The 62062-nt window shown below is 37.7% G+C and overlaps 5 protein-coding genes across 22 annotated transcripts; 3 read left to right on the top strand and 2 right to left on the bottom strand.

Annotated features, from left to right (window-relative positions):
* Positions 1 to 5286: 5286 nt before the first annotated feature.
* Positions 5287 to 10295, bottom strand: LOC112193779 (GTP-binding protein BRASSINAZOLE INSENSITIVE PALE GREEN 2, chloroplastic). The gene is made up of 4 exons (XM_024334007.2): positions 10135 to 10295; positions 8748 to 10051; positions 7901 to 8068; positions 5287 to 5962 (listed from the first exon to the last, which is right to left on the bottom strand). Exons 1-4 carry the CDS (start codon positions 10235 to 10237, stop codon positions 5612 to 5614), a joined length of 1926 nt encoding a protein of 641 aa, XP_024189775.1. The 5' UTR covers positions 10238 to 10295; the 3' UTR covers positions 5287 to 5611.
* Positions 10296 to 16615: 6320 nt separating this feature from the next.
* LOC112194429 (probable F-box protein At5g04010) lies at positions 16616 to 17409 on the top strand. Its single transcript, XM_024334669.2, has one exon. It carries the CDS (start codon positions 16616 to 16618, stop codon positions 17321 to 17323), a length of 708 nt encoding a protein of 235 aa, XP_024190437.1. The 3' UTR covers positions 17324 to 17409.
* A 108-nt stretch (positions 17410 to 17517) lies between these two features.
* On the bottom strand, positions 17518 to 23149 carry LOC112191356 (pentatricopeptide repeat-containing protein At5g41170, mitochondrial). 12 transcript variants are annotated; one of them, XM_040517231.1, is made up of 8 exons: positions 22916 to 23149; positions 20180 to 22338; positions 19074 to 19195; positions 18813 to 18967; positions 18403 to 18567; positions 18203 to 18304; positions 18024 to 18129; positions 17518 to 17907 (listed from the first exon to the last, which is right to left on the bottom strand). In XM_040517231.1, exon 2 carries the CDS (start codon positions 22237 to 22239, stop codon positions 20209 to 20211), a length of 2031 nt encoding a protein of 676 aa, XP_040373165.1. In that variant the 5' UTR covers positions 22240 to 22338; positions 22916 to 23149; the 3' UTR covers positions 17518 to 17907; positions 18024 to 18129; positions 18203 to 18304; positions 18403 to 18567; positions 18813 to 18967; positions 19074 to 19195; positions 20180 to 20208. The 12 variants fall into 12 exon arrangements, with proteins under 12 accessions (XP_040373165.1, XP_040373163.1, XP_040373169.1 ...); XM_040517229.1 differs by having other exon boundaries at positions 18403 to 18547; XM_040517235.1 differs by having other exon boundaries at positions 18024 to 18126; positions 18403 to 18547.
* Positions 23150 to 24939: 1790 nt separating this feature from the next.
* LOC112194743 lies at positions 24940 to 32278 on the top strand. 3 transcript variants are annotated; one of them, XM_024334965.2, is made up of 14 exons: positions 24940 to 25062; positions 25142 to 25243; positions 25335 to 25385; positions 25500 to 25567; positions 25674 to 25771; positions 25900 to 25951; positions 26099 to 26191; positions 26608 to 26718; positions 27075 to 27713; positions 28909 to 29018; positions 29143 to 29201; positions 30212 to 30399; positions 31387 to 31601; positions 32177 to 32278. In XM_024334965.2, the coding sequence occupies exons 1-13, from the start codon at positions 25020 to 25022 to the stop codon at positions 31573 to 31575; spliced, it is 1803 nt and encodes a 600-aa protein (XP_024190733.1). In that variant the 5' UTR covers positions 24940 to 25019; the 3' UTR covers positions 31576 to 31601; positions 32177 to 32278. The 3 variants fall into 3 exon arrangements, with proteins under 3 accessions (XP_024190733.1, XP_024190732.1, XP_024190734.1); XM_024334964.2 differs by lacking the exon at positions 32177 to 32278 and having other exon boundaries at positions 31387 to 31929; XM_024334966.2 differs by lacking the exons at positions 24940 to 25062; positions 25674 to 25771; positions 32177 to 32278 and having other exon boundaries at positions 25155 to 25243; positions 31387 to 31929.
* Positions 32279 to 39565: 7287 nt separating this feature from the next.
* LOC112194857 (folylpolyglutamate synthase) lies at positions 39566 to 49715 on the top strand. Of its 5 annotated transcripts, XM_040517156.1 has the most exons (17): positions 39662 to 39721; positions 39962 to 40046; positions 40164 to 40329; positions 40689 to 40900; positions 41003 to 41068; positions 41488 to 41597; positions 42091 to 42151; positions 43010 to 43093; positions 45323 to 45379; positions 45571 to 45631; positions 45847 to 45893; positions 46034 to 46111; positions 46732 to 47226; positions 47398 to 47476; positions 48143 to 48298; positions 48768 to 48964; positions 49407 to 49715. In XM_040517156.1, the coding sequence occupies exons 3-17, from the start codon at positions 40179 to 40181 to the stop codon at positions 49464 to 49466; spliced, it is 1914 nt and encodes a 637-aa protein (XP_040373090.1). In that variant the 5' UTR covers positions 39662 to 39721; positions 39962 to 40046; positions 40164 to 40178; the 3' UTR covers positions 49467 to 49715. The 5 variants fall into 5 exon arrangements, 4 of the variants coding, with proteins under 4 accessions (XP_024190868.1, XP_024190870.1, XP_024190871.1 ...); XR_002934169.2 differs by lacking the exon at positions 39962 to 40046 and having other exon boundaries at positions 39566 to 39721; positions 48748 to 48964; XM_024335100.2 differs by lacking the exon at positions 39962 to 40046 and having other exon boundaries at positions 39566 to 39721.
* The last annotated feature ends 12347 nt before the right edge of the window (positions 49716 to 62062 follow it).

Raw genomic sequence — 62062 nt, 5'->3', positions numbered from 1 at the left:
TCAACTCCAAGTTCAACACCGATCAGGTTAAGAAGCTTGAATGATGTGTATGAAAGCTGCAATGCATGCTTGTTCGAGCCTAAATTTTTTGAAGAAGCTGTGAAGGAAGATGAATGGAGAACTGCGATGAAAGAGGAGATCGATGTGATTGTGAAGAACAATATATGGGAGCTGGTTGATAAACCAAATAACAAAGATGTTATTGGTTTCAAGTGGATTTACAAAACCAAGCTAAATGCTGACGGTTCTATACAAAGAAACAAAGCAAGATTGGTGGCAAAAGGGTACTCGCAGATACCTGGAGTCGATTTCAATGAAACTTTTGCACCAATAGCAAGGCATGAGACCATAAGAGGTCTAATTTTCATTGCTGCACAAAAAGGTTGGTTTCTTCACCAACTAGACGTAAAGTCTACATTTCTAAATGGAGTGTTAAAAGAAGAAGTATTTGTGGAACAACCACAAGGTTTCATCATCAAGGTAAAGAGCAGAAGGTTTACAAACTGAAGAAGGCTCTTTATGGTTTGAAACAAGCCCCAAGAGCTTGGTACGGTGAGATCAATTCCTATTTCACAGGAAAGGGGTTTCAAAGGAGTGAAAATGAACCTGCCCTTTGCACCAAAACTAAAGGTAAATCAAGCATTCTTATTGTCTCCTTATATGTTGATGATTTGGTATTTACTGGAAGTTGTGAAAAAATGATTTCAAGTCTGATATGATGATGAAATATGAAATGAGTGATTTGGGAATCATGCATTATTTTCTGGGAATTGAAATAGTTCAATCAGTGGAGGGAATCTTCATTACACAAAAAAAATATGCAAAGACAATTCTAGAGAAGTTCAAAATGGTTGGTTGCAAATCTGTTGCAACACCTCTAGTTGTCAATGAAAAATTTCAAATAGAAGAGATGGAAGTGGTAGTGAAGATGACAGTATATACAGAAGTTTAGTGGGAAGTTTGCTTTACTTGACAGCAACAAGGCCAGATCTTATGTATGCTGCAAGTTTGTTATCTAGATTTATGCACAAGCCAACCAAAGTACACTATGGAGCTGCGAAGAGGATCCTAAGATACATTCAAGGTACAATTGACTTTGGAATCATGTATGAGAGGAATGTGGAACCAAAACTCTTTGGTTTATGTGATAGTGATTAGGGAGGCAGTGTAGATGATTTGAAAAGCACATCTGGGTATACTTTCACACTTGGAATTGGTGTATTCTCTTGGGCTTCAAAAAAGTAAAAATCAGTGGCCCTATCTACAGCTGAAGCTGAGTATGTGTTTGCATCTATAGCTACTTCGCAAGCAATTTGGCTCAGAAGAGTCATTGAAGATTTTGGTGAGAAACAAGAATCTGCAACAACCATTCTCTGCGACAACAAGTCTGCAATTGCCATGAGCGAGAATCTTGTGTACCACAGTAGGGCGAAACACATTGCCTTGAAGTTTCACTACATCAGGGATGCAGTTGAAGAGAATGAAGTGGATTTGGTCTACTGCAATACTAAAGACCAAGTTGCAGATATCTTCACCAAAGCTCTACCAAAAGAGAGGTTTGAATACCTCAGAGGCCTACTAGGAATGAAAAAGCAAAGCATTAAGAGGGAGTGATAGAATTAATGCTTTCCTGCTCCATCCGCTAATGTTCGCTAAAGTGCGTTTGCGAGATAAAGTCACCGCGGAGAAAAGTTCGCGAAGTGAGTTCACCGCGAAGGTTCGCTAAAGTGCATTCGCGAGATGACGTCATTATGGGAATAGTAAGAAGCCAGTTCGCTGAGAAGTAATGTTCATGAATAACAGTTCGCGGAATAACTAAGTTTGTTCGCTAAGGTTGAGTTTGTTTGCTGTCGCAAAACTTGCTGCGGTGAAAGATATTTTACAGCCACGCACTTGCATTACTGTTTGCTCCACTCAAACTTAAGCTAGATATTTTGTATCTAAAGTACTTTTAATCTAGTTTAATATGGTTTCATCTTAGATATTTTATAGGTTAATTTTGTACCCTATATAAGGGAAGTGTTGGTTGATTAAAAGGGTGAACAAGTTCAGAAACTCAAGTACACAAGTTTGTTGGGTTAAGTTGATCTGTTTATGCTTGATTTGCTACTGCAAATTAATCAAATCAACAAGTTGTGGTTTCGATTATATTTTGTTCAAATACAAAGTAGAAGGAATCAAAATTTTACAAATATATTTCAACAAGTGATTGGGAAGCTGCAACTGGATTCATCGCTTAAAATATGGAATTCAGGTACCATTACCACCGGTAGGATAACTCAATGCCTTTGTGGACTCCAAAGTCCAAACAAGTGTATCCATGTGAAATTACGCTTAAACTAATGCTCAAAATCTGATACTGAATGTCGGGTTCAAAAAGAGAAGCCTGCAACATTCCATTTGCTTGTAGGTCTAAGATGTTTACTAACCGATTATTTTGAGTCTAAAACTATAAAGTTGTTGTTTTTTTTTTTTTTTGAGAAAAAGAAAATTCCATTAATAACCCAACAGATTACATAACATTGGATCCATAGTTACGGGACCGTCAACATGAGTGACTTCCATGAGCCAAAACGGCCCAACCCCTAACCAAATGTTACGCTCATATCCTCGAGCTACACTGAGTAACAACCAAACCCGTAGCGATACAACCCAGCCACCAACCTTACGATGAACTGTTTTCATCCGTTCGGACACCGCGACCCAAAACCACCAAACCATGTGTAAGGGTGATTCACCATCATGTTGATAACCAAAAAGCACCGACCAAAGACCAGACCATGAAACAGCAGACCGACCATGACACCATAACAATGGCATCGACACGACACAGAAATACCCAAACCCTCGCTCACAAGAGGAGAGACTTATTTTCAATAGAACACCAACCGGACAGAAACCCCAAAACCTAACAAAACAAAAAACAAAACAAAACCAGTGAGGCCCAACAAAAAAAGCCCAGCCCAAACATCCCTTTCCCTAACAGAGAGAAAGCGCCCCAGACCGTCCTCCCCGCCACCGGCGAGCTCCGATGTCACCACTCCGCCGCCACGCATCACCATGCCACGCCCCCGCAACCCTACGCCACCGTGCCGCCTGACCACGCTGTAGACAGATCCGACAACCCACATACGACCGCAACCAGATCCAAAAACATGACCGATCCTGGCCTCGCTTCGATCTTGTCCGCTGCATCACAGATCGCCAGATTGGTAGCTTCAGATCCCACCACCGGAAAGGGCCATCGAGTCGCTGCTCCACACCCATCTTCGTCTCCGATCTGAGAGGGACAGAATAGGAACTGTCTGTCCAGCCCAAGGTCGAAGACCCAGCCTTCTTACCCAGACCGCGCTTCTTCCCAGACAACCCTCCACAACTCATCATCAGCATCCCCTCCCGGGCCGGAACGCGATGGCAGTGGCGCCGGCAGCGTTCGATTGGGAAAGAACAAGCCTTCGAGATTTTTTGCCTTTACTCCACGCGTGGGGCGCGTTCTCTAGGAGAGGGTTTGGTATTCAAGCGAGCAAAAAAAACTATAAAGTAGTTGTTTTAAAAATACCGTAGAGAAAAGGAATCGATTTACCTCTCCCTTGCCAGGTCATAATTAAAGTCCTTGTTTCATAAGGAGAACGCTGATCGTTTCTTGGATTTGCAACCAGGAAGCGGAAATAAAATTCCAATCCCAGCTAGGTATAACTTCCAGCTGGACAACAGCTAGCAGCTACACCACTCTAACGTACTTGTATAAAACACACTCCATCTTGTTTCTCAGACCCCTGAAAAATCGATATTGATATCAAATCTAATTTCCTTTATTGTTCTCCATCTTCTCTCCCAAACCCCGATCTGAATTCGGGTGTTTGCTGAGATTTGAGACTGTGGAGAGATACGCTGATGTGGGGGTGGGGGTGGGGTGGGGAAAAGCTTCAAGGTGCAAGAAACTACTCAAACAAGTCCGGTCCCAGCTTGAGTCCTTGAAAGAGGAAAGGTCTACTATTTCTACAGAGTTAGGGAAAGATGTTGAGGAGCTAGACTACAAGGCACTGAACCTCAGGGTTGAACAGGAACAGCATATCAGAGACGAATCTTCGGTGTACACTTTGCTCGACCATTTCTGCAAGCTCATCCTCATGCACTTCTTTTATATACGAACGCACAGGCAATGTCGTCAAAGAGACCTGGCTGTAGCAGTTTCAAGTCTTGTCTTTGCTTCTTCAAGCTTAGGACGTGGTGTGATTCCTGAGCTTGAGGAGATCAGGGACTTACTCGGAGAGCGTTACGGGGAGAGTTTTGTTGAAACTGCTGTGAAGTTGTTGCCTGGGAATCTTGTAAACCCTAACTTCCAGAAGAATATTCTCGCTCTCTCCCCAGAAACAGTGGTGCCTAATGATATAGTAAAACATGAACTGGTTAAACCCTCTTTTACTACTTCTTCTCCTGATGAGGCACCAGAAAGATCATCAGCAGAGAAAAAGGACGACGAGAATCGGAACAATGAATTACAACTTATCAGCTTACAATCTCCTATGCATGTCCACCCCAAATTGCCTGATTGGGATGATATATTTACTAAGTTCAGTGCTCTCAAGAAGCCTAAGTATTTGCACCCTAAGTTGCCGGAATATGATGATATTACAGCCAAGTTTAATGCTCTCAAGATCCCCATGAATGAGAACCCTCCTAATAACTACCAGTTGCAATTAGAGTACCATGACGATCCTGACAATATTGATGATAGAGCCATATTCGACTATTCCAGGCTCTCGATTGAGAGCAGCTGCAATTTGACAAGCCCGTCCCCAATGCTGTTATTAACGCAATCACCCCATATTGAATACCTAGCTTATTAGTTAGATTATTTTGTATATGTATCTTGCATGTGTTCAGATAATTATTCATTAAAATTTAAAAGTGGCTCAATATGTAGTTCCCGATTAGCTTCTCCTCCCAATCTTTGTTCTTCCACATATTGAACCAGCATCCTTACTTGGAGATAGTCCTCCTAAAGTTAAAATATAATTTTGAAACTAATTCGACACAAATTTGTCTAGAGAAACGCAGTAACATGCAAAAGTGATCTTTCACATTGCCGTTGCAATCAAATGGAAAACCCTACACATCTAGTTTGTTTAGAGAAGCCGTTCTTACAAGGCTCTAACAGGTCAGATCTTTTGGCTCACAAGACGACTTTAAGCCATCACATATATATGGTAGCCGCGATCACTTGCTATCTGAACTTCTTTAGGTAGATAGTAGCCACGATCATTTCAGATCTCAGCCTACGAATGAGTTCAATGTACGCATTGCATATATGTAATTCAATACAGAAGTGACTTCACATTATATCTAAGAGAAATACAACTACCCTGCACAACTTTGCACTACTTTCAATCGCCAATCATCTCGGAAGGAGCCGTCATCAAAATCCTCCTCTCAACAGGGAAAGCATTGTAATCATGACAGAAAGTAAACCCACCCACATCAAAATTCTGTATTTCTAACAAAGAAATCACATCCAATCCTTTTGCAACACAACAGCTGACTTCTCAGAACTACAAGATCTATCTTGTGCCAGTTAAAAAGAAGCAAATCAATTGTGTTCATCTTCTTTTCAATTAACTGCCTCAGAAAGGGAATCTGCATTTTCCATTTCTAGCTTTTTCCTTTGAGCTTCAAGTTTACTCTGAGCACCAAGGGCCTCAGATATTGCTTTTGGAAGCCAGAACCCAGGTCTCTCAAGCGATGGTGCCCTATCAAGAACCAACGGTTCTCTCAGAGTAATTTCAATACCATCATATGTCCATAATGCCAAAGTTGCTTCCCCTTTGAGACCTAAAGAAAACCAGCCTAAACCAGCTATAGCAATGTCGATGCTATTTACATCCCAACTGGCTCCAGACACTTTTACTTCCCTCTCTTCCCATTTGCCTATGTCAGCAGCGCAATCAATGCCAATAGGTGGCTGAAAAAGGCACAAGTACAGTACTTAAAGTTTGTAAAAGCATGAAAACAAAGGATTTCATCCTATTCCTTATATCATTCCAAGGGCAAAAGATTACAAATAATGTACATTTGAAGTAAAAAAGCATAGTAGTAAAACTGTACTTCAGTTAATAATCATCTGCCTAATGGGTGGGTTTCAAAAGATGCTACCTCAGTACCTCCCAATTGACATTCCCATGATACTAGAAAACTGAAAACTTTCTTTGCAGACATAAATCCTATAAAGCTAATCAGATATTACCAAAGCGTATTCGAGTGCAAAGCAAGTAGGTGTTAACACTCGTGCACTCACATAACCTTTGAAGATGCATTTGCCATGGTAGATCATAGAAACAAATACTATTTTCCAAGAAAATCCATTCCAATAAAAACTGACCCCAAAGACGCATCATATCCCTTCTCCAAATTATGCTGTGTTGTCAGTCAGACTGACAACTCAAACCATCCTTTCCGCATTATGTTCAATCATTAAGCACTACGCCAATACTTATAGTCCTGGACACAGTGCTCATGGCAGTGAACTCGGTATTGGCAGACACATCAACCCGTTTCTCCTATAATGTTGTTGAAATTATTGAAATGCATTTAATGATTGGAAGAGCTATTTTTCTTTTGTTTTTGGTCATATTTCCTTTTAAAAGTCTAAGAAAAATTATTACTAAATAAATAATTGGATTAAACGACGCCAAAAATAAAATAAAGAACACAACTCTAAAAGCAAAATGGATGCAACTGAACAACAGACATTTCTTTGGCATACATATATATAGATTGCATGCATATAACGGCATATACACTTTTCAACCTAAGTGTATTATGAGGAAAATATTTCACAGTCCCCACTCCCCAGAAAACAAAATGAATGGAACTAGCAACCCTAACATCCTAAATATATAGATACCAAACATAGAAACTAAAGAGCCAAATTCATTTATCAACTAAAGTGAAGAATTAAGAGGTCTTCTGCCTTGATGAGACAAGAAACCAATATTATAAGAACCACAGATACAGCCTAATTACCTGTTGGAACGGCGAGAAAACAACTAACACACTCATGGTCTAATGATTTCAACAGATAAGATGGCACTCCTCTAAAACTGTACAGTTGATAAAAAGCGAACATATAATGTGCATTTAGCTCAGTTTGGCACAACACAACCACCAAGCAACCTAATCTGGGATCACTTGCCAATTCCTCATGAAAGAATTTAGGTACAAAACTCCTAAAAACAGATAAAGAACTGTTTTTGTTGCTGAACAATAATCTACGTTTAGGAGATTAACATTCATCCATTTTCAGATTTAAGTTACTTATTGATTATCATTGTCTGACACTTTGACGTCTTTTCTGCTGCCGTTTATTTTTAGATTTAATTACAACTAATAATTGATTCTTGTGGCTTCTATAAATAGGGGTAACTACATGATGATTCAGTCAGACTGTAAGATTTAGTTTAATTCTCCTTTCGATTTATTTCTTCATATATTCTTCCTTTTCTGTATCACCCATATTGTATTCTCTTTGGTGTTAAATTCAGCATTTTGAGGAGACTGCTTCCTCTTAAATTGCAAAGACCAAGCAAAATTCTAACAGAACCAGATTACTTTTCACCAATACATACTAGGAAATAGAAGAGGTTTCTCCTTGATAATTCTACACCACTGCTTACCTAGTTTACTCGATGCATCCCACTCAATTTTGGTCAGACTTAAACATAAAATATGCAATATTAACAATTTTTCCTAGACAGAATTTCGCTTGGAGGTCATTTAATTTACCTCCAGGTGTCAGAGGATATCCTTATGTGTTTAAGATCCAAAGTTAAATTGCACTGAGTAGGTGTGCTATGAAAGAGTAAGATTGGTAACAATGCATTCAAACTGGATAGAGAAATACCTGCAACCTAACGCCAACATGTTTCCTCCAAGTCTCTTCAGCATTTTCTGTCTTCCCCATATGTAAAGAAATATTTGGTGAGGCCCATATTGTGAAATAAATTGTTTCAATAGAGGCTTGAATAAGGTCTACTCTCACTAAACCACCAATATGTATGGTCTGCCCTGCCTAAAGATATCAAACATATGAATTATTAGATCAAACAGAACTTGGGTTTAAACCTTCACCATCAGAATTTAAAAGTCAATGCTCCTGCATTAACATATTGCATATGCATGGAAAGACTATTGGGACTTGTTTTTTCCACTGCTTAAGAAGTTAAACTAGATACTGAAAGATTGATGAACAGATAACTTCGAGAAACAAATCATTTATTATATAACATCATGTTCTTCCCACATCAACTGGAATTAGAAGGCAGAATACTTTGCACAAGCAAACAACAGAAACCAACTTATCCAAAATTAAGAATAAAATAAAACATACACACACAGAGACAAACAAACAGATATTACATTTAAAGATAATAACAAGTCATTCCTAATCAGCAACTTTAAATACAAAAACCAGAAGAATGATGGTTATGAGTAAGAGTTCAAGCTCTTCAAATATTGCAGGAAAGTGGCGACCAGAACTCAATAGGTTGTTTAACATTCATATGCTAATGATAATTAGACTTTCAACAAGATGTGGCAATTCATTGTTAAGACTTATCGAGTCTTAACAATTACTCCTATACTAGCTTTGGTCAAGACATATGCATGACACAAATAAGCACACGATATGTACATACACTTTTACAGTAAAATTGGTCCAGAATTACGACAAAATGGTATAAATTACTTGCCTTTATCCTATAAGTCCGAGGGCGAAGCTCCTTCCGTATTTCAACCATTTTCTGTTCATCCCTATTCAATCTCATGGAGACCAAATATGGATGTAAAAGCCCTGGAGTGTCAAACAACTTTGCCTTGGCTGACAAAATCCCTCCAACTCTCAGGATCCCTAATGTTGTGCCAGGAACTGGAGCTTCAGTTAGCTTTGTAACCTTTGCCCCTTCTTTCTTTGCCAGCGCATTTATTAAAGTAGACTTGCCTGCATTTTGAGCTCCAACAACCCACACATTCCCTCGAGGACCTGCCAACTCTTTGAGAAAGGACAACAAATTTCTGACACCCACATCCTTATGAGCACTAACCAAATACACTCCACTCAGTTTAGGTCCCCCTCCAGCCTTAGCACGATGGCGTACCCATCTATCTAATCTAGAAGGTGAAACTTGTGATGGGAGGAGATCAACCTTTGTGGCCACAAGAACAAGCTTTGGCATTTTCTTCTGAAACTTGGGATCATTCTCGGTTCCTCTCAATGCCTGAAACAATGACTTTGCTGCCCGTTTGGGGAATGAGCCATCAAAATCAACACAATCAACAACCATAACCACAACAGGATTGGCATTCGTAGCAGGTTTAATCAACCGGGTTGCAATCAACCTATCGAAATCAAAATCGGGCATCAAGTTTTCGGCTGCTTGGTTTTTCACCTGCCCATAATTTCTCAATGAATGGCATCTGGCGCACACAGTAACCTCATCTTTCTCTTTCTGAGCCTCTCTAGCCATTCTCTTCTTTTCGGCTTTTGGAATCTTCTTCCTCTTCATTTTCTCTATGGTCTCCTCCTTAATGTTACCATACCCAACCCCTGCAGGGGCAAAACCATCCAAATCCAAATCATTCTCTTCTTCCTCCCCCAACAACTTAGATTCCAAGTCATCTGAATCCCAGTCAAACTCATCATCCCCCATTTCCAATTCACTTTCTTCCCCATCACTTTCCTCATAGCTACCCTCAATGTCCTCCTCTTCCTCATCAAACCCTTCAACATCTGGCAACTCTGATACAGTTAACTTCCTTTGCTTATAATACCCAGGAAGGTCTGGGTTGTTATCTTGCATAAAGATTCCACAGCCAGGGCAAACTGGACCATAGCTCTCATCCTCATCTCTTCCCTCACTCAAAAATGGGGTTCCACTTCCACCACCTTTTCTCCTCCTAGTGATCTTCCCATCAACTTTCTGGATTGTTTCAATGCTCTGTTGCTTCTTTACAGCAAGACTTACGAATGAAACCTTTTGGGTATGTTTGTACTTGTCTAAAACCCAAAACACAGGTGTTATTTTTAAGTTGTGGATTTCAGTTGAAACTGGAAAAGTGAAGAAAGTGGAGAGGGTTTACCTGTGGCGAGGTGGGATTTCGGAGCTGGGTTGTCATTGTTGACAAGCTTCAGGCTCAGCTTTGTTGTCGAAGAGAGAGTTGAAGTAGATAACAAAGTTGTCATTTTGTTCGCCCAACAAGACACAAGATCGACTTGTTCTTTACACACACTAGAGACTAGAGAGTGGGGCGGGCCATTTAAATAGGGTCCTTCTTCCTTTCGCAATTTTTTATGTTGCAGGCACTAATTTAGTAATTTCCCATTTCAATTTTAAAGTTTTTCTCAAAAAAAAAAAAATCAATTCTTTAAAATATCACACATGAGCACTCAATTATAACTCATTTGATACTTTGGTTACTCTACTATTACTCTATCAAACACTTTACTTACTTTGCCAAATCAGCAGTCAAAATCTCAATTAAATAAACAATATTTTTATATATATGCATTTTTTATAGGGTAATTTCGTCAAAATTTCGCTTTAGTCACTTCTCTCAATCAATTCAATTCAAAGTTAGTTTTTCAAGGTTGGTTGAACGAAAATATCTTTGATTCTTTTTAACGAAAAAATAATAAAGTGAATAAAGTGAATAACAAAATTAATAAAGTTAAATGACAAAGTGATATATGTAAAATGTGAGTGAACAAAGTGTGGAACATGTAAAAGTTGAGTGCTCATTTATGTTGCTCTCCCTTTAAAGTAATCAAAACATAAGTATTTGCTCAAAAATCTTCTCGGTCATTGTGTTACTGCGTCATTTTTGCTTCTACACGTGTTTCATTTTGGCTTTGAAGTGAGTAATAATGTACCAATTCATAGTCGGTACTCGGTAGGCCAAAAGGATGTTTTGTTTTTAGTTGGAGGTATGTCTATTATGTCATTCATATTATTCTGGATGATGATCAACTTATGAAGAATATTAACGGAACGCATGTTACACTTGCTCCTAAAGTTGCAAAATCTTAGGTTATGTTTGGTCTACGACCGATAAGCTTGGGCAATGTTCTATATAAGATTGGTGCGAAGGTTGTTGCAAACAGGTTGAGAAGTCACCTAGATATGCTAATCTCACTCTAATACCCCCCCAAAAATTCATTTTAGATTTTTGTTGATTTATTGAATTTATAGAGGTATCGGTTTATGCGTTTCCTCATGTTTGTACGTCTTTTCTTAATTCGTTGGTGAAGTTAAAGTATTTCGGACAATTATTTTCTCAAAAACGTTTTTTATTTCGAGGGAGGGCGGAGTTGACTTTTTATTAATTGATTTTCTCGGAAAACTTTATTCACGAACGTCATAGAGCACGCCAATACTAGTTCATAGACACACGACACACAATTTCCCGAGATGCTATGAAAAAGTTATGGTCAGGGGAAAATTTTCCTATAAATAGAAGAAATTCCATAATAATTTAGAAAATCTCGACTTTCCAAATCCCGAAAGTTTTGTCTTCTCTCGCTTTCTCCCGAAACTCTAACCTGACTCGCGAATCTGCCGACTGGACCCTCTTTTATCTTCTTCGTCCAGTAATGATAGGTTGCGCCACCGACCCAAATCGATTTACCACTGCCTCATCTCTCTTTTAGCCACTCACTTCCATCGATTGAAGGCTGGAAGTCACCGAGGAGCTGACCCGGTTCGATATCTATTTTCTGGCAACATCACAGCTTGAAATCGGTTAGGTTTTGAAGATCTTCGCTTCCTCTTTCGATCCATACAAGCCTTGAAAATCGATTTGAAGTGTGGAGCTTGGAATTTGGATTTGAAATTTCGATCACCTGAAACTTTCAAGGGCTACCTAGCTTGATTCGTGCCGAACTGGACTTAGTGTCAAGTATAAAATTTGCTTATCTTGATGTGATCTACAAGTTGAACGGTTCCTATCTTCATGATTGTGACTTTTACCGACAACGCACGGGGGTCATGCTCAGTCACTTGTGGCGGCGTATCTAGCCACCGTTGAAGCATCTGGTTGCATTATTAGCCTTCGTACGTCGATACGAACATGTAGGTGTGTTTAGTTTTGTCATTGCTCAATTTTATGGACGAGTTAGGTTAATTTCAGTTTCGGTTCATCGATTTTTGATTCGTGAGGATTCAACCGTTGGATCGTCCTTTCGTTTTGTCAATTTGTTTCTAAAAGTGTTTTGGAGACCTTAGGTTGTCTTAGATGAAGTTTTGTCTCGATTGATGAAATCTTCAGTTTTTAGTTCAAGTGTTATTTCGAACTTTAAACGCTTTTGTGTTTTTTTTGTATTAGTTGAGACCATATTGTTTAGTGTTAGCCAAATATTCACCCTCAAGTATAATGGGTACAAGTAATAGTATAGAGATTTAAGAAAGGTTGCATGTCGTACCCACGAAGATTGGATTCCTTTCACTAGCTAGGGTGTTCACCTAAGGAGAGCTAAAATATGCAAATTTACAATCACAAACCTAAAATTCACAAGGAAATCTAAGCTCATGGTGCGTATGTGCATTATGGTGGTAGTGAAATTGTTTGTTGGATAGAGTGGTGAACCAAATTAAAATAATTGCTCAAATGTAAACTAAACTACTCTAAACTAAAATAGTAATATAATGGATAAAGTTAGGGGTTTGATTGTATACCACTAACCTCCCTTGCAAGTCTTGAAATCAAATACAAGTGATGCTATTCTAATTTCCCAATTACCCTCTTTGCATCCGGATAAGACTACAAAGGCTTAAACTCCTTTATTGTTATCAATTCCAACCGGATAAGTCTAGAATTAACTACCTAAGAACAAATTCTGTTACTGGTTAAGGCTCAATTCATTGTTCCTAGATGCATAAAGCTTTGAGTTTAGATAATCATGCAAGCAAACTAATCCTAGATCTAGGTGATTTTAACTCACAACTTGCACATGCACATAGAGGATGCTATAATGCTATCAATGCTTAAGGTAAACTACTCCCTAAACATTTTTTCATGACATGACAAACACAACACATTCAAAGTAGTTAAGTTTGAATGAATGCATTCACTTCTTGAATGAATGGAGATAGGTATAGAGAATCTGTTGGAGTAAAAAAAAGATAATTCTTCTCTAAAATAGAGGTAAATTCAAATATAGAGAACCAGTTGAAGTTGCTCTAACATGTCTTAAAAAGTAAAAGTTTGTATTGGGATCTTACAATTAGCGACACATGTAGGCAAAGTGTGTCGACCCTACAGTCAAGTGACATGTGTCAGTAAACCTTACCAGACTTGCAGTCTAATTTCGATCAACCCCGTAGTGACACATCCCCATCGAGTTTTGGCATATTATCTTTCGTCCTTCAGATGATTCACCCATTATGGGGTTAGGGTTTCATTGTTAACAAATTAGTATGAGTAGAGTTAATTGTTAGACTATTAATTTTTTTGTCTTCTACAAATACATTTATCTTTCATTGCTTCTAAGGTGTGTTATACTTAGCGTAAGCTCTTGTTTTTTTTTTTTTTTTTTTTTCCACTTGTATATAGCTTTTTTTTTTTTTTAAGAAATGTAAATTAGATACGAATAACATAGGTCTAATCGAGATTTGATTTTTGGGCAAATTACTGGTCACACCCTCATCTTTTTGGGATTCGACAGTTCAGTCCCCCGTATCGTAATTTTAACAAGTAACTCTTCAGACATTCAAATTTCACACAATTTGGTCCAAAATAACCATTTTACCCCTCACTTCCTTTTTTTTTTAATTCTTCTCTCTCTCTCTCTGTTTTTTTTTTTTTTTTTTTTTCTGCTTCTCTCTCACTTTGTCTCTCCTCTCTCTCTCCGCAACTCGCCTGAGCCTCAGTTGTCGTCCCTCTCTCTTCTCCAATTCCACTTCGCCTCTCTCGCTCTCCCCCTCCAAAGTAGACCATGGATGAATGACCATGGAGGCGAGGATTTTGGGGCACATACCGACTAGGCGGAGGAACTCGGGGGTGGAGAAGCCCACTGAGGAAAGGAAATGGACGGTGGATTTGAGGTCGGGGAGGGAGGCGGAGACGGTTGGAGGGAGCTATGCATATGGGTGCCCAAATTAGATCTTGGCCTCGCCGACCTCTGACTCGTGGGCTACGGGGCACATACCGACTAAGCGGCGAAACTCGGTGGAGAAGCCCACTAAGGTGAGGAAATGGACGGTGGATTTGAGGTTAGGGAGGGAGGCGGAAACGGTGGGAGGGCGCTATGGCCTATGGGTGCCCAAATTAGATCTTGGCCTCGCCGGCCTCGACTCGTGGGTTGCTGCCGGATGTCATGGAGGCTGCGTTGAACTCGTTGAAGGTCGGTGAGGTGAGTCCGTGGTGGTGGAGATGAGTCACGGTGGTGACCGAAAGTGGGTGTCGGAGGAGAGAGAGAAACACATATCTAGTTTCTCTCTCCTCCTCTAGATTTCATGTCTCTCTTCTAGTCCGGGTTTCGGAATCGTCGGAATCATATGCGCGTACGACAACGAAGACGAGGAGGACGGCGAGGCCAAGGCCTTGTGGTAGAAATGAGAGTTGCTCCGGGCATTCGGAGAGGAGGATTCTCGTTCGGGGAGTGCAGCGAGGATTCTGAACCTTTCCGGCTGGGAGAAGCCCTTGTGGTGGCGGCGAGGGGTTGAGGATGCGGTGGAGTGGTTGTTGTTGTTGTGGTGGTGGTGAATGGATTCGGCGGTGATGTTAGAGAGAGATAGAGTGAGAGAGAGAAGCAGAAAAAATAACAAAAAAAAGAGAGAGAAGAATTATAAAAAAAAAAGGAAGTGAGGGGTAAAATGGTCATTTTGGACCAAATTGTGTGAAATTTGAATGTCTGATGAGTTACTTGTTAAAATTACGATACAAGGGACTGAACTGTCGAATCCCAAAAAGATGAGGGTGTGACCAGTAATTTGCCCTTGATTTTTTAAAGAACGTCGAATCAACAAAAAATTTTGCACAGGCTTTAGTTATTTTTTTTCTCTATTACCATTGGTAAACAACTAAGAAAGTCGAACTCATAACTTTTACTTATGAATAATAGACTTATGTCACTAGACAAAATTCGTCCATTTTACAAGTCTATTGGATCTAACCACCAAACCGTACCTGGGTTTTTCTCCTCTAGAGCTGACGGAGCCGTTCGAATTTGAGACCAAGAAGATGCGGAAGCTTCAGGAGCACCACAATCTGGAGGATCGAGATTGGTTGTTCGAGCTGATGAGGTAAAGCAATTTGTTTAATCCTAAAGAGGTCGGCGACCGAGTGTTGAAACGGCAAGCGATAGCCACGAAGTGAGTCAGGGCAACAGAGAGAGAGAGAGAGAGAGAGAGAGAGAGAGAGAGAGAGATCAAATGTAAATTTGATGAAGTTTGTTGAGAATATGACTATTTTATTCTATGTGACCTTATGAGGGAAAAACATATCTGGTGGCTTGTTGGGTAATGTAACATCAGTCCTATATTTAATTGGCCCTATGTAAATCTATACTTTTAATGCCGTAAGTAAGAATTTTTAAAAAGTGTCATTAACTTTCACATATGGATTGTAGACTAATTTTAGATAATTGAGATACTAAAATTCTAATATATGACAATTCTAATATATGTATTAGTAAAAATCCGCGTTATTACATGCATGTAAGTACTTAACATCTCTTGAATTTTACCAAGTCTAATAGAACATGAGAGAGTAATCCGAGGGTTAGTGGGTTGACCCTAAACTCATCCGCTTATTAATCCATAAATAATTTATATATAATCGTAAGAATTTATCCTGTCTTATCAGTATTAATTAAGCCAATAAGGCTTATGGTTAAATTTTCAAAAACTCACAAATTACCCTTATTTGATAATAGTTTAAAAATTTATAATTTAACACATGAAGGATAAAATAGTAAATATAATAGCAAATTGAATTGAAGAAATTACAAAAAAAAAGATCTTAGACATTTTGTTGTTTTGTTAACTGCAATAGCAGTTTTTTTTTTTTTTTTTGGAGTTGGCAGTTTAAGTAAAAAAATTACTAATTAAACAAAAAGTTAACTTTTTTTTTTTTTTGAAGAAAGAAAAAGTTATTCATAATTTCATAAGAAATAAATAATTTTTTAGAGAAATGACTAAAACGAACTCTTTTTGTATAAATAAAATATTATAGACACAAATAAAATATAAAAATAAAAATAAAAAATGTCAATTGACACGCGTGTGTTAAGAGGTTAGTTTGTTTTGTGCGGATTTTGATTTTGATCTGTGTCACCAGACAGCCTCAACACCTAGTGACATTACTTATGTTCGGGATCAGACTAAGGGGGGCACGTTCTGTTGGTTTTGATTGCTTTTCTTTGCCTTGGAGCGAGAGATTGCATTCAAAACCACAAGTGACACGTGTATTCCGCTCAGATCGTCACCCAGGCTTATGCATCTAACGTGGCAACTCATGCCCATGCATTACAAAACCTCCCTCCGCGTGTCCCCCCACAAAAGTAACCACCGCCCCTCATAAAAACCACCACCATTTCCATTTACGTCAACTCTGCAACTCGATCATGGCTTCATGGCAAGTCTTTGACCTTGTTTCTCACTATCTTGACCCCAAAACCCTAGCCATAGCCTGTTGCGTCTGCAAGTCCTGGTTCAGTTGCATTTCCTCCGACCACATTTGGAAGCCCATTTGCACCACCCATTACCCTTCTCTCTCTAATCTCAAGCTCACCATTCCCTACTATCGCCTCTACGCCATGGCCTCTGCCGCAGCCAAACGCCGCTTCCAGACCCCCTCCAAACCCTGCCTTGCCCTCGACAACCTCATCTTCACCGTCAACGTCTTCAACCACAAGAACGTTCTGTGTCTCGAAAAACCAGGGAACGAGCTAGTCATGGATTCCAATGGGGTGTTCAAGTTCGATATTGCCGTCGATAACTACGAGTTTGAAGCTGTGGCGTTGGAGTCGGTGAGAGTTACGTGGAATGTGGTGTTGAAAGGGTGGAAAGGGGTTTTTAATATGTTGGAATGTCAAGGGAACAAAGGGGTCGACTGGTGGTTCTGGGAGGAGCTGCCTTTGCCGGGGTGTTGCTCGGGCCTCGTCGATAGCGGTGTCGTGGCAGATTTGAGGTTGGAGTTTACTGATAGCAAAAACAGTGTTGATGTTGGGCGGATCAACAAAGTGAGCGTGGGGATGTTGAGTACAGTAAACTTGAGATATGTCAGTGTGGATGCTGCTCTAAGATACTTGCAACACTTTCTTGGATATTGAGACAACATGTGTCGATGTTCAAGGGTTTAGTTTGTCCAGTATTATGTATATTTGCATCACTATGTATTTGCCAGTCTTTTCATTTGTGCAAAATTAATTTGGTGTTCTATGATTGATTAACCAAAAGAAGCTGTTGCCAACTTGCAGGTGAGTTGTATCATATTGATTAGTTGATTATTTGAAAACCGATAATGTGGAGACCATATTGAGTCATATGTTCAAATGAGAAAAGGAAAATTTGTCGTTTTTACAAGAAAAGAACTTGCGTTACCCTGCAAACAATAATACCAAACTGCTAAGACGTGCATGTGGAAAGGTTTGGATCTCTGTACCAAGCAACGAAATGCAATGTGTAGTGTCTCATAAAGCTAATGATGTCTTGGAGTTGTGGGCACAAGCGACTCAATAGACTGCCTGGTTCTTGTTCTCTTGATGACTATTCTGATCTTCTTGCACCAACATAAGTCGACTTCCTGTCAAAATATTCAACTTCAAAGGAGCTCACATCCTGGACAGATTCCAGCTTGGAACTGATATAACTCATTTCTTGGAGCAGCGACCACAGCCCGGTTTTCAACACGAAACTGATGATAATGCATCCCATCAGCAAAAGTATTAGGCTTTACGCAATAAGTCTACGATTCTACTCCAACATTAGCTATTAAAGTATTTAGCATACCACATAAGTAATTTAAATTACCATCAATGCATGCCAGAGTGTTGGATGGTATAGCATCAAACTCTGCATCCATATGGGTAGTCACGCACAACAATTGCTGGCCCTGATAAAGCAAGAAATGGGACTTCTGATAAAAGCATAAAGGCAGAAATTAAGAACTGAAACTTTGATATGACAAGCCATTGAAACTCATGCCTTACCGAGATTACAAGGATTGATCTTTGGAACCCTGGGCCTTGACAAGATTACTTATGCATGACTGAGCATTCTCCGACCTGGTTTCTTAAAATTAAACCCTTGCACTGCATATACAATGATAACAAAAGGTTATGAAGTAATGTAATAGGGTACAATAGCCAGCAGCACAAGATATCTAACAGAACAAATATATAAGACTGACATTCATCTCCTCTGTATTCCTTCTCATATTTCCTGTAGCTTGGCACCTTTCTTTTCTTTTTTTTTTCTTTTTTTCTGTAGTCTTAATCACCCCATTACCGTGTATTCCATCAAAATATGGAGTTCACTCTGTTGCCAATCTCCACCTCAACAGTTTCAATTAAAGCTAAACAATTCAGTTCTTATTGGAAACGCAAATATTATATATATATATATATATATATATATTGCCCTAACAAATAAGAAAGTCTTCATGTTTACAAATTAGTAATTGAAATTATTCCCTACATTTCCTTGCATCATGCGTTCATCATATCAAGTGGAAAACAATAAAAGCTTGACCTAGTCATTTAAAACAGATACCACTAAGTGGGTTCTGTGAGTACTGTTGGAATCAAAGAAGACACTTACCAAGTCTGCAAACTGCACATGAAGCTAGTATTTTAGGAGTTACAGGGGTCAGCACCAAGTAAAACATGAAATAACTTCCACATCTTCCAAAATTCAATGTGCACCTCCTGTAGTTGCAATTTCATTGAAAATCCAATAATGAGAGGACATGAAATCTGTACAGACGAAGAGAAAACCCTATCACGTTGTAGAAAGGTAAATAAAACGAGTTGCCCATAAGTTACACCATTAAGTTATGAACATGCTTTAGATTTCACCAACCTTTCTCGTCGAGAACCTACCACCTGTCCATAGATCTCTGTAAGCGAATATTCACATGCCTCAGCAATAGCACTTTGATTTGTCTCAGTGATGATTTAAGAAGTCTGTGATTGGAAACACACCTGCAGGAGTACAAAGTCAAACACCACCCACCAATAGAAGTGTTCCCACTAAAAATTGGGGAAAAAAAAACAGAAAAACAAGAGGGGGAAGAGAGAGAGAGAGAGAGAGAGAGAGAGAGCTAAATTAATAGCAACAGGTTGACAACATCTTGATTTGAAATTACACTTACTCCTACTTTTAGAGATATTATTTACACCAGTAGTCAGATCACCCACCACTACTCAAAAAGAGTGAAAATATTCTTGACTTGCATAGACATTTGAAGCCATAATCTAATTTATATTGGACAACAGATCATTTGGAGCAACACTCATTTTTCATCCTCAAAAACCTACAAACCTCTATACTAAGTTTTGGGCTTTTCTGTGCTTGTATTGACAGACTACCAACTTGCATATTCTTGCAATTCCAATAAGGAAGAACATACTCCTCCACATCTAAACTACAACATCTGAAATATTTCAAAATACAGATGTCAATAAAACTAAAACTAAATGCTGTAGTAAGCCGAGAAATGGACTTCCTCAACCTCTTTATAGATATAGCAATATGCATTCCATCCAATGGAAGAGAGTTTATATATATATATATATATATATATATATATATATATATTTCCACCAATCAGTCATTTAATCAGAAGTGATTATGTACCGGCATGTTTACAATCAAAATAAGATGCATATATATATATATATATATATATATATTTCCACCAATCAGTCATTTAATCAGAAGTGATTATGTACCAGCATGTTTACAACCAAAATAGATGCGGCATAAGTCTCATAAATTTCAAAAAGAAAAAAGAAGATAAAACCCATATGTTTCCTATCCTTGGTTCATATAAAGCCATATTCATCTAAAAAATATTAGTTTCAGCCAAAAAGTATGTTCTACAGCTAAAACTTCAGTTGTACAAAGCTAGTAATACACCAAGGATATACAAAATTGTAAAGGGAAAAGAAATCCGAGTTATATACCATCTGGTCGTCATCGAAAGATCGTTTCCTCAGCTTTCTAATCTTTTGTAAACAAACCAGTCTTTGGTGTAAAGCCCCAAAGCTTCATTGGCAAAACCATCCCCTGAGATACCACTGTGCTTCATTTCATCAAATAACTGAATTGCTCTATCAATATTCCGGAGCCTACAGTACCCAATGATGAGAACAGTGTAAGTCACCAGATCAGGAGTAACATTTTTATTCTTCATTTCCTCAAACAAGAAACTGGCATAATCCATGCGAGAAGACTTGCAAAAACCATCTATTAAACACGTATACGTGATAGCATTGGGCAAATGGTTTTTGCTCAACATTTCTTTGAACAGTACCCAAGCCTTCTTCATGTCTCCCATCCTACAAAACCCAGCAATTAGAGATGTATAAGAAATCACATCTGCAGCCAAACCCCTTTCACTCATTTCCTTGAACATATTACAAGCTTCATATATTTTGCCTCTATGGGAGAGTATATTGATAAGGATTGTATATGTGACTGTATTAGGCATGACACCAGCTTTGAGCATTCCTCCATACACCATGCAGGCCTTCTTTGAATTCAACTGTTTTCCAAAGCCATTTATAAGAGTATTATAATTTGCAACTTCTGGGAGTATATTCCTTTTAAGCATTTGAGGGATTAGTTCCCATGCTTTTTCTGGCTTTCCTTGCTTGCACAGACTGTTGAGGACTGCATTATAAGTATACGAGTTAGGGCTTATGCCTTGATGATACAACTTGTAAATAAATCTCAAGGCTTCCTCCAAGCGCCCTTCCCTGCAAAACCCATCAACAATGAGAGTGCAAGTGATAGCATCAGGGCACACACCGGCAGACTCCAGATTACGATATATATCTAACATATGATCTATCAATCCAAGTTTGCAAAGACCATATATGAGTGAGCTATAGCTAACCAAAGAAGGTTTTATTTTACAAAGCTCCATTTCCTCAAACAAAGCAAGAGCTTTCTCTATATCCCCTTCCTTGCAAAATCCATCTATCAATATGGTGTAGCAATAAACATCTGGCACCATCCCGTAGCTTTTCATTTCCTCCAACAATTTTAGAGCTTCACAAGTTTCGCCTTTTTGGCAAAACCCACGAAGTATAGCATTATAACAATAACTATTGAGAGGTTGGTCTCTGTGTTGCATGTTTCGGATGAAGTCCAAAGCAAACTCAACATATCCAGCTTTACAAAGTCCATGAATATATTCAGCATATATCACTGCAGTTGGGTGTTTCCCACTTTTCTCCATTTCTTGAAGAATGTCAGTCGCTCGACTGATATCCACATCCTGCAGTGGATATCCTGTACAGAAAAAGCTCATCATAACTGTGTAAGTGTAAACATTAGGAGATGGCCCAGAGTTTTTCAAACATTCGAATAAGCTTCTAACACATTCCAGTTTGTTTGCTTCTGCCAAACACTTGAGCAAGATATTACAAGACCAAATGTGTGGCTCAAGACCCATTCTTTTAATCTTCAAAAACACATCCACAGCATTCTCAGGCATCGAGTTGTCAGCGAAAGCCGTTATTAGTGCATCAAATACAACAAGCGATCTCACCCCACTGTGAGGTGAATCCAATAAATATGGGAACAGCTCAAATGCATCATACTTAGCTTCTTGATAATAGAATACAACATCTCTAAGCAAAGCCTGCACTTCCATTTGCATTCCCACCAATGCAAATTCATGAACAATAATTCTAAAGGCATTTAAAGAATGAGAAAAGCCATGCTCTTTCACAGACTTAGAGAACCTTGCATCCCATGCGACCTCCCAATTCAAAGTTTTAAACAATCTGACAACAAAGGGATACAAATTTTTCTTTCTCTGAGTACAAAACCTTTTCCCCAGAGCTTTAATTTCCTGAACTGCAAAGGCCTCAAAGGGTAATGGAGCTTTCACAAACACATGATCCTCCAGCAACAATGCAGAAGCAGCGGCAGAATACACTCTAAAACTCACCCTATTGACAAAAAACACACAGTTTCGGAGAAAAGCCGAATCAACCAAACATGATTTGAACATGGGCAGCTACCCATTACTACCCAGTCAAAGTCCTTTCAAGCGCCTTATCCCCACTCTCTGGGTGTTGAAAGACATGGGTGTCTCTAGGATATAGAAAACCTGTGAGAAATTAAAAATGAGCCCGCGTTTAACATCTTTGAGAATGAAATAATAAACCACATGGCAAAAACAGTTGCAAAATCTAAAAGAAACCAGTCCCTAACAAAATTGTGTTATCTAAGCCATCTACAAAATAGGTTGTTGATTATATTCAGGGTTCCTACTTATCTACAAGAAGCCTAAAGGATAAACGAAATCTCTTGGAATGCTTATAGTAACTTATTTCGACTACCCGAGAACAGTTTTTTCTTTTTCTTTCTGAGAAGATAGTTTTCTCCGGTTTCTGGGGGAAGATAGTACTATGGTTACAGCACATGGCATGAAGATTCCCATATAAGAACATACAAACAAGACAAACATACTAGCAGAAATACATGTATAGATGTCTGGCGAGGCAAAACAAAGAAGCTAAAAGACCATTAGAGAACAATTGCAACAATAAGCTGGTGTGCAAACTACATTTTTCTCAAACTCATCAAACACCAACATATCTCACTCAAATTCAAGTACCCAAAACATCCAAAATATCGAATACCCGGCCAGAAATCATCAAACATGGACCCTCTTTCATAATTACCTGAAGAAGAAGAAGAAGAAGAGACAAGCGGGCTGTAGAGGATTGGGAAGCCTTCCTTTACCCTAAAGTAGGAGAGTCTTCAGGTCTCTGAAGTAGACCCAAGTAGCTTAGCCTTATAGTTATAAGCAGCTGTTGGGAGTTTGTCTGGGTTTTCAGGGGGTTTACAGAAGAGACGGAGGAACACGAGAGGTGGCTGCTCATTCCTACTGCAACTTCTTTCTTTCAACTTTTTGGTGGAAAATAAGGGCCCAACCGGCAAGGCCCAAACATAAAATCATAGTTAATATATTTTTTTATAAATAAATGATCATATTAATAATCAATTTTTATTCAGATATACTCAAGCTAAAATGGCACATTACATACGCTTCTACTGTTAGACCATAAGTAGAGCAGATATAACTCATATGTAGGATAGTACCTCTCATTCGAAATCAAATCCCATTTATTTAAATCAAGCCTACAAATTATGAAAAAACCACAGCAAGTGGACAAAGTTTAGAGAAAACAAAAACTTATTAAATTTTCTCCTTGCCCTTAGTGTTAGGACGAGGAGACTTAGCCAGATAGGTTATCCTCAAGGGAACATTCCATAGTTGCCATCTTGTTCTTGGGAGGGTTCTTGTTCTTTGCTTCCAAAGGCTTACTGCACTTCTGCTTTGTGTCCTTATTTAAAGGGGTTCAGCGTTATTTGGCACCATTATGCCTTCTAGCTCTCAACCAAGGAACTTTGCAGTGAATTTGGAGGTAAAGTACTATTGGACCTTTACCTTCCTGGGATGAAAAAACATACATCATGTCTCATCAAGCAGCTCCATCATTAGGGGTTTCAGTTTTTTTTTTGGGATGCATTTGGGGAAGACGCGCCTTACCCCTCCAGACTGCTGCTCCACAATTATTGCCAAAGCAAGAAAAAAATACAAATAGTACCTGAACTAAGACTCATTTTAAATTTTCATACACGACTTTTCAAAACTAGCACGTTGGTACTTAAGAGTTTCCAACCTAACACAACATCCATGCACGTCATTCAGCCGTGACAGCGTTAACTACCCAAACACCTGACATATTTTGAGGGGTAATTTCATCCCACTTCTATACCTCTTAACTTTCATTTCCCTTTCTCGTCTTTCTTGCTTTTCGTCCTAATGCAAAGCAATCTAGACGACTTTATCCATGGTTTGCCAGAAAACTAAAGCTCCCGCAGAGTCACAAAATGACACCCCAATCTTCCTTCAAATGAAAGCAATGTGATCGAAAGAGTGATTAAGGATAACTCAAGCTTTAAAGCAAGCGGCAAAAGCTTGAGTTATCCTTAATTGATCCAAATACCCATTCAAATTGGGTGCGTGGCATGATACTTAACTCCATCACGGATGACATGTATGAAAGTTAGGTCGGGCTCGATATCTTGGGTAAGAATGTGATAATTTTCATAACTTGATACAAAAAGTTAGAATGGGCGTTTGTTTGGATTATTATTATTTTTTTTTTAGAATTCCACAAATGATCACTCAACTATGACTCATTCGACATTTTAGTCACTCATCTTTTAAATATATCACTTTGGTCACTCAACTATTATTCTGTCAATCACTTCAGTTATCTAAAGGGCATTTTATCTCACTTTAATCACTTATTCCTATCATTCTAACACAGATTTCTCAATTTTTCACAATTGATTGAATGAAAATAACATTAATACTGTGAAAAATTTCAGTCACCCAAATGACATTTTATCTCACTTTAATCACTTATTTAAATCTTTGTAACACAGATTTCTCAATTTTTCACAATTGATTGGATGAAAATATCATTAATATTGTGAAAAATAATTGTGTTTCAATGAAAAAAATTAATTAAGTGACTAAAATGAATAACAGGGTAATAATTAAGTAACCAAAGTGATATATTTAAAAGATGAGTAACCAAAGTGTCAAATAGATAAAAGTTGAGTCACGATTTGTGATTTTTTTTTTCTTTTTTCCCGAAAACCAAAGTTTTCAAAAGCACAAGGCGGGCGCGGGGGAACAAAAAAGCGGGAAATAAATTCCTGCTCTGCTTCCGCTTATTTTAGCAGTGCTTCCAGAGCCTCTTGTTTGCTATGGCGCCAAGGAAGACCGCATCCTCCTCTCCGATCCCAATCGGTAAATTTCTTCACACCCACACCCAGGCTTTGGGATTGAAATTAAAAACCCTAATCGTAATCGTGTTTGTAATTCACAGGCAATTGCGAGGTGACAGTGGAAGCTACCGACTTCAGTTGCCGATCAGAGCCGGACTCCCTCCAAATCTCCCTCTCCAAAACCTCCAAAATCACTATCTCATGTACCAACCTTTCCCACATTTCACAACTCTTTCATTTCCATATTTGAATTCCAATCTAACTTTTCATGCTCTGCTTTTGTTGTTATGGCAGTGAGAAAACAAGCCGAAACAAATAGCATTTCTGGGCATTTCAAATCTCAAGGTAGATGTGAATTACACTAACGTGTTTTGCATTGAAAAATTTGATATTTAATCTCTACACTAACGTGTTTTGCATTGAAAAATTTGATATTTAATCTCTGCCCAATGTGTTTAGGAGGTGATCTTTCGTTCGTGCTTGTTAATCCTAAAGATGCCAGTATCTGTAGCAAATCCTATCTCCAGGTAATTCTCTCCGATTCTTCGTCTGCGCGCTTGTTATAGTTGCCCACTTGCCCCAACAATTCTATATTTCTGCCAAGGAATAACTTGAGTGGATTTGTTCGTGTAGGAAGTACTAAAGATGTACATTAGGGAACTTCCTGCAATGAATTTCGCTGCCAATACTGGAAAACAATCAATGTTCCTTGAAAGATGCGTTACAAATGGGTATAGAATGATAGCTTGTGATCCTTTCCTTAGCGTGACTTTATTGTTTACATGTTTCATCTCCACATCCCAAGACATGAACTGCACTGATGCTTTGTATACATGTAGTAATCCGGTTGCTTTTGCAGGAAATATTGCACTTTGCTTTTGCAGTCTCATTCTTTGCGTCATTCCCAAGAGGTACGGTTTCTGTGATCCTTTTTTTTCTTTCTGGTATTTACTTTATATCGCCACACAATTATGTGCAACTTGAACTCTGGTTATATATTAGATTTATCTTGTGGTTTTAATACAATTAACGTATGGTTATGCTTTTCTCTTTTGCAGGTTATAGCTGCTATCACTTACCAAATAGTTCCCACTGACACACAGTACGCTGAGATACCTATTGCTGCTGTCAGTTCAATGTACCAACACAAGGTCTTTCCTCTATGCGTTTGTCATCTCTTATTTGGTTGCTTGTGATTATAGTCTTGTTTCATGTAGGGCTGTTGTATCTCTGACAATGTGCTTGCATTTGTAAAAAATGGCAACACAGTTACACCCAATGACCACTTCTAGCTTTGAATACCACCACTTAATGAAAATTTTGCTTAACAGTTCATGCAATCTGAGATCAACTTCGAAATCGGCAAGAAATTTCCTTCTCCATTTTAATTGCACTATGCTGAACTTTTTGAGTTCGGTGTTATAAGTTTTGCGTATTACCTTTAGGACTTGTGTTCTCCCCAGGCCCCTATTGTTTTAATTACTCTTCCTTGGAATGCTATGAATTCTTATTTAGAAATCTCATTTAGTTTTTTTACTGGTTAACTCATGTACAGCAGTAATTTCAGGGATTTGGTAGCTCCTTGTTCCTGGAATTGAAAAAGAGACTTCAAAGTGTTGGCATATGCACAATGTTCTGTTGGGGAGACAAGGAATCTGAAGGGTTTTGGCTCAAACAGGTAATTCACGTTTATTGTTCTCAGGATCAGAGTCGGATGTTGTAGTTGTATTTTCTTGTTGATTTTGTCGAGTGTTATTTGGTATATCTTCTCTCCAACGATTTGGACATTGATTTTACTTTTTTGCTCTTTTAGATGAAGATGCAAAGTAACTGTTTCTCTCCCACACAGACAAACACACACACACACAAAATTGTAGAAAGAAGGAAACTTCCTAACCTGAAACATCTGACAGTTGGAGGGTTCACACATTTTTGGGGCAATTTAATACCCTATTGTTCTTCTTTTCTTTTTGTTTACTCTTACATGATTGTTAAAATGTCTTGTTCATTTGTGGAAATTGATTTCAAATGTAGGGTTTTGTATCAATAGCAGAGGTAGATACTAAGGGTAGACGCTGCAGGCCACCTCTGAAAGCTGATATTCGTAGAGCATTATGCTTTCCAGGTGGTTCAACCCTCATGGTTTTACATCTTAAGCAGCAGGCTTCAGCAAATACTCTAGACTCTTTGGAGTTGGGCGCTTCTTTTAAGCCTACAGGGAATTCGTCATCTGATGCTCTCACCAGAGAGGACTCCAGCAAGTTGGTCAGTGGTGCAAAATTATCCAATATTGAAGACAATGGTGATATAAACCACTGTTCTTCCAAACAAGGCAAAGTTGCAAAGAGAAAGGTCTGGAAATCTTCAATATCATCACTGAAGTCAAAAAAAGTAAAAGGAAGTCATTGCTGTCAGTTTGAGTCTAACTCCACTGATGGAAGTGAGTTTTGTTTACAAGGATGCTCCTTCGTTTCTTCCAAAGATAAATCTTTACTGGCAGATCCCCCTAGAGAGTGCGCTATTAGTTGCAAGGAAAAGGTTGCTGAAGAATGTGGACCAGTTAATATAACACTAAAAACTTCAGTCCAGAAGGAGTTTCAGTCACAGAGAGAATCCTTCAAAATCATGTTGATGAATATTGCAGATGATGCAAAGAAAGCAAATCTAACAAAGGTATACAACAATTTATTATTTATATTTGTCAGAGATCACAGGTTGATATCAATTGTCATTATTCCTTATTTTAGCAGTTTCCATTGCTAGATTAAAGATCACAATTTCTAAAGATATTATGCTGTTTGGTATCACCGCAACATGATCCTTATCATATGTGTGTTCGTGTTTGTTCATTCGTGCTTGTCTCCTTAAACACAACCTACCGGAAGCTTGGTGTGACTAATCTGACTATCTGAGGCTTTTGAATGGAGACGTTTTCTTTATTTTGACATTGGGGCATTTAATAGATGATAAAGTAATGTTTTCTTCCTTAGTCAGTGGTTCCTGTTGAATTTAGAAAAGAATAGGATCGTCATCATATGGCATTACAAATGAATAGAGTACATAGGTGCGGGTATGGAATACTCATGCATCCACTTTCCTGGTATTATATTCTAGAAAATAGCACTAAATCATGTCAACAGAAAAAACTTAAGCTAACAAAATTAGCCTTGAATTGTGCATGACCTGATCACGGGCTGAGCTTGAACGTAGTGGTGTTACAATTTTGAATGAACCCTGATAAAAGCCTGATGAAAAATGAAGTAGCTCAAATCCTGGAACACGAGCAAGTTAGCAAGTGCAGTTAATTTGGAGTTACAAAATTGCAAAAGAAAAATAGTGCGATTTGTTGTGCATGCTTATACATGTGTCTGTTTGTGTGCTTTCACGACTCATCTGAGCATGTATGTTTCTTTCAAAACTGAATTGTAGTGTTCTGCTTGTTTCTCATGATAACATTCATGGGTCAGATGACAAAAATGCGTATGACAGTTTTGTCTATAATACTATATCAGTTTAAACATTTATATACAGCGTTCTTTTAATATGATCTATACCAATAACTTGAATTCATCTTGCTTAGGTTATAGACAGACACTGATTGTTATAGACAGATCCAGATGGCTCTAATTCAATGTAGTTCAGTTCGAAATTCTTTTAGGGTCTCCTATCATCCAAATTAATATCAGGAAAGAGGAGTTTTATGGTCATTTCCAAAGGAGGCTGTACTATTACTTTTTCTTTTTCTTTTATTTTTGATAAGGTCTTCATGGGTTCAGGTCCAATAGTTAGGGACTATATATGGTTATTTTCTGCTCAACAACATTTAATTATATGATTTTGTTTATTTTTATACTTGGTGAGTGTGTAGGTAATCGAGGACCTTGGTGGGGCTATTACGTGTAATGGGAGTACAAGTACACATGTAGTTACCGGGAAAGTGAGAACAACTCTGAATTTCTGTACTGCTCTTTGTTCAGGGTCAGTAGTCAAATTCAGTTGTGCTGTTTAAATGTGTTTTTTTCTCCCTGTCATTGCTAGTGCAACATGATGGTCAGTTTCTTTGCCATTTAAATGTGATTTCCTTATTTTTTTTGCTGTTCAGAGCTTGGATCGTTTCTCCCTTTTGGTTGAAAGAAAGCTTTCGTCAAGGAACATACGTTGGTGAGTCTAATTTCTTTATTTGGGAACTCATAAACAAAACGTATTGAACATTCTTTGGTATCTGAAATTCATTAAAAAGGAATGAAGAGCAGCAGTGGACAAGAAATCCACTGAGATATAAAATGCACCTAAAAAACAAAGCTAACAAAACTAACATAACAGCACCTGCAACAAAACCAAACCCTATGAAACTGAACTACAGCTTAAGTTCTGAAATAACTGAAGCCCACAATCAGACCCCATCCATGCAAGAAGTCCGGCTTCTCTCCTTTCTTTAAAACTTCTTTTGTTCCTCTCCATCCAAATGACCCAGAAGACAGCCGTCGCAGCACATATTTCAACACTATAAAGCTACAGTATCAGAAGAGGAGTCAGTGGTCAAGTTAGACTCCCTAACCTTCTTTAAAGATATAAGCAACCAGGCAAAGTCCTTAGAACAGATAATAAAACCCAAGTTTGCATATTAGACACCATTGACCAGGAGAGTGGAGAGACTAACTATAGGTTTTTCCATATTACATAAAAGGAGTGAAGTGAGGAAGAGAAGGAGTTCTCCATCAACAGCCTTGAAAAAGATGCAAGAAAATTTCCCCGATTCCTCCATCCACCTTCTCTTGTCTGGTCTAGATGAGACCAGTACAATCTCCTCTAACTGAGACTTAGGGCATAAAATTTCCAACTTCCAGGTCTCACAGATTCCTCTTATACTCGAATTTCTACTCATTACTTAGTCCATCCTAGCAGGGGAGAAGATTCATATTGTTATAATATATGTAAATACTTGTTTCCCCAGTCCACCACCTCTCTTCCAAATAACTCTTGCCTTCCCCATTTCCCACCACAAATTGTCAGAGACAGAACAAATTATGCTGTTTAATAGCTCTTTCCATGGACTTCAGCTTCAATCATGAATCACAGTACTGGAATTCCGGTCTGTTTACTTGTGTTGATTGCATACCATGAAATGAAATGTGCTTACATATATTTTTATTCAATGTTCTCATTTGCAGACGAATCATCTTACATATTACATGATGAAGAATATGTTCTTAAATATGGAGCTGAGCTGAGAGCTGCAGTTCTCAGAGCAAAAGCAATTCCTCAAGGCTTGCTTAAAGGCTATAATGTATACATAGCAGCTCATGTTCAACCCCCTGCAAAGATGTTATCTACCATTGTCAGGTCTGCTGGTGGAAATGTAAGTTCCTTGCTGAATCTGAATGTTGGCTAAGCATGCCTTGGTTGCAGTGTGAAGATTAATGGCCTGGTGTAATCACTCTGTATTTTGTATGTTATCCCTATAAAATGATTTTTCAGAAAATGAAATCTACTCAAACTGAAAAATCAAATCTACTCAAACCAAAATAAAAAATAAAACAAGAGAATGAAATCTACCAAATTGAATGGACTTGTTTCAGAAACTTTACTAAATTCCAATCATAAAATGACTCTTTCATGGAATTTCTGCCAACTACTTCCTGTCCTGTGGTTCAATTTTGATCTCTACCTTGTTCAATTTCTAGAAATAGTAAGCAACAAAATTATGAAAATCCAAGTTATACAGTATGTCAAGATGCAATATAATCTCCCAGGTATGTAGGTGCACTAACTTGACCATGATGTAATATTGTAACTCTACGGGTTGCATATTTTTGCATCTCCATTGTACTTAGGCTCACTGTGCTTGAACCTTACTGGTTATCATGTTTGTGGATTCCGGAGATTATAACATCTGGTATTGCTCTTCTTTGTCCTTTCTCTTTTTATCTGTAATGGGCATACAGATCAGAAACAGGGGAGAATCAATATTTGAATGTCTGTTTGCCCCATTTTGGGAGAGACAAATTTTTACTACATACTTCACTTGGTACGATCATGGTTCTCCCATGTATCAGGATTTAGTTTCTGTTGAATGAAATGGGACCTCAATGGTAATGATTTTAATCAGGAATATTTTGTTAATCTCAAACTTCCTTTAACTTTTTCGTGAGGAATATATTACCTTTGGGATGTTACTGCCTCTTTACAATATTCTCTCTCTCAATTGTGATGAAGCACTTTATATAGCCATTTCTTGCATAATTCCATGCTCAAGTGTTGTTGTGTCAATGTCTTATTTCTGATTGATGTCTTTACTTTATTTATTTATTTATTTTGTTTCAAAGTTTGGTTGGATCAATCGCAGATAATTGGTGGACTGGAGAAAGTAAATGAAGCTTCAAGAACAATATTTGTGGCATGCGAAGAAGACATGGAAGAAGTAGTGTTGGCTGTAAAGAAGGGGATAGGCACTTTTAGCGGTGATTGGCTTATGAACTGTGTCATGAGACAGGAGCTAGACTTAGAGGCCCCCCAGTTTGTAGAGTCCCTTTGAACGGAATTGATAGCTCGGTGCAGATGGTAAATGGTGAATTATATAATTGTGAAGCCCCTTGGAAGTCTTCTGCTGTTTTAGTTCTTTTACATAGAGGTCTTATTTTTGGAAAAAATCACAGAAGAGGGGACGATGTGCCAAAACCCCCGGGTACCATCCGTTACACATAAATCATCTCGAAAATATTATAGCCGAGGCCGTTTTTCTAATCAAATAAATAAGCCATGAAAGCTAAAACAAGCAATCTTATGAGTAACAATATTATACTCGCATGATCAGATAATCTGTAAACAATTTTGTGCTAAATTTTATGATGAAGTCAAAAGATGAATTTATTGTAAGAAATTACATATGGACATGTCATGATTTAAGTTAATATGCAACAACTTAGCTTTGCTACTAGCAGAATAAGTAATTGACAAGTGAATGATGTCTCTAATCCTTATTACCTCTAACAATATGAATCAATATTGTATAAGGTTATGGAGATCTATCTTTAGATTAAATCCATATTGTACATGACTTAAGTTTACTTTTGGTATATGGTTTAGGACTTGGTATCCTTTATGGGAGGAGCTAAGTTTGATTCCTATATATACAGACATAGGGTCCCTGCTCTATCAATCACAAGCTATTAATCAACTCAGCCCCATCAGTGAGTTTAGTATCAAGGATTGATCAGAGGAGAAGATTCACAATGTCACATCAAGGTTAGATCACTTGTCTTATAGATATATTTTCATCAAAGCATGCTTAAGTATTGTTTAGACTGAGAATGTATTCTTATATTTGATCACAACTAAATTTACACTTACATTTATATATTTGTAGGATAGGGACAAAATGGATTGTGCAGTATATATAGAATTTCTTGTCCATTATTTTTTTTTTTTGGTGAATTCTTTTTATGGTACTTGGACAATAAGGGGACAATTTGATACATGAACTTAGACTCCATTTAACATTTTGGTACTTTCTATTAATTTTTCTGTAAATGTAAGAGTAAAATTGACATTTATGATCTATTTATAAAAGGGTTTTTGTCAATTTACCCCATTTTTAGGGATTTTTTTCCCACTAACCCTATTAAGTTTTTTTAATTCCCTCTTACCCAATACACTCTAAAGGAGTCTTCCCTAATATCCCATTAAGATTTTTTTTGTTTTTAATACCATTTTACCCCTCACCCCTTTGTTACTTAGAGAGAGAGAGAGAAGATGGAAGAGAGAGAGACTATAAGAGACATCGTCGGAGCCCGTCAGCGGTAGCCAGAATCCGGTCACCGGTCGCCGGATTCCAGCCATCGGTCGCCGGATTCCAGCCATCGGTCACCGGATTCAGGCCAACTTTCGCCGGATTCCGGTCACCGGCTGCCGCCCACCGGACTTTTTAGAAAACCTCACCGGAAAGGTTTATTGCTCCAATAGAGGGGCAATAGACCTCTATTGCCTCCCAATAGACGAATATTGCCCCAATAGTCTATTGCCCCCAATAGACGTTTCGATTACCTAAATGGGAACTAATCTTATTAAAATTACACAAATAAAACTTTGATTAAAGAAAAAAAACGAGGTGATTACATCAATTCAAAACGTCTATTGCCCCCCAATAGACCTTTATTACTTTCTAATCTTTTCTACATAATATTATTGGTCAACAATAATGTTGAATGAATACTATATTAGCTAAAACTATATTTGAACAGATGCAATTCCTTGCCAAAAAACCCAAAACAAAAATACCTTTCAAGAAAAAAAAAAAAAAAAAACAAAAATAGAACAACAAATTCGGCTCTAGCAAAGCCGAAGTTCATAGGGGACTTTCGTCGAATATATGGTGGGCAGACTTGAAAGCCGCATTGTGGCAAAAACCAAATATTCAGCGTCCCTATATCAATCCATGTATAATGCAACCTAACAATTCACACACAAATTCCATTATCAAACAACCTCGATTTCAAAGAAGGAATAAGCAAAATGAGCAGAGAGAGACGGACCAGCCGAAGTCATTGCCAAACGATGCCGTGTTGCTACCTTCAGAGGGGAAAAGGAACTGGAACTGATGATGACGAAAAGAGGCGATGGCGGCGAGCTTCATCTTCTGGCGGTAGAAGTCAGTGTTGACGGGGAGGTGGTAGTAGTCCATGGAGTTTCTTCGCGGCCACCGACCGAGCCATTTGGCGTCGCCGGTGCTGCGGGAGGCCTTAAGAGCCTTGGCTTCGTCTGAGAAGCGGTGTATCAGGTGCAACAAGAGAATGTTCGCCGCCGCATTACGGAGGAGGAGGGAGGCGAGTAAGGGAAGGAGAAGGAGGAGAGATCGGCGAGCCGTCATGGCGACTCGGAGTGAGAGAGCTCAGAGCATGTAAGATCTAGAGAGAGAAAGTAGAGAGAGAGAGAGAAAGGTAAACTTGGAGGGGAAGAAGACGGGAATTGAAGAAGCCAGAGAGAGAGAATCGGTGTCCGCAGAGAGAGAAGATAGAGTGGCAGGGTTGTAAATCTTTAATTGGATTGAGGGTAAAATGGTCATTTTCTGTTAAATTGTGTATGTGGGAACAAAAATTTGTTGCTGGGGTAAGTGAGACAATTTTTGTTCATTTTGGTGCTTTGGGTCAAAGACCCTTTATAAAAATAATATAAAAAAACATGAGTTTTGTCGGTTGATGGCCATCAGCCCTGGATCTTCATAATTTTCAAGGTCATTTGGGAGCAAATTAACATGAATTAGTGCTTTTGGTTTATGTTTCGGATGACATGATTGAATTTTATGTTTTAAAAATTAAGTCGTTCTAATTTGAACATTCATGAGACTACTTCAAGTGGATTAGACATAGCTTGATAGAGTAGTCTCATGGGTGTCCAAATCGCGATGAGTAGATTTCTTAAACATAAAATTTGATTATATCATCTTCAACATAACCCAAAAGATTAATTCATACCATACTGTGTAACAACTAACAAGTTTCATTTATAGTAATAAACCAAACCCTAAGCGCCGCCTAGTTTCCTTGTGCGATGCCGCTAAGCCTCCATGCACAACACCAATCCCCACTGTCATGTGGCAGGGAAACGTCCTCGTATGGAATTGCAAAGGAATTACAAACCAAGAAACGTAGCGTGCTGTCGTTGATATGGTCCAATTGAAGCGCCCTCAGTTAATCTTCCTTGCCGAAACCCCCTAGCTTCACCAAAACTAATTAATTCCCTCACTAATCGTTTAGGTTTTGCTGACAATATTTGTTTCCCTCACGAGAAGGAATCCCAGGGCATTGCACTGTTATGGAGTGCTGAGTTACAGGTTAATATCCGTACCTCCTATCCACATCATATTGACGCTGAGGTGGGTGAACACGGTGCCCATGATTCTTGGCGTTTCACCAGGATTTATGGTGTAGCTTCCAGAGCTTATCGCAATAGAACTCGGAACTTGATAGAAACCCTAGCAAATAAAGTTTGCTCTCTACCTTGGCTTATGGCAGGAGATTTCAATGAGTTGATGTGGCAATCTGATAAATTAGGCGGCCCGCCTCGAGCTGCTCCTCCAATGGCTCGTTTTAGACGCACAATGGTCCCTGCAGGCTTGACAAATATGTGTTATGTGGGCTGCAAGTATACATGGTCTAACAAATTCACAAAGGAAAGGTTAGATCGTGGATTTCAGTCTGTACCATGGAGAGATCTATACCCTTATAGCAGAGCAGTAACATTACCTCCTTCTGATTCTGACCGTCTTCCCTTACTTGTGGAAGTAAGGGCAGAAAGCAATCAACCTAATAGAGCGGGGAGGCGCTTCCGTTTTGAGGAAAGTTGGCATGGTAATGAAATGTGCATGGAGATCATCCAACGCAACTGGGCAGCACCTTTAACGGGTAATGTGTTGCAGCAGCTAGACACTAAAATCGGTGCTGCAGGTAAGCAACTAATGCAGTGACATTGTGTGGAGTTTCAGAAACAGAAAAGTGAACTCTGTGAACTACAGGGTAAACTATATGATATCATGAAGCAGCCTTTTTCACCTTGGCAGTATGAGGAGCAAAGATCCCTTCATGTTCAGCAAAGCCATTTACTTTCACTCCAAGAAAAATACTGGAGACAAAGGTCGAGGGCAATTTGGATAAAAGAGGGTGACCGTAATTCTGCATATTTTCATAGGAAAGCATCAAACAGGAAGAGTCGCAACTCCATAAAGGGCCTCAATAATGAGGCAAGGGAATGGCAGAAAGATCCAGCTGAAATTAAAAGGATGCTCTTGAATTACTATAACAACATTTTTACCACAGAAGGAGTTGATGACGAGCCTATTTCAGAAATATTCAGAGCCACTCCAATGAAGGTTACTGCCCTTATGAATGAGGACTTAAACATGTCGTACTTTGATGAAGAAATTAAAGATGCTTTATTTCAAATGCATCCATCCAAAAGCCCCGCCCCCGATGGTATGTCTCCATTCTTTTTTCAGAAATATTGGCACGTTGTGGGTCTTGATGTATGTATTGCTATCCGTAACTTCTTAGAGAAAGGTGATATCTGGGAAGAGTCGAACTTTACACACTTATGTCTCATTTCGAAAATAAAAAATCCTACTGATGCATCTCATTTTAGACCTATAGCTCTTTGCAATGTCATTTACAGAACCAGTTCCAAAGTCATTGCCAATAGATTGAAGCAATGGTTGCCTGACATTATATCTCCGCTTCAAAGTGCTTATGTACTTGGAAGATTGATTTCAGACAATACTCTTGTTGCCACTGAGGTGGCACATTTTATGTACAAGCTGAGAACTCAAGAAGAAGGCTTTTTCTCCCTTAAGCTAGATATAAGCAAGGCTTATGATCGCCTTGAATGGCCCTTTCTACAAGCCATGTTAACAAAACTAGGGTTTGCATCGAAATGGATCCATATGGTGATGAGCTGTGTAAAGTCTGTTAGCTATTCCATTCTAGTTTATGGAGAGTCCACTACGAAAGTGAAGCCAACAAGAGGTATTAGACAAGGTGATCCACTCTCACCCTACCTCTTTATTCTGTGTACTGAAGGGTTGATTGCGTTAATAACCCAAGCTGTTGACTCGGGAGCTCTCAAAGGTTTGAAGATGTGCCGCAAGCTCCCATCTGCATCACCTATTTTTTGCAGATGATAGTTTTCTCTTTGGTGTAGCCACCTTGAATGAATGTCTTACAATTAAAGAAATTTTGAATACCTATGCAAGAGCTTCTGGCCAGAAAATTAATTTTCAGAAAAGCAGTGTGGTTTTCAGCAGAAACGTGCCGAATAGCCTCCAAGCAGAATTAGCTTAGATTTTAGAAGTGAAGTTTGTAGATGAGCATGACCGTTATTTAGGTCTCTCTCTGAGAGTTGGAAAATCTAAAACTCAGATTTTTCAATACATCAAAGAAAAATTAGAGAAGAAGTTGGTGAATTGGAAGGCCAAGATTCTCAGTTGTGCAGGTAAAGAGATTTTGATTAAAGCAGTAGCTCAAACCATGCCTTTGTATGCTATGAACTGCTATCTTTTGCCTAAAGGTTTATGTGATGACATACATCAGCTTTGTGAGTCTTTCTTTTGGGGAGACACTGATGAGAAAAAAAGAATCCATTGGAGGAGTTGGGAAAAACTTTGTCTTACTAAGCAGGAAGGTGGAATGGGGTTTAAGAACATCTACGCTTATAACTTGGCTATGTTAGCAAAACAGGGATGGAGGCTTGTTACCAATCCTCACTCCCTCATTGCTAAGTTGTACAAAGCTAGATACTTCCCACATGATTCCTTTTGGGAAGCAGAGTTAGGGGATGCACCGTCATTTTCATCGAGAAGTATCCTTGGAGGCAGGCCGGTTTTGAAAGCAGGTATCCGATGGAGAATTAGGGATGGTTCTGAGGTACATATATGGAATGATAATTGGGTGCCAAACTATCCATAATACATGATTCAGAGGCCTGAAAATACAACTCTAGATAGGGTTGCATACTTAATAAATTCTTATGATCGTTCCTGGAATTATGGGGCAGTGTATACCTATTTTCATCCTCAGGTTGCTGCACAGATTCTAAAGATCCCTCTTAGCAGAGGTGCGATGCAAGATAAACTTTTGTGGAGCATGGAGAAGAGGGGTTTCTTTATGGTTAAAAGTGCTTATTGGGTGGCTAGGGAGCAAGTACTTGGTAATGTCTTAACTACAACTTCGAATGGTGATCCATTTAGAGACTTATGGAGGAGACTGTGGAAAGCAAATGTCCCTAGCAAAGTTCACATCTGTGTTTGGCGTGCATGTAGCAATCTGCTGCCCACAAGAGACCGCCTGCTTACTAAAGGATACATGGGAGAAGTCAACTGCATGCTATGCACTCATAGACTTGAAGACACAGCCCACATTTTTTCTTTGAGTCTTAAGGCTGAGACCTTCGAGAAACTCATGATGATCATATGGGCGCTGTGGAAGAATAGAAATCTAAAATTATGGGAAAATAGGTCACAAACTGCAACTGATATGCTCTTTCTTTGTTTAACCTGGCTTGAAGAGTTTCAAAAGACCAGAAAGCCTACTGTCTTGCCGGTTAAACAGATACGACAGAAGTGGAAGCATGCTGCTGCCAATAGAGTAAAAATCAATGTTGACGGTGCTTTTTTAGAGCAGATACCACATGGAGGAATTGGGGGAATAATGCGGGACTCAAACAGCCAGTTCATTGCTGCTTTTACTCAACCGATGCAACATGTTACTTCTGTAGAGCATGTGGAACTATTAGCCATTAGGGCTGGTATTGACCTAGCCAAACAGCTGCAACTACACCAAGCAACCATTGAATCTGATTGCCTGCAAGCAGTTCAAGAGATTGCATATGTAGATTATCAGTCCTTGGACTTTGGAAGTGTCATTGACGACATTCGAGTTGGGATGATGGACATTCAGGGGTACAAATCTGTTTTGCGCCTAGAACGAGCAACAAAGTTGCTCACAGACTAGCCAATATGGCTTTTGATTCAGGTCAACATGAAACTTGGTTTGGTTCTATTCGAAATTGTAATCTGGACATTGTACAACAGGAGACTCATCCTCCTATTTGATCTTTGAATAAAATCTCGTTTTCCTAAAAAAAAAAAAAAGATTAATTCATACCTATAAAATGATGAAGAGTGGTGATGAACCAACAAAACTCATGTTTTTTTGTCTGTTTTTATACATATATTCTAAATATTAATTTTATTCTTACATTTAACTGAAAAATTAATAAAAGTACCAAAAAGTCAAATGAAACCTAAGTTCATGTATCACATTGTCCTCTTTTGAACATCATGTACTAAAGTGTTCAATTGACCATACCTCAAATACCATACAAGGAATTTACCTTTTTTTATTTATTTTATCAACTGAATAAACTTAGTTAATAAAGCTTAATCAATTATAATGATAGATGTTAATGTGGCCTCGTTAAAAACTATACTTAATCAAAGCAGTTAAAAAAGTGTATCACTCCTCCGACATCAAGTCCGACTATCAACAACTAAAATGTCTTGTCTGATATGTTTGTGTATTATTATAATTGGTGAACTTTTGGAGCTTCAATTTTAGTTTAGCATACTATATGCTTTTATTTTATTTTCTTCAAAAGGACCTAGTTTACTGTTTACCCAATAACCATTTCCTTATTTGAAAATCATTGAATGCAAATTAAATTTACTGACTAAATTCAGTTTATTACCTTGAACTTTACATCAAAAATATGTCAATCATTTATGTTTTAATTTCTTCAACAACACTCTTATTCTTATCAATTTGATCAGTCTAGTCCAATATGTCAATTTAACGAGGCTCAAAAAGGCCTCTTTTGATGATGTGGGGTGGCTTGAGATTAAATAATAATGGTCCCAAAACGAAACCAAAACCCTAGATTTGCCAATTGGATCTAAATTTGGGATTTCAACAACACTTAACGGTCAAAATTGATGGATCGAATAGACTGATTAAATCAGTAAGCATCGGGGTGTTGCTAATGAAATTAAAACATCACATGCTGACATGAGTTTCGGTATAAAATCGAGGATAGAAAAAAGAAAAATAATAAAACGCGGGATAGCAGACACACTCCATGAGATGCGGCACCTAGTCTCCCTCCGTCACAACTCCACCATGCCCTCGCGCTCTCTCTCTGTTAGTCTCTCTCTCTCTCTCTCTCTCTCTTATTTGTGGCTTCTGCCCGAATATTTCTAATGATGTTGGGCATCTTTTTCACCTCTCTTTGCTTCTACTTTGTTTTCTGGTCGTGTATATCTGCTTTTACTTTATGCTTTGTTGAGTTTTGTGACAAGACTTGGAAACAAGGAAACCCAGTTATCTTGTTCCGTTGCAACTTGAGAGGTTCCTTTATTTAAATGTGGCTGATGGGTTCAGGACAATATGCAACACTGTTAACACATTGAAACAGGGGCATGAGTTTTTGAGGTCACAGTCAAAGAGAAATTCATATTTGCTTTCAGTAATGTTCTTGCTTTGAGCTCAACCAGTTGGGCTTTTACGTCATGGCTGATTCTCAGTTGTTAATGGGCATTCCACATTGTGTCTCGTAATTTTAAAGTCATTGTTTGTTTTGTAGGGTTGATCATCCCTGATGCTTGCTCATGCAACCACTCACCTCAAGTGTGAGATACTTAGAGTTTCAAGCTTCCATCATTTCCCAACTGCCCATTTGTTTATTGATAGGACATTGAGCTCGAGTCGTGTGCCAGCTTTTACAATCACAAGTCATCTTAACAGACCTAGTAAGTTTCTCTTATTGATGCGTTTGATAAGTTAGTCATATAGACTCTTTAATTTGGAGACTACTTCTCAATAACTTCTGATTGTCTGAGTTATACGCAATGATGGGTTAAACCCTGGAGGTTGAAGACCCTATTGTTTTTTCATTCTCACAAAAATTGTCACCCTCTAGTTGTTGGAGAAGTCATCATTGCGTAGGATGGAAGGGTTTAACCTTGACTTTCTGAACGTCTTTCCTATATTCTAGCAAATTCCGTGGACATCTAGTCCTCTGTGTTATTCTTCGTTTGAGTCTTTAAATAAAAGCACCCGTGTCTTATCTGAAAAAATTTAAGAACTTCTTGAGTGGCTTAATGTGTAGGTTATAGATTCAGAATGATGTCATCTCAAGTTATGGAACAAATGCAAAGCAATGTGGTTGTCAAAGAGCACTCAGAGGACCTACCTCTTACATCGTCTTATGAATCTGCCATGGAAGCACTTTCCTCTCTCATTATAAGTAAAAGACGTGGAGATGGATCATCTGTTGGTGGTAAATATGAAAAATTGGAGAGGATGACAATGTATCTCAAGGTATGATGCTGACAAAACGATTAGCACAGCATGCTCTGAGTAGTTAGTTAACAATTTGATTTACTGTTCTGAGGTTGAAATGCTGGATGATTGTTCTTACAGATACTAGACTTGGAGAAAGACATAGGAGGACTCAGAATTATTCATGTAGCTGGAACCAAGGGAAAGGTGTTTCTTCTTACCATAAACTATATATGCTTGATAAATCAGACTTAGACTTTCAGACACTTATCACTATTCTTTGAAATATATTATGATATCAAACCGTCATAATGCCATTTACTAATAAGGTCCTCAAACAAGGACATGTTTCTTACCTGTTAGATCAGATATGAACAGCCAACACACAGAGTCAGCAATGCATCTCTATATCTAATGCTATAATTTGAAAACATCCTTATTAGATCCGTGCATATGTGTTTATATTTTTAATGCAATTGAATTATGCAATTCTGTACATGTATAGTTGCTTTAAAAGGGTTCAAGGTGTCTGACATGATTAAAATGGAAAATGTTTTTGTAGTTTAGTACCTGCTTCTCTCTCTCTCTCTCACATTCTGTTTTGGTTTTGCGGATTTGCATATAAGGGTTCAACATGCACATTCTGTGAAGCTATTTTACGGCAGTGTGGTTTTCGGACAGGACTGTTCACTTCTCCTCACCTGATTGATGTGAGAGAAAGATTTCGTATAAATGGGTTAGTATTTTAACACACAACTCAGCTATATGGATTATCTTTTGCTTGTAAACATTTGATACACACACACACACACACACAAATCTCACTCACTCTCTCTCTCTCTCTCTCTCTATCACTATCTCTTTCTCTCAATAAGAATTGGTGTTCTAAACTAATTGGTGGTAGCAAGCCTCTAGTCCTTAGAGTTTCCCAAATTTGAAGAGTAAGAGCACCTAAATTTTCCATGAGTAGATAGTCTATTTGTACCTCATTTGTTTTGGCACAACCCCTTGCGGAAAAGAGTCTCATTAATTATTATACTGGAATGCATTTTCTTATTGAATCTTTGAAATATGGGCAACATCAGGAATTAGTCTTAAATTATACCTATTTGGAAGGTTCAAATATAATGTTTGTGAAACAAAACCAATTGGATGTTTATCATAATTCGCTAATAACAAGTCAATCTCTAATTTTGAGGTCTGAGTCTCACTTTATACTGCATGTGTAGGTTGGAGATAAGTGAAGATAAGTTTCTGCAGTACTTTTGGAATTGTTGGTATCAACTAGAGGTATCTCTTTTGCTTCTCTATGTTATCATTCAGAAATTTCAGACCAAATAGAAAAAAAAATGAAAAAGAGAAATAATAGTATTCTAATTTACCTTTAAGATATAGTTGTTCGAAATTGTATAGAGGTTCTTAACTTTTTGTTCAAGGCTCTACCCCAGCATGGTTCCTGAGTACCTTCATTAGTGTTTGGTTGGTTGTTCCATATTTCATGTAGCTTATAGTAAGAATTATTGTTCCATACTGTAAATGAGTTTCTATTCGAGTGTAATACTTGGGTGAGGTTCATTCAAATTTTTGTTGTTTTGTTTGTTTTTGGTGGATTCAGTTTTATTATTACCATTTGAAAAGATTAAAAACTGTTCCTGGTAGTCATCATATAGGCATCACTTTGGGTAGAACTGTTCATATTCATTGAATCTCAAGATGTGAATATCTGGTGATATTCTTTTGGGTAGTTTCTTTCATCTCAAAAAGAAAATATCACCATTATTTGGATGTTGCTAGTTCCTTACGGGGTCTGGCATCGCATGTGAACTTTGTTCACTACACTGAGAGCTTTGGTGTGCATTTCAACTTGATGGAGAAAATGTCCCAAGAAAATGCTGTGCTGTTTCAATTGCAGCATTAGTATAAATAATAAAGTTTTATAATTTATCAGGTCAGGGTTATTATATTTCAAATTGGGAGGATTTAGAATCATCAAACTGATGTGTCAGCTTGGTTTTTAATAGGTTTGAATATGCATTACATGGTCTTTTAGTTTTTTTAACGCTTCACATCATACTACATAGAAACTCATGCAGTGATCGTTTATCTACTTGTAGATGTCAATTTGTGATTTGAAGCTTGAATTTGCAGGAAAAGATTACGGAAGACTTGCCAATGCCTCCATTTTTTCAGTTCCTCATTTTGTTGGCTTTCAAAGTTTTTATTTGTGAACAGGTAAGTCATGCTGCAACAATTTTGTCCGCATTGTGTTTTGGTTAATTATCTGTTTTCTTTCATAACAAATCAATTCACACTTCCATGGATCCGCACATAGAATAGTCCTCAGGTCTATTCCTCCTCTCCCTTAATTTTTTATTCCATAATAGTCATCCAATGGTATAATGAATTTCTTTCTCTTGGATTTTTTCCTTTTTATTTCCTAAGAAAAGATTACAAAATCTCCAGAGTCTGATAATCAGGTCGTCTGTGCCTGCTAGATGGTGCTTTGCTTTTGATGTAGGACAACAGTAAGACAAAAGCACATAGTGATACTTGGAATCACTATGGCCACCGTTGACATCTAAAGAGGTGTATTCAAATCAATCTGAAGAAATTTGAAAATTCCAGCAGCACACTATAGTGGTCTTGGAATCACTCTAACTGAACTGATAGCCTCCTTTATAGAGTTATTGGTACCTGAATCATTTTCAGATGACCAAAATAATACACTAGAAACTTTTACAAGACAGTACTGGTGACACCTTAAATATTGACTAGATGAGAAACAAAGGAACCTGAAATACATGTGCAATTTGATATTAAAACATAAATTAGTAGAAAAACTCTTTAAGTATATAGTGCTTGGTACTTGGATGATTATATTTATTACAATTTAAACTTGGTTCCTGCATCAGCTCTTCGTAGAATTTTCTATTTTACTGTCAATGTCATTACTGTCCTAGATATTCTGTTAGAAGAGTCAGTGGTGTTCTTCTGGTCAGGGAAACTGATGCAGGGCAGAGCAACAGTCGGTGAGAATCTGATTATGGTGCATTGGGGAATGACGAGAGATTAAGAAAGCAGAGAGGGTTTTAGCTGTAGAAGGGGAAAATAGAACAAGGGAGGTTAGGGAAGAGAACTCAGGCACCAAGCCTTTCAATAAAATTTGAGTTTATATTATTCCAAATCTGATTTGGGATTCACAATAGGTAGCCATATTTATAGGCTTAAAATACATAATCCATAGATTCTTAGAAAACCAAACGACTCAATTAAAGACTTATTAATAACAAGACCCTTGAATACTCACCCTAACACTTAAATGGACTCCTAAAAGCACTAGACTCATAAATACTCTTCATAAAATTGAAAAATGACTCTTGCAAGACCCTTAAACTACCAAGTAGACTTTATTTGGACCAAAATAGGCTGGGCTTAGTCTTAGGCTGCCAAAGAGGATATTTCTTTTTAACCAAGTTGCGGCTGCTGCATTAGAAACCTTGTTCAATAACTGTTGGATCTCGATCCAAGGGTGGAAGGGAAATTAAAATTAACTCAAACTAAAACATATTTCTTTCTACCCCTGAATCTGCACTAAATGGATTTGTTGACAATATTGACCAGGGTTTCTTTTGGTTGGTAACTGATCAAGAGAACATTATTGATGTCAGGAAATGTTCTGCTGCCTGCTTATGAGCTAGTTTTCCTAATCTCCCAATCGTCCTACATTTCTCCCTTCCCTGTGGTCTTCAAGCAGTTTAACTATATGTCTGTAGTAGCCAATTCATATTCTTTGTCAAATATCTGTTTTAGTGTGTGGTACGGTCAGTTTGATACACACTGTTCCATTAATTCTTGTTAGCAAAAGATTTTGAGATCAATAATTACATGACCTAGGGACTGTTTGGGATTGCTTCTGAAAATGCCTAAAAGCGGTTTTCAAATTGGGGAAAAACATTTGTATGAGGAAGCAGTCTCACCCAAGACAAACTCTTTATATATATATATATATATATATTGCAATTTATTATTATTATTTTTAATTAAAGTTTGTTATTAATCCAAAGTTGGTTTTGGGTATCCCAAAAGCAATTCCAAATGGGCCCATAGTACTAAAGGGTGCTGTTTTTGAAACGCGGTAACAATACATCTGATAATTAACTAATTTCTCTACTCCTGCTTGTGTGATTCTCATCTTATTCGTAATTATTAGGCATACATAAACGAGAGGAAGTGTATGGATTCTCTTCAGCTTGATATAATTTTTTTTTTTTTGTTGGTCACGTGCTTGATATAACTTGTTGGATCTATTTTTTCCCTGCTAAGCTTATGGAATTGGTGGTACATGAACAATCTATTGCAATTTGTATTTGGTGCTCCTTGACCTTCATTATTTACTTTTATTTCTTCCTCCAATCTCTGATATATTCATATATTAAGACTAATAATATTATCATTTTATAGGTTGATGTTGTGATTGTTGAAGTTGGTCTTGGGGGAAAAAGAGATTCAACAAATGTGGTATGCTTTACGAAATTATATAAATTATTTTAAGTGAATTCAAATGTCAAAACTGTTTTATGCTGCTTTAGAAACCCAGGATCATATTAACAAAGAGTAGAACTTCAGCATTCTCTTAATTTTTGCTAAAGGGGATGTAAATATTAAGAGGAAAGATTGTAGTAGTTATGAAGTTACTGGTAATCATGCAGATCAAAGAACCTATTGTTTGTGGCATTACTTCTTTGGGAATGGACCACATGGAGGCATTGGGTGCGTCCATTTGACTCATCAACTAGTTTCTTTTTGGCTTTGTTTTCTTGTAGATATTTGTAATTTTATACTGAAGTATTTGCAAGTTATATTATTGTCATCAGTTTCCCATGTAGTTATCAGCTCCAGCTTTTACTTTTCTGTTCCCTCTATTTTAGCACTAAAATGGTGATCAGATATATGGATGCTAAATTCTAGTGTTATGATTCATGCAGGAAATACTCTTGGGCAGATAGCTTTCCACAAAGCTGGAATATTGAAGGTGTAAACATAAGCAGCTCGAAGTAAATGGATATGATTTACTTTGATTATTAGTTATTTATTGCAACACTTCTGTTTCGGATTCAAATTGGCAGTTTTGATATTTTCTGAATTGGGTTGATGTCTTCCCTGCTCCTGAAGCCTCATGTTCCTGCGTTCGTGGCACCCCAACTTTCTGAAGCAATGGATGTTATCCAGGAGGTGGCTCGTGGACTTATGGTAAACCATCTTTCACATGTCCATTATGCAGAGGTCATATTTGCTGTACTAACCTTTTTCATGGGCAAAACAAAACAAAAATGGCCATTTTATGATTGAGTCTTAATCCACTATGTTTGTCTGATCAGAGATTATATAAAAGCCTTTCTGGTGGCCAGTTCTTATGGACAAGGGCCCCATTTTTACATTGAAGTTTATAAGTTTTTCTTTTGGTTATTATTATTATTATTATTTTTCATTTTATACTTCAATTGGATTAAGTTCAGCAACAAATCTGGTATCAGAATGTTTTCTCACTGCAGTTTTCATGTGAATCAAATTTGATTTAACTGATGGGACAGCTTTCATGTGATCTCATTCACAATATAAGAGTGTTTTAACATGGAAATCAAAAATTCATAGCAGCAAAAATGCAGTTCTTAGTGGATATTTCCGTCCTTGTCATGAATTTGAAATGAATCTTCGGTAACCAGAAGTTTGCTTGTTGTCTTTGAGAGTTCTAATAGGGGTGATCATTTATAAATTAATAACTATAGTCCAATGCATACCCATGTTCCCACAAAGAAGAACATTTCGTTTGTTAGCTGCATCATGATTTCATCTGTCTTCACCGATCATAGGTTCCATTGGAGGTAGTGGCACCACTTGACTGTAAACAGATGGATGGGAAACTCAGCTTGGCTGGTGACCACCAGTTCATTAATGCTGGTCTTGCTGTTTCCCTTTCTAAATGTTGGCTTCAAAGAACAGGAAATTGGGAAAAACTATTTGGAAGGCAAGATATATTGGAAGATAAATTACCAGAGGCATTTTGTAGGGGCCTTTCAACTGCATATCTTTCTGGGAGAGCTGAAATTGTTTATGATACTTCCTCGAAGTCTTTCAGTTCATCAAAAGTGTCTGAATGTTCTAGTGGAGATCTGGTTTTCTATTTGGACGGAGCTCATAGTCCTGAGAGCATGGAGGTTTGTGGTAGATGGTTTTCTACTGCCATCAAGGCAAACGAGAAAACATCATCTTGTTCTAGAGTTAAAGATAGGGAGCAGGTTTGGAGTAATGGTCACGTCCAGCATGGAACAGAGGAAATGGTGGAGTCTACAACAATATCAAAGCAGGTAAGATCAACACAAGCAGCAATTTGTACTTCTAGCGGTAAATGCCTTAAATTTGACAACATGGATAGCTATATCAATCAATAATCCACTTACGGATTCTCATCTACAGTTAGATTATGATTGATCTAATAATTGGTCCCTTACTCCCTTTATAATGATTATACCTTGTAGATTCTTTTATTCAATTGCATGGAGGTTAGAGACCCTCAAGTATTGCTTCCACGGCTTGTAAGTACATGTGCTTCTTCAGGTACTGCTGATTCAAATGCAATTAATTAGACAACCCTCTTCCTCTTCATATTTCTGTACTCAATGTTTATTAACTAGTTATTTTCTTTAAGAAGTTCTGATATATTGGTGTTTAACTGCTACTCTTCCTAATATTGTGCCGACTAGTGAACATTGATGGGGTTTTGGGTTAGGGCAGTGGTAGCCGGCAATTGGTTATCTGTCAAAAAGAAAGGAGCAATTGCTGGTCTACTTTTGGATCTTGCATATGATACCATTATCCTAAACCCTATTAAATTATAACAACATAATACAACAAAGACTTGATGCTATCAAGGATTAGCTACTTAAGTTTTATTTTATCTTTTACTATATTTTTTATGGTTCGTATTTATATTTTTTCCTATCTTTACTTTTATTTTATTTTCCGCTTTCATATACATATGCAACCTTTTGGTCGCAACCAACAGACCATAGAAACCTCATCTTACTATTGCTAACTTTTGGTTGCATTAATGAAATGTAATGAGAATGGGGTAATGTGTCCAGGGTTCAGATTTCTGGGTTTGGAGCCCAGGTTCAAGGGAGTTCCTGGTGTCTGGTGTTTTAGAGTTGGCTAGTTCATATGTGTATATGATTTTGAGACTTTGATACTGATGCTTTCAGGATTGGTTATAATCTTTCTCAGGTAGTCATTTCTCGAAGGCCCTTTTTGTCCCAGGTATGTCAACTCATAACAAAGTTACTTCCGCTGCCTCAGCCATTCCTGCAGATTCCTTTAGTAGGGACCTGGCTTGGCAATTCGACCTCCAGAGACTTTGGGAGAAGTTGATGCATGGGAAGGGTATATACATTTCCTTAAAAGTTTGAATTTCATGTTAATTGGTTATTTACCTTGTTGTTTGTTTATTAAGATGCTGGGAATTAATTAACAAAGCATATTACTACACATGTTTATACCTTTTTTATTTTTTTTTATTTTTTTTATTATACACTTGCAGACACACAGTCTTGAGTCATGACCATTAAAGATGGCTGTTTCTCCTTTGATACTTTACAATGCAATAAATGATGCCATCATGAGTAACTTTTTGCCTGGTCTTATAATTTGGTAAAATAAGTGCCATAAATCTGTCTTATGTGGTCCTGTTGTTATTAACTCAGAGGTTACTGAACCATCCTGAGTCCTGACCCAGTTTCTCTTTCTGTATTTTGTATATATGGGTTCAAGTTATGCATGCATTGGAGAATAATACCTTGGTCATCTGTTGATTACCAATCTATTGAATGCAGTGTTTCTTGTTCACATGCAGAAGTGGATGATGTTATTGACATGGAATCAAAGATGGATGCTGCAGCAATTCTACCTCATGAGTTCCTTTATGAGGATGCTTCTAATTGCAGTCCTGTAGGCAATCATTTTACTTGCAGTGCAGTAATCCCTTCACTGCCTTTAGCAATAAATTGGCTCAGAGATTGTGTGAAAGCAAATCCTGCTGTTCGAATCCAGGTAAAATTACTTCAATAGAATTTGTTTCTTTCATTAAGTTCCTCAAGCTCTACTATCTTACATGATATATATCAGCATACGATTCATTGGATTTAGAATTAGAAGAATTTGAACACTGAATGATGCATATGTTTCTTCCTTCGCCGTTATTTGGTCTTCCCACTCTTATGTCCTAATATGAATTTCCAAGAAATGAATATAAGCATGTTTTCCACCCATATTCCTTTCTGATTTGTTAATTTTTTGTCAAGACTTTAGTAAATGGTATATACTGGAGAAGTTTTCTGGATGTGATATTCATGCTTTTGACAAATTTCTTATTTATATCATGATATCCTATGATTAATTTTCCCCCTAAAATTATGTTTAGCTGGAGTGGTCCTAATCCTTTGTATACATTCACAATAAGAATAACATCTAAATGCTTACTATGGATCTACAGGTTCTTGTAACTGGGTCACTGCATTTGGTCGGGGATGTACTGAAGCTGTTGAGGAAGTGATACATACATACAACTATACTGTCCTTGTCCAAAAAAGAAAAGAAAAAGAAAATACAACTACACTGTCAATATGTCTTTATCAAAACATTCTTGAACTTTGTTTGACTTGATTCGTTTACGGTTTTACCCACGTTGTTGAAGGAGCAAGGCTCATCATTCACTTCAACCCAGTATGCCTATGTGTCATATTTCTTTTCTTGTAATATTAGAAAAAGGAAGAAAGAAAAAAAAATAATAAAGATTTGTTCAGTATTGCCGGCTTCCATCCTCAATATCTTCATGAATTTGCCGGATTGTGTTATTATTATAATACGGTTATTGTGCGGTCTTCTCAGTATTTGTCATGCATTTGGTTTATAGGAAAAAAAAAAAAAGAAAGATGGAAAGAGCCTATAATGTTTAGTTTTCTCGGGTAACATGAAGGGGATTGAACATTGCGAGTGTTTCTATTGGGACCTTTAAATCTGCTCACTTAACCTCATTTTATTATGAATTATTAAATGACATATATAGCTTATTATATTAGATTGCATTTTTATTATTTTCCTTATCTATTTTCATTTTCCAATTTCACTACATACTCATTAAAGCATTCATATATATTTAGTTTTAATTACTATGATTAAGAATTTATGATCATGAGACATAAGGATGTATGATATACATGTTGAACGCATATTGGTGAAAGAGAACAAAATAAATCATATTATGACCTAAATCTAAGTCTTCATTATATTTGTAAAAAATAAAAAATAAAAAAAGGTAGCAGTTAAATTAAACTAAAAAAATATGTAAATTTTTTTTTTTTTTTTTTGAGGTAGAAGAGGTCAGCCTTATTGAAAAATTGGAAAGTTACATATGATAACAGTCAGCTGCAATAGCAGCTAATAAGAATGAAGGAGGAGAAAAATAAAAACATTCTTGTACTAGAGAACTAGCGTGCGCAGCCATTAGGTGTGTGACCTTGTTGGCATCTCTTCTAGTGTGAGTGATCTGCAAATTGGGAGTTGAAGCCAATATGGAGGTCAGATCCTCATAGATACGACCCAGAAAGAAAGTGTTAAACCCTTCAGAGCTAGATAGTTGTTGTTGCACCATCTCAGAATCAATTTCTAATACAGCAGGTAACAAATTCTGAGCCAAGGCAAACTCAATTGCCATCTTACATGCCAAAACCTCTGCATGTTCTGGCGAAATTAATATGTAAATAATTAATCATGAGGTACATAAAATAGAGAAAAAAAATAATAAAAACAAACAATTATGGAAGCATTAAAACTCATCTTTAATGTTTGGAACATTCTATTTATAAGCAAGGTTAAGTTAGGTATTTGAAAGAGGTTTAAATAGTAAATTTTACTTTTCAAAAAGCAAATAGAAGGTGTAAAGAGCATCGGAGGTCAAATGAGAAAATATGGAGGTCCCAATAAAAAAACTCTTAAACCTTTTACCTAGCCTAATTTTAACCTACTGCTCCTGATTGATAGACAGTGATAAACATAGTCCTTGATTTATTGTTATATTGATATGGTCCAAACTCAACTACTTATCAGGTTTTATTCAATTACATTGATATTGTCCCAACTTAACTGTGATGCCCCGGAAATTCGTATTTATTTTCCGAGAATTATCCGGAATCTAAATTATGGTTATTGGACGGTTTCGTGGCTCGTGGATGGAGCGGAAGTGTTTCGGACGAATTTCTATTCGAAAGTATGACTTTTAGGGGGGTTGCCAAAGGTTGACTTTTTATTCGTTGGGATTCTCCGAAAACTTCCTTCACGAAAGTTGTAGAGCGCGTCGATACGAGTTCGTGGACATGTGGAACGCGGAAATTGGAGTTCGTATGAGAAAGTTATGGCAATTGGAAGGAATTTCCATTTTGGTATAAATAGAATCTAGGTGATGATCAGTGTGATGATTGCTCGATAGCGGAACTGAGTTGTTATTAAGTTAACAAAGATCGAGAGGACTGCTGTGATGGTTGGGGTTACCTACAGACATCAGAGTGTAGGATTACTATGATTTGAATTGCTGGACTTAATGTGACCTCCTGAACTAAATTATATGCAGGGATTACTATGAATTGTTTTGCTTATTTTGATATGTGATTGCCTTGATTTCTCCTTGATTGTATTGATTGATGGTTTGATTTACATTAGGAGCCATAGTGGTGATGAATTGTACTCTGTGGTGAGGATAGGAAGGTGATTCATTGTTTTTCACCTTTGATGTCATGTTGATGACAAAAGCTCCTAGGGGGGGAATGGGAAATGAGTGTGATGTTGGAATTCGCCGTAGTGCGTTAGGATGGCGTCAAACATTGCTTGAGGAAGTCTTGTTTGACCTAAAATTGTGTAATTGGATGTTAGGATTGAGGTTATGAGCATGAGGCTTTTGGTGAAATTTGTGTAATTGGTTTTGAGTTACTCATACGAGCTTCATAAGCTTACCGGGTTTTGTTGTGTGGAAACCCAGTGCACTATTCAATGGAATGGTGTAGGGGTTAATCCTGCAGGTCAGGGAAATCGTGGCTGAAGCTGAGGTGGAGCTTTTGCAGTTTTACGGTAGGAAGCCATCTTTGAGACTTTACCGTTGATAAGGATTTCCGTTGTATAGTTACTCTGAGCTGCATTTACGTTTTATTTTGTTGTTGACAATTTAATTCGTAAGCATTGTAATATATAACTCTATGGAGCGAGTGTATATTAACTTTGAGGGTTCAGGGCATCAGTATGTACTTGGTAAAAAGGAAAAGGATTCCAGGTATTTTGTATTGATGACTGAACGTTCACGCATGTATAATTATGGGATTATATATATCGATTTTCTTGTGTGTAAAATCAGGGGCGTGACATTAACTACTTAACTACCACCCATTAGAAAAATACCTTATTTTTCATTTACCTAACGTGCACTTTCCAATCCTCAACATCTTCATCCTCCTTCACCTGAGCTAACCCCAATGTGAGTGGGACAAGCATAAAATGCTTGTACATGCATTATGTTGCCCAAATGTAGTAATATCAATAATTCAACTTAACTATTTATCAGGTTTTAGGTTTGATTCAAAATAACTCAATATAATTAGTAGTAAACCACCCATTAGAAGGTTGTATTTTTATTTGTCATTTACCTAACGTAGAGTTTCCAATCCTCAACATCTTCATCCTCCTTCACCTGAGCTAACCCCAATGTGAGTGGGACAAGCATAAAATGCGTGTACATTATGTTGCCCAAATGTAGTAATATCAATAATTCAACTTAACTACTTATCAGGTTTTAGGTTTTATTCAAAATAACTCAATACAATTAGTGGTAAACCACCCATTAGAAGGTTGTATTTTTATTTGTCATTTACCTAACGTGGACTTTCCAATCCTCAACATCTTCATCCTCCTTCACCTGAGCTAACCCCAATGTGAGTGGGACAAGCATAAAATGTTTGTACGCTATGTTGCCCAAATGTAGTAAAATCAATAATTCAAATCATTAAGAGCATCTCCAACTATAAAAGTCATTTTCTTTAGCTAAATTGTCTAAAAGTTTTATTTAGTTTTTGTTCAGTATAAAACTATATTATTATATTTCAAATAAACTAGATTCAAAAGGCTCATGAACCCTAGATAGGGTTCTTATTCCCTCTCCAGCGTGGCACGGCTCTTGGTACTGTTTCTAGGCTTGATTTCTCTCAAAATCAACAAACCCATTGATGCTCTTTCAGGCTATCCTCCATCATCAGGTCAATCTTGTCTACCTTCTCTACTCTCCCACTTCACTCCCGCAATCTTGTTTTTCCGTTAACAGTTGGACATCAACGGGGTTTTGAAGATTTTTGGCTATTGGTGCTACTATGCTCAAGGATACACATTGAAGGCTTGGATTGCTTATGCTTTCTCTACAATTAGGCTTGATGCGGTGGCTAGTGCTCTTAGCTGCGGCAGAGACGTGATATATCTACTTGATTGGTATTGATGTTGGTATACTGAGGCTAATTTCTCCTTGCTTAACAACGACAGTGAGGCTACGACGATAGTTGTCTATGTTCGAGGTGATCCTGGCTATGGTGGTGACGGCAGCAGCGATTGGTTTGCTAGTGTGCTAGACTGCTAGGGTATAGGTCTTTTTGGGCATGCGCCTTTGTGAGATCTTGGAATTTGAAGTAAGTCATTTTTTTTTTTAAGGTTAGAAGTGGAATGTAGAGGTCGCCAAGAGTTCGCAGCATTTTTCAATAAATTTTTCAGATTTCTGAGCTATTTTTAAAGAATTTTTAAAGTTTGGATACAAAATGAATTATTTAATGACGTGGCGTCGTGCCATTGGTTGGAGGGCCATACTGGTGCGCAAGGGTCAACAGCTGGGGATTCAAATTTGCTCACCACTTTTATTTTGTGGTGATATCACCACCTTATTAAAACTTGCCACGTCAAATAGAATTAATTGAATACTTAAAATATAATTTTTTAATAAAACATCATGATAAATTATAATTATGTTTTATAACACGTGGCAGTTTTGTATTGAGTAGTGGTATCACCACCAAAGTATTGGTGGTGAGCAAATTTGAATCCAGCAGCTGGAGTGCAGCTAGCATTTGCACTAGTCAATTGGTTAGACAAGGTTTTGTAATTAGGACACTTGTCAATTGGTTAGACAAGGTTTTGTAATTAGTTGACAAGTGATGCAAGCACCTTAGTGGAAACTTTAGATGTTGACACATGGTCTTTTTTTATTGGTCAACTTTCCCTATAAATGGGACTTAGCCACCACATTCTTCCGTAGATTTTCTGAGAGATTCTTTCTCTATATTTTCTCTATCTAAAACTTTGGCGGATCATAACATTTTATCTGTAACTCCGATTCAGGATCCTCGAAAGGCTACAGATTCGTCTGATGCCGTCTTTATATCCATGAAGGTTTGAGTTAGGTCAAACGGTTAATTCTTGAAAACTTATATTAGGAGGCTCAGTTTACGATCAGTATTTTGAGAAGCGATTCGTATTGTCGATGTGAGTGAGTTGTGTAATATGTTTCAAATATTCTTATTTTTATAAAAGTTGTGAAAAAACATGATTTTATCTATTTACGAAATATCTCTCTATTTTCAAGTGAAGCATGTTTATTTGTGAAATATGTGGGGTTTATACATTATGTGTTGGATCCATTATTTGACTAGTCATGAAACATGAGAACTTCTTGATTGGTTATGCTTAGGTAAGGATGTGTCACACTGTGGTATAGGGATAGAGAAGGCCATTAGGGTGCCTGTGGGGGGTCACTAAATTGAAGGATAACTAATAAGACGGGAAGATGTGATGTAATGAATTGATCTGAATTGTTGTGTATACGATATACTATTTTCTAGCGTGTGAAAAATGACATGGCTTTACTAGCATATTACATGATCTACTTACTTAGCGCGTGGTTTTGCTCACCCACCCATCGCTAATACCTTTTGCAAAGAAGTATAAGAGTTTGTCGAGCCGAAAAGAGATTGGACGAGCCTAGAATGAAGAACTTATTTACATTCTGCTTTGTAACACTCATACCTTGAATTCGGCGTCAGGTGCTTAAATCCACCAGCACGGGGTCCGGGGCGTGATAGCCTCATCCGTCTACTTAATTCTAGTTTCTCTATTTGTACACCAATTGTGGCCTCTCAGTGAATAGTTTTACTGTTATGAGGGTTAAGTTAGTCAAGGTTTTAGTCCTTTGATAGGCTCGTTTGTCTTTAAATAAGCGAGATAAGTTTTTTTTTTAGTGAGGGTACCTGTCAGTTTGTTTGGTAGGTTGTGCCATTTATGATTTTGGTACAAGACAACAATTGATGTACTTGCCTTCTGGCCATGAATAAGTGATGGTTCATATTTTTTTACCCAAATCACCAACGTTGTGCCAGCTAAGTCTCTCCATTGATATTTCTCTATTAGAATAGATAGGCCATGAGACATGTTACGAAGTTGGACAAAACTAGTGACAAAAAGGGTCTAATAAAAATAAAAATCGGTGATTACCTCTACCATGTGACCGGTCAATTATATTGAATACACAATTGTTATAAATTAGCACCACAATTCAAACACCGCATGGTAGTATCGATATATGGTTTCACACTTATATAGCTTTGTCATTGCCCCTTCAGCCCTATTTTTCCCATCTCGTTACATATTTCTTATTACAAATAGTCAAAAAACAATAATATTAGTCCGAATTGACCCGCTTCCGTCAACAGTGAAATACAGACTTCTTAATGCACATGGCTGATAAAAATGTTCCACAATGTCTTCAGTAAAAAGTTGTCCAATATGGATGTCTACAATACAAAGTCAATACGTATTGATATTAGTCTTACCATTCACAACAGCTCCCTAAAAAACCATAAAGTATCATTGAATTTATAAGAAGAATTTCGTATCATTGATTTTTATATCGTATATTTAACATACTTACTGCCGTATGTGCCTCACGTACTTATGATATATTTTTTTTCTTCTGAAGTTGGTGTACTATCAAGTATCTCTACATATTTATCATTCACATGAACTACTAACAAAGACCATATTTTGGCTTGATCATTTTTCCCAAGCACAAGCATTGGAACGAATATATGTCCAATAGGATGTTTAACCATGATTAATCATCATATCTCCAAGCTGTCAATTCTGGAGTTCAAAATTCCTCAACTGGTTTGGTGTTAATGGTAGTTAATTCGGGTGTCATACACGTTGTTAGGAGGAAAATTGATTAAGAGGTTAAAATAACAAGTAGCATGAAAAATATTAACAAGTTTGTCAAGTTTGTGTGCAACAAACGACCATAACTAGGTCAAGTCATTATTGTTTCTTCAAAATCATATTCCCCATTAGAAACAGAGTTCGAATTAATTGTGTCCTATTTATACTGTTTGCATGCTTTATAATGGAGATTGCAGACATGTATGACATGATTTTGTAGAAATTGCACTTGTGGGTATACTTGCATGCATGTTATATATAAGGAAAATGTTGTTAGAGTTATAGTGAACACAAATGTTCCACGTATTGAAAATATACAATAAATGCGGTACATCGTTGCTACTTCCAATAAATGAGGGATACATCTACGCCTGACAGAATCTTGAAATCTAAACCAAACTGAATGTTTTTTGGGCAATGAAACTGAGAAATTTTAAATACACATCTATAATCACTTAATATACATCTTTATTATTTTATATTTTAAATTAAATTTTGTAGGTAAGTTAAATGACCAAAACAGATATCTATGCATTAGAAGATAAAAAAAATAGTCATATTTTCCTTATATTATTCTATTTATGTATAAATAGTTAGATAAACACAGTAAATTTCTATACATAGCCTCCTAATTTTACCTTAAATAAATTGTAATTAAGTGAGGTTAGAAACCATAATATTTAGAATTTCAAAATCAATGGCATTAAATGTTTTTAAAACGGATCGCTTTACTCCCATTTTTTAGTTAATTTCCTTTTTTTTTCCCTAAGAGATATGATTAATCCATTTATTTTCGAGGGGCCGTGACCACTTACCCAATTTTAGCCCAAAAATTGCCCACTTACTCCACCAAGAGTTTTTTAACCCCATTTACCCAATCTAACAGCTATTGACAGTTTCGCCCTTATTTTAATTCATAAATTACACACTCTCTCTCTCTCTCTCTCTCTCTCTCTCTCTCTCTCTCTCTCTCTCTCTCTCTCTCTCTCTCTCTCTCTCTCTCTCTCACCGAGACCACCATCAACGATCTCTCTCTCTCATCCGCCTCCTCACCCAGACCACTGTCGACGATCTAGCAACAGCCTCCTTGGCGGCTTCTCGGCCATCACCGCTGGCTACTCCATCGTCGACCCAGGCAAACATTCCAGCCCCCATCAGAAGCAGCACCGCACCACCGTGCCAACCACCAAGTCCAACCACAAATCTGGAGATCAACGTCGAACTCAAACACGAAAGCCCGACCTTGACCCGATTCCAAATCCGATTAGACAACCCAAGACGCCGAGACCACCTTGAAAGGGAGCCAATCAAAGGTCCTCAATCCCAGGTCGACCAATCAGAACGCCGATCACCCCCTACTTCGGGATCGAAGCAAACCTGTGCTTCAAAACAACAACTTTTCTCACTAATCTCCACGCCTAGGAAGAAACCGAGGAGAGAAACCGACAGCCTGGCTGAGACAACGCCGGAAAAAGGTTCCCCGCCGTCTGCTTGAACACAATCAGGCACTATGCCGCCGTCTGCTCGGCATTATGACGACAACGATGTCTTTATTAGTTATAAGAATGCAACGCTGTCTTTATTAAATTGAAGCACTTAAGCATAATCAAGCTAATCATCCATTACAGCCAAAAAGAGAGGTTATTGCTTTTCTTGATAAAGTGGGGGGATTAAGTATGTTTATTTCCCATTTCTTTGTTTTATGCTCCTCCTTGCCCAGCAAACTTTTTTAAAATTGACTTGGCAATAATAACATTATTGAGGGGCAATAATGTTTCTACTGGGGTAATAATCATAGTACTGGGGGCAATAATATGATTATTGGGAGGCAATAATATGATTATAAATTGATCAATTGTGCCTTTAGTGTATTCATTTTGGTTTTGGGAGTTTATACAATTCATTGGGCAACAATAATATGATCACTGGGCAAGGAGGCAATAATATGATTACTGGGGGGCAATAATATGGTTACTGGGTATTATTAGGGGGCAATAAATTCAGACGCCAGAATCCGGTCACCAGTCCGGTAGCCGGATTCCTGTCACCCGCCGCCGGATTCCGATCACCGGAGTCGGCGGCTGCCCACTGGTCACCGAAGTCCGGCAAGGTGGAGGATGACTTCTTCCTCTAAGTGAGAAAGAAGGAGAGGGCAAAAAAGTCTCAAAAATAAATAAAAAGAATAAAAAAAGAATTAATTGGGTAAAGGGGAAATAATCCCTTAGAGTGTTTTGGGTAAATGGGGTTAAAAAACAGTTAGTGGAGCAAGTGGGCAGATTTTAAGCTAAAATTGGGTAAATGAGCATTTCCCCTATTTTCTAATATAAAACATCACGGGTGAAAAAACTTTGTAATTGTTAATTTGTTTGGCCTCTCTAATGATAACTTTGTAGTTCCGCCATTGTGGAGAAACTACTGATATAGTTTTGGTTAAATGTTCAACTCATAATTTTATACTTGATCAACATGGTGTTTGGTGGATGAGAACTCAAATAATGCAATACCTATTTATATGCATCTATTTAAAGGGAATAATAATAAATTTTTATGGATTTCTCAATAACTAACACAAGTAATCAATAAGGGTGTGTGTGTTTGGTGGGGTGGTAAGGCTTTGGTCTCATATATAAGAGGTCAAGAGTTCGAGCCCCATCAAGGGTGGGAATGGGGTGGGGTTTTTTTTTTTTAAAAAAAAAAAAAAAAAAAAAAAAAAACACAAGTAATCAATATGGTTATTTACAAAACATCAATTAATATACTAGAATATACTAATCATATTAAATAGTAGCCTTAATATAGTCAAATAATAAGATATTTCATGGTTTTTGAGATTAAGGATATTTTAGGTACTTTGGGTTGTGTATTTAGTAAAATATTAGAATGAGAAATTAAATGGGTGATGTATTCAGTATGGAGTGTGTATTAAGTAATTTGGGGTGTGTATTTAAAACTTCTCAATGAAACTGGGGTAAACTACGAAAATAGGTAAAAAAATGTAATTGGTAAATGTTGTCAAATAATAGAAGTAAAAGGGACCATGTCTAAGATATAAGATATATAGTTTGTTTTTCAGTAGTTAATAATCCGACCATGTCAAATTGACATAGCAGCCTCTCCATCCGGTATGTGATAATGTCAATTATTAGAATATTAGTCTATTAGTTTTCAATGGTCTTATTATGATATATTGTGATATGGTAAGAGAATATGAAAGGGGAGTGAATTTTTTATTAATATTTTGGCTTCAATCTCAATTTACTTTCTAAAGTACACTTGAGTAAAATTTACTCTCTCTCTCTCTCTCTCTCTCTCTCTCTCTCTCTTCCAAAACCAAGACAAGACCAACACACATCCCTCTCTATTTTTTAGCCAAATTTTTTGTTCCTATTAATACCGGCCTACTCCATTAAAAGTACTTCTAGTAGAATACATTGTCCCTGTCCAAAATAACATGAAGCCCTTGCAACACTCCACTATCAAGTATTGGTACACTTCCACCCTCCACAGCATTGTCACAACAAATGACTCTCTTTATTATGTCTACACCACCGTGTTCAATTGCTTCTCTACCAAACTCACCGCAAAACAAGTCGACGAGCTAACCAAGCGTCTCGTCTCGAAATCCTTGGCATATTCTCCGACGAGCTTGTCTAACTTAATATAATGAGATCCCCAACATTTTTTAGACTCAACATAAATGAAACTGCCAATGGCGGCATACTACAGCTATAGATTGGGGATCCAACATCATCGTTGGTGTCATTAACACAGGTTTATGGCTAGAACAACGCAATTTCGACGACTAAAACCCAAGACATGTTCCTCCTCATTGGAAAGGCAACTGTTTCCCTGTAGCTCTTGAGAATCTCAAATCCTTTTGCAACAGATTATTGTCGGAGCAAGATTCTTTGGTCACGAGTGCAATAATATATTCTCCTTGAGAGACGACGCTGGCCATGGAACACACACACTTCAACTATTGCTGGACAACCTAGGGGGACAGTGGACGAGAGAGTGTCATTCATGGACGAGTTAGGGGTTGAGGTAAGGGATATGGTGAGCAATTAAGGTTGGAACAGCCAGAATTAATTTGGGGGATAATATCGATATATACTGCCAGCTAAGTCTCTCCATTGATATTTCTCTATTAGAATAGATAGGCCATGCGATATGTTACTGTTTGGACCCAAAATGAACATTTTGGCCTGACAATGCACGTTTTGGAGAAATTGAGCCAATATCAGTGGCTCAAGCTATATATTGTCAACAAGCTCGAAATATATATTTAGAGGCTAAATAAAGCCTACTATGGAAGCATGGAAGCATGAAAAGTCAACTTTAGCACATTCTACATCGGCTGGGAGAAACGGAGCTAAACAAGGAAGGAGGGACGGCAGACTAACCAAATGAAATCTAAATGAGCTAAAACTTTTCAGATTAATACTAGACATCCCAAGGATCATTTCTTATGAAGAGTACCAGAGCTAGTTTTGAGTGGAAGGCCTTCAAACAATCAGTCCAATTTTCTACAGAAGCAAAACTGGAAAACAGGACCTATAGGAGGTCCAGCAGCATTTCCGACCCAACCGCATGGAATAAAGCTCTGAAAATTTGTCAGGATGATCTACACTCATAGTGGAACATTTTTTATGAAGAAGTCTAAGGCTCATTCTGAAGTCTTGGTGGAGAAATAATTGAAGGAATAAAGGGGCCGAAACTGACCTAAAACCAGCTCAACATTCATCATGTTCATGTTTCCTACCCACATGAAGAAAGCTAGATGCTTTTCTCTTTTTCCTTGGATATATTTTTCTTCTATAATCTCTTTAATAGATCATCATCACTTCCATGTTTCTGCACCTTCATGCTTTGCTTTCATTTCATCATTTCTCTATCTTTTCCATATTTTACAAATCACTTCCATACTCCACTTTCATTATTTTTCTTCCACTCATCATTTCACTCTTCTTTTTCTTCCCTATATAAACACCTTCTCCTCTCATTCTGAAAGACACATTCACAACATCAAAACATCTCTAAGATGATCTAAGTTCTCTCTAGAGCAACCTCTCTAAGAGCAACTCCTCTCCTTCTCTTTTTCTTACCGGTGATCACACTCCTAGTCCTAGTCTTCTCAGAAGCCAACTTTCAGTGCCGCCAAACCCTCTGTCAACGTACTTCGGTCCTAGTCTCCTCGAGAGTCGATTGTAGTACCACGACCAAACACCAACACCAAGACACATTCACAACATCAAAACATCTCTAAGATGATCTAAGTTCTCTCTAGAGCAACCTGTCTAAGAGCAACTCCTCTCCTTCTCTTTTTCTTACCGGTGATCACACTCCTAGTCCTAGTCTTCTCAGAAGCCGACTTTCAGTGCCAATAAACCCTCTGCCAACGTACTTCGGTCCTAGTCTCCTCGGGAGCCGACGGTAGTGTCGCGACCACAACGGTTACAGAACCGACCAAGCAAGGGTAACGCCCTCGCAAACCAGCCAAGCTAAAGTCATGCTTTAGCAAGTTCTCCTCACTTCCCAGTGGTTCTCGCTCTGCTTGATCTACAACATCGAGTATCGATTGTGATTTTCAAGAAGCTCAGCAAAAGTCCTCGCCACGAGGCACAAAGAATCCCGCGACGAGGTTGGTGCTCTCCTCATCTACAATCGCTTGACAGAAGTCAGGTCAAGGGACACCCCCGATGACCTCACCCGAAAGGTGCTGGCACGCCCGCTCAAGAAAAGAGACTGTTGACCAGCTGCAACAAAATTGGAGCCAAACAGTTACGAAGTTTGACTAAACTAGTGACAAAAAGGGTCTAATAAAAATAAAAATCGGTGATTACCTCTACCATGTGACCGGTC

Source organism: Rosa chinensis, chromosome 3 (assembly GCF_002994745.2).
Source record: "Rosa chinensis cultivar Old Blush chromosome 3, RchiOBHm-V2, whole genome shotgun sequence".
In the NCBI taxonomy this organism is placed as follows: Eukaryota; Viridiplantae; Streptophyta; class Magnoliopsida; order Rosales; family Rosaceae; genus Rosa; species Rosa chinensis.
Note: the sequence above shows the minus strand (reverse complement) of the source record. Positions and strands in the feature narration are given on the sequence as shown.

What these genes read in the sequence shown, in the direction of transcription:
- LOC112193779 (XM_024334007.2), bottom strand. Translation starts at nt 10,237, where the DNA reads ATGACAACTTTGTTATCTACTTCAACTCTCTCTTCGACAACAAAGCTG. An exon ending in CTCGGACTTATAGGATAAAG is followed by an intron (nt 8,069 to 8,747) that starts GCAAGTAATTTA and finishes TGATATCTTTAG; the next exon opens with GCAGGGCAGACCATACATAT. An exon ending in ATGTTGGCGTTAGGTTGCAG is followed by an intron (nt 5,963 to 7,900) that starts GTATTTCTCTAT and finishes TGCCTTTTTCAG; the next exon opens with CCACCTATTGGCATTGATTG.
- LOC112194429 (XM_024334669.2), top strand. Translation starts at nt 16,616, where the DNA reads ATGGCTTCATGGCAAGTCTTTGACCTTGTTTCTCACTATCTTGACCCC.
- LOC112191356 (XM_040517231.1), bottom strand. Translation starts at nt 22,239, where the DNA reads ATGTTCAAATCATGTTTGGTTGATTCGGCTTTTCTCCGAAACTGTGTG.
- LOC112194743 (XM_024334965.2), top strand. Translation starts at nt 25,020, where the DNA reads ATGGCGCCAAGGAAGACCGCATCCTCCTCTCCGATCCCAATCG. An exon ending in CTCCAAAATCACTATCTCAT is followed by an intron (nt 25,244 to 25,334) that starts GTACCAACCTTT and finishes TTGTTATGGCAG; the next exon opens with TGAGAAAACAAGCCGAAACA. An exon ending in TGTACTGCTCTTTGTTCAGG is followed by an intron (nt 29,019 to 29,142) that starts GTCAGTAGTCAA and finishes TTTGCTGTTCAG; the next exon opens with AGCTTGGATCGTTTCTCCCT.
- LOC112194857 (XM_024335100.2), top strand. Translation starts at nt 40,179, where the DNA reads ATGCTTGCTCATGCAACCACTCACCTCAAGTGTGAGATACTTAGAGTT. An exon ending in AAGTACATGTGCTTCTTCAG is followed by an intron (nt 47,477 to 48,142) that starts GTACTGCTGATT and finishes AATCTTTCTCAG; the next exon opens with GTAGTCATTTCTCGAAGGCC. An exon ending in ATCCTGCTGTTCGAATCCAG is followed by an intron (nt 48,965 to 49,406) that starts GTAAAATTACTT and finishes ATGGATCTACAG; the next exon opens with GTTCTTGTAACTGGGTCACT.